A 72,089-nucleotide genomic window follows, 5' to 3' on the forward strand; every position below is an offset into this window, starting at 1 on the left:
TCGGGATGTTCACCAATAGAAATACATGCATACATACACAGACACATGGAGTTACTGGCTCTATTTTTGTGTGGCAGACCCTGAGGCTTGAACTGTTACCCTAGACATTTTCCTTGAACTGATTTTGCTCAAGGAAGCATTTTATTGTGTCTTAAACCATTATTACCCTAGGATAGGGGGCAGCTTTTACATCCACAGATGATCCAGGGATCCTAGAGCCTGAGTTCAACTCCCAGCACTGGAAAAAAAAAAAACATCAAACCAACACAAATGGAGAAGGAAAAAACCAGGACGTTTTACATATCTGTTTTACCTTTGTTTCCTTTGCACTTGACCATCCTGGGTCTCAGTGACTCAGCTTGAAAATTGAAAATTGAACTTGACCTTGCATGGCTGAAGGCTGGTGGGCTGTCAGTGAAGCCCGAGCCCAACCCACACATCTAGGCCCTGAGTTGGATCCTGGGACTGGCACCTAGAAACTGCTGAACATCCTAGGATACTCACTCCTATGTATAGGAACACTAACAGAATGTTTGAAATGTACTAATTGAATTACTAATTAGCTAGTCATTGTAGTATAAGATTGTATGCAGTAAATACAGACCACTGATGAATTTAATACTTTATTAAGTCTTCTACTGTGATTAATTAATGGAGGCATAATTTTAGACCGAATAATTGATAGTAATAGAACATATGAAAATAAGATATAGACATCACTCTTTATATAGAGCTATACACTAGAATCTACATAAATACCTCTCTGTCTCTGTATACATTTATAGATGCATATGCATATGTAAATGCACACACATTTCAATCTACACATCTATGTGTTTATGTATTGGCCACTCCTAGGGCTTGATCTCAGGTCCTCAAATTAGCCCAACAACTTCACTTGCATCAGACTGGTGGGCTAACATTGACCATTCATGAAGTGCGCCTTCTAGGCCCTGAGTTCAAATCATAGAACTGCCAAAAACTTAATCCTGGTGGAAGAAGCCAATTGTCTCACTTATTTTCCTTATTGGTGAAAATCCTGAGTCTCAGGAATGATGTATAATACATAGGCAAATCTATATCCTATGTAATAGGATGTAAAAAATATTATTATATGTGCAATCATATTCACTAAAATACATAATAAATAAATAAAACAAAATAAAATGAATACACTAACTGCAATCTGCGTTAAACATATGTATGTAAATATAAACCATGGATTTAAAATGTATATGAGTGCTAGGACTTGAATTCAGGCTCTGGGAACAGTTTTGACTTTCTTGTCTTCCAGCATGGTGAGCTTCCCCTTCCCCCACTATGCTGCAGATTTACCCAGACCCTGAGTTCAAATCCCAGTTCTGACAGAAAAAAATGGCATGAATTCCAAGCCAAGAGCCTCAAAAATTTTTAAATATTTTTAATGTATTTATGTATGTATGTATGTATATATATATATATATATATATATATATATTTTATTTTGTCAAGGACAGGGCTTGAACTCAGGTCGTTGCAACTCTGCCTCAGCTTCGATCACTCTAGGCTAGGGTGCAGCCACTGGACCCACAGCAGAACCTGGATCCTAGGCCCCAAAAGCTGACAGGGGAAAAAAAAACACACAAAAAAAAACCGACACAGGAAAAAAAAACCAACAGCAACTTGCAGAGAGCTGCAGGTTTTACATTTGTTTCTTTGCAATGTGACCTTCCTGGGTTTGAATGACATGACTGAAAAGTGTTGGTAACCTGGCATTGCTGAAGGCTGGCGGGTTTCCAGTTAAGCCACAGGCCAACATGGCAACATAGGCCCTGGGTTTGAAGCCGGGTCTTGACCCCTACCAATGGAGGGAGATCCTAAGGGTCTCATTCCTATTCATAGGAATACCATTGGAAGGTTGTGAATGTCAAGGTTGAATTAGTTGTTCCTGAATGATACTACTATAAAATTAGAGTGATTTTAGGAGGCTGATGGATTTTAATGAATATTTTTGACACATTAAAAGAATACTATTAATTACATGAACACAATAATTCCAGGAAAGTGATTGATTTAATTAATAATTCATTAATGATGAAAATAATATTACATGGAAGCATAATAAATACCTAAGATTTGGTAGGAATGTAACGTATATAACTGAATATTGTATACACATCTCTGGCACTCTATAAAGATCTATATTTATTTGTGTACTACCATCTGCATGTCAATCTGTTCTTATTTTGTCAATCCCTGGGGCTCGATCTCAAGTGCTGGGAACTACTTGTCAGCTCAATGTGCACCAGGCTGGCGTGCTGACAATCACCCATTCATGTATTGATCCTTGTAGGCTGTGAGTTCAGATGCCAGCATTCACAAAAATTGAATCGTGGAGTAAGAAGCCCATGGTGACACATTTTCCTTTCTTGTGAAATTCCTGAGTGTCAGGTGTGAAGTTTCATACATAGGCAAATATATATCCTATGTAATAAATGTAATAAATATTCCATGTGTAATAACAGTCAATAAAATAAATGGTAAATAGATGAATAAAACAAAAAATTAAATGAATAACTACACTAAGAACAATATGGCGTCAACATATGGGGCTCGATCTCATGGCCTGGGAACTGCCTAGGAGCTGAATTGGCGAGAGGCTGCTGCACTGAAAATTACTCATTCATGAGTTTAGATCCCAACACTGCCAAAAATGTAATCTTGAAGTGAGAAGCTGAGCATAACACGTTTTCTTTCTCTTTGAAAGTGCTCGGTGACAGGTAGGATGTATAATTCGGGTGCAAATCTATATGCTATGTAATAGGATGTCATAAATGTAATAAATGTCATAGGTGGAATAATTGTCACTACAATAAATGATGAAGGGTTGAATTAGTGTATCATTGTAAATAAAATTAGATGCAATAATTATAGGATGTGTATTAAGTGTTATTAATATTTTATTAAGCATTAACAGAATAAAAATTGCATGCAGTCATAATTAAATACCTATTATTTGGTAGTGACACATGATGCATAATTTAATTATATATAGACACCTGTCTCATTCTATAAAATATGTAAATATATGTATGTATATATGTACAGATAGGATAATAATAGGATATTGAGTAATTTTAATTAATGCTTTATTAATTGTTCAACTGGGACACATCATTAAGTGGAGACATAATTTAATATCTAGTAATTAGCAGTAATATCTATAAGTTAATAATATAGGGATATCTCTCTTTTTGTGTACATAATATTTATATACAGCAATCTGTATATACTTATACCTTGTTCACTCCTGGAGCTCGGTGGTTGAGTGCTTCCCTAGTAAGCAGGAAACCCTGGGTTCAATTCCTCAGTGCCACATAAATAGAAAATCCAAAAGTTCTGCTGTCATTCAATCAATTGAGTGCTAGCCTGGAGCACAAATACTTAGGGATAGTGTCTAAGCCCTTACTCAAGGCCCAGGACTGCTGCCAAAAAAAGGTAGAATGTTCTAACTGCAAGTATATAAGGCCAGGACTTCAAATGCATCACCACAGAGCAAGCTAGGAGTCTGGCGCTGACAGTTGGCACCTAACCTGACTTAGCCAGATGTAAACCGCTGCAACCCAGCTCCAAGAAAACAGACGCTGCTGGTTTACCGCCGTCATCCTGGCTGTGAGGGGGCTTTAAAACCCAGCCCTGACAGGAAGTCTGTGAGACTCCTGGAAATGTGTCTCAAAGTGGTAGATCTCTAGCTTTGAACAAATGGTATTAGAACAGTATCCCCATGCATTGAGTACAAGCCCCATTGGTAATCCCTCCAAAAAACTACCCCACTAAAACATTAGATTTGAACTTATATGGTTTATGAAATGTTCCTCAAAGAATGGTGATACTGATGAAAGCACCCTAATTCTAATGACAGCTTGTTTAATAGAGCTATGTGATGAGTCTTTCATAGGGTGCAGTGTGCTGAGTCCTGCGTTGGGTGCTGTGTGCTGAGTCTATCACATGGTGCTGTGTGCTGAGTCCTTCAAAGAGTGCCATGTGCTGTGTCCTTCACAGGGTGCATTCTTTCATCTGGTCCTTGTAAGAGCTCTACAATTGAGATGATTAGCAGACAAGAATATTGAGGCTCAGATATGTCCCCATAGCAGGGACAAAATTTTGTATTACTAAAGAGTGGGTGAGTTGTCTCCTGCAGACAATTGTTTCATTTTGTTTTTTCTCAGACATGAACCTTGAAAGTGCAGCCTTAGCAGTGACCCTTACCTCTTGGGCTCATGGATGACACTCCACCACGTGGAGCCAAGGACCCCCTTGCAGCAGAGTGCCACGGCCTAGGGGTGGATAGCTGAGGTCTGTCATCCTGCCTTCTCAGGAAGCTGAGATCTGAGGATCAGGGTTCCAAACACAAAAGGTCCCATGAGATTATATCTCCAATTCACAACTAAGAAAACTGAAGTGGAAGCTGGGTGCTTGTGGCTCATGCCTGTTATACTAGCTACTCAGGAGGATGAGATCTGAAGATCATGGTTCAAAGCTAGCCTGGGCAAGAAAGTCCTTGAGACATTTAGCTCCAATAAACCACCAGAAAACCTGAAGTGGCCTCTGGCTCAAATGGTAAGGCACAATACTTTAGCTGAAGACCTCAGGGACAGCACTCAAGCCCAGACTTCAACTCCTACAACCACCACCACCAACAACAACAAAAAGACAAACACAAACTAACAAACCTGAAGTAGAGCGCTGGGAATGTGCCTTAGGAGTAGAGTGCTTTGCATATATGACACCCTGGGCTTGATTTCTCAGTACCACATTACCAGGAAAAAGCCTGAACTGGCTCTGTGGCTCAAGTGGGAAAGGGCTATCCTTATACAAGAGAAACTAGGTACAGTGCTCAAGTCCTGAGTTCAAGCTGCAGGACTAGTGTATTCACACACACACACACACACACACACACACACACACACACACAGAAAGCAGAAGTGAAGCTGTGACACAAAATGGTAAAGCACTAGTCTTCTGCTCTGATCTCATGGTCAGCATCCAGGCCCTGTATTCACAATCAAACCTAGCCATCCACTGCTTAAGTAGGAGATGTCAAAGGTTTCAAAACCAGATGAGCTTCACCAGTCCCATATGACAGGAATTATTGTGATATCTGACATGTGCTTGGATTTCCCAAGCTTCCGGAAACCTAGGACAGGCATCATAGGCTAATCATGATCTGCAATGAAACATTTCCTTAGGTTCAGTGCCCTAGTTGTGTTCTTGAAGGACTCCTGAATTACATTTAGCACTGTATATGAACACCAGAACATAGCCTCACAAAGGCAGAATAAGTGCAGGGAACTTGGCCTGCCACAGGAGGTGGCACAGATGAAGGCTTCCTGTCAAATCAGAGCACTGGGGAGAGAGAGAGCCTGGAGTACAAAGAGGCCTTTTTCTCCTTACCTTCAGAGCCTGCCCACACTCATCCTCACTAATTGGCCCGGATGGAGTCGTTTGTTACATAGCTGTACAGGAGTGAGGCCCTTAGTCTGCCTGTTCAGACAATGTGAGAGATTTCTTCCAGCAGGCCTGGGGTGCAGAGAAACCCTCAAACTACACTGGGCCCAGTGAGGGGAGCCCCAGAACATACATTGTCATGAAAGCCATCTCTGTGCTATGAAATCATTGTATTGAAAACAACTTTCCTAACTTGGTGCCATTCACAAATACTACTCTGGAGTTTCACCTATAGGAATGCATCCATACATACACAAAGATATGGAGGTACAGGCTCTTTTGGTGGGGCAGGTACTGGGGTTGAACTATGAGCCTAGGGGTTGTCCCTGAGCTCCTTTTGCTCCAGGGTAGCTCATTACCCTTGAATCACAGTCCCACTTCTGGGTTTTTCTGTGATTTCTTAGAAATAAGCATGTCAAGGACCCTCCTAACTGGGCTGGATTCAAACTGATAATCTCTACATCTCATCGTCTGAGGAGCTGGGATTATAGTCAGCAGAGACTGGCACCTGCCTTTCTTTTCTTCTTCATTTTTTAATCTGGACAATCTGACTTCTTCACAGGGTCATTCCAATGGTTTGAATTTATAAGTAAACTGCCCAATGTTCTTTATTGCTGCTTTCTCTGAGAAGGATTCGCTATCCTCATCTTCCCCTCTGCTAACAGGTTAGAAGCCAAAAGTGAAAAATGAGTGTCATAGGATTTGGGAGCTAAGATTCACAGTTCATGCCAGCTCTGTCACTTAGCTTTGAGCTGCAGTGAATTTACTGTCTCCAGATAAGAGGACCAAAAGCTGAAGTGATCCTTACATTGTCTTCATTGGTCCTTTTGCCTATAAAATGATGTAATAGTTATGAGTGTTATGTGTCTCCAACCTTAAATATCTAGAACACACTAGAAAACCAGAAGTGGAGCAGTGGCCCAGATAGTAGAGCTCCAGCTGTGAGAGAGCCTAGCAGGAAATACAGGCCCGACCAGGCAAGCCTGGGTGGTCCTTATATCCAATTAATGACCAGATGGCTGGAAGTGGAGCTGTGGCGGTGGTATAGCCTCAGCCTTGAGCAAAACATCGGAGGAATACATGAGGCCCTGACTTTAGGCCCTGGGATGGCCATAAAAATTCAGAAAGAGAAGGTCATGTTATGTATTAGTGCTCTACCTACTTATGTGTGCATATTACCTCCCCGAGGGCAAACAGATCATATACAATGCTTCTGCTTTTATTTACTGATTCATTTTTCAGATATGCTTGTTGCACATACCACATTATTCTCTTCATTTCAGGCCCATCACTTTTCTCTTCTAGGGTTCCAGGCTTGTGTCCTTATATGATGTACTTAAAATCTCAGCAGCCTTTATTTATATTTTATTATGAGGCCAAGGACGGTACAGTCACAAATCAGGTAGGGGAAAAGGTTAGGTTTCGTAGAAATAACCGGTATTCAGAAAATTAAACTTGGAGATGTAAGATGGTAGCATACTTATGTAAAAACTTCCACTAAGCAAAAGATGAGGGGGCTGGGAATGTGGATTAGTGAGAGAGTGCTTGCCTAGCATGCAAGAAGCCCTGGGTTTGATTCCTCAGAAGCACACACACACAAAACACCAGAATTCATGATGTGACTCATGTAGCAGAGTGCTAGAGACAGTGCCCAGGCCTTGAGTTCAACCCAAAAACTGGCAAACAGATAGCTAGTTGGGTTGGTAGGTATGTAGGTAGAGAGATGGATGGATGGATGGATAGATAGATAGATAGATAGATAGATAGATAGATAGATAGATAGATAGATAGATAGATAGATAGATAGATAGATAGATAGAGGAAAGAAGGGAACAATTCCCAGTCATGAGGTCTTCTGAAGTGTGCCAGGACTCAGCATCACCTTCACACAAACACAGAGCAGGAAGACTGTCTCTATCCCACTTCTCAGGCAGCCGAAGACACCAAAGCCAAGAGGGCAGAGCCAGGTTCTAACTCAGGTGCTTGGAGTCAGTAGAGAAAGGGCCCTGCCTCTCCTTGACTGGGTATTTGCATTAAGTACATGAAGAATGAAGGAAGGAGAATGGATTGGCAGAGTAGAAGAAGGGCCTTCAAATCTGCCAGATAGAGAATCAAAAACCCACTTGCTAAGATCAGAGAGCAGGGTTTTTGTATTCTGTTCCTCCCCTCTCCCCCAATAAATTGGCTCTCTATTGTTAACCTAAAGATAGCCCGAGGCTCCCTTCACCTGAGGGAGGAAGGATAATTAGTCATTGTTTGAAGAGACTGAGAAAAGCCTGACCCTGGTGTAACTCTAACAAATGTTTCAGGTTTCCCGTCATTGCTGGTGTGCCTGGAATGAATGAAGTGGTTTTGCAGCTCACTTCCCTGTTGAGTGTGTACAATCTGCCTCCTAATCCTGAGGTAAACTGTTTCCTGTCCTTCAAATACAGTGTTACACTGGAGTTCTTCCTGCTAACAGGGCTAAGGCTTGGATCCTGAGAATTTCATTTGAACCCAGGATGGGTAAATAATGTTTCTTTCCTGCTTCTATAGCTCAAGAAGTCTAAGAACATTTAGAGTACAAGTAACTTATCACCAAGGAAAACCCAGGAAGCTCTTGAACGTCTGACCTTTCAGCAGTGGAAGAGTGTCATAGACTTTCCCTCTCTGGTTGGCTTCACTCTGTTATCCTCAGACCTCAGCCTCCTGAGCTAGGGTGACACTCATGAGCTATTGGTTCTCTGCTAGGTTCAGAACTGTAATGAGATTGACAATACAAGTCAAATGCTTATCACAAAGGGCTTGTGGAGCAAATTAAGCCTTTTAACATTGGACCTTTCAGAACCCTTAGGACATAAGGTTATAATGCTAGAGCCTGAAAGTCTGTTCATATGGATGAGCTACACTTGAACCTTGAGCTCTGACTCAAATTCTGGTGTACATCAGGATTCATTTTCCAGAGAATGTTCTCCTAATTATCAGATAGGAAAAGTACTTTGATTAACCCTCAATTTTTCCAGTTGTGTGTCTTGAACTCAAGCCTGTGCACTGTCCCTGAACACTTCAGCACAAGGCGAACACTCTACCACTTGAGCCACAGCACCACATGGGGTCTTTTGGTGGTTCATTGAAGGTAAGAGGCTAACAGGCTTTCCTTGCCTAGGTTGTCTTTGAACTGTGGTATTCAGATCTCAGCCTGCTGAGAATCTAGTGTTCCAGTTGTGAGCCACTGGCATCTGGCCAATAGTTTTTGACAGGTCTGGGACTTTATCTTAGGGCCTTGGTACTGTCTCTGAGCTTCTTTTTCTCAAGACTAGCACTCTACCACTTGAGCCTCTATGTGGCACTGATGATTCAAACCCTGGCATTCATGCATGCTGAGCAAGTTCTCTAGCACTAAGCCACATTTCTAGCCCCACCCTTACAATTTTATCCCTTAACTTGCCTATCCTCAAGAAAAGGTTTCTGAGTATAAATCATTTAAAGAAATCTCTATAGGAAGGTGTCCAAAGACAAAGAAGACAAAGCTCATACTTGGGAGACACTCTAAACACGTGAAGACCATGACAATGCTACCATTTAATTATGTATCATATTTCAACACAAAAAAGTATTAATGAAAAATGAGTCAATGTCCTATATTATTAAATTTTGGCTGTATAATATTTTTATTGTGAAAATACTGTGCAGAGGGGTTAAAATTGCATGGGCAAAATAATGAGTACATTTCTTATCAAGCATTGTAGCCTTCTCCTTTGTTTCCCCTTCCTATCCTTTCCCATCCTCCCCCCTGCCCCCCTACTAAGTCCTCCCTCCCCACCAAAGTTGTAAAGTTTGTTTTCAACATAACGACTTGTACATCTCATTGTTGCAGTGGGTCCACCTGTATCCTTATTTAAACAATTTGTTTTTTCCTTTCCCCTCCACAAATTACACTGACATCAAATTCAGTGAAAGCAGGGTTTATACTGTGGGGAGGGACATACAAAGCAACAAAGAAATAATCTTTACTGTGTGGAGGGACATACAAAGCAACAAAGAAATAATCTTATAAATGTGTTAGAAACAATAGCATGAAAGAAAAAAAAAAAACATTTGAACACATATCTTAGGGTTCATTTCCCTAACATCAACTTATCTGATCTTTTCTGCTTGACTCAGATATATACTAATTATTGCAAATAAGGGAAACCATGGGACCTATGCTTCTTTGGGCCTGGCTTACTTCACTTAATATAATTTTTTCCAAGTCTTTCTATTTCCTAACAAATGGGGCAATGTCATTCTTTCTGATGGAGGCATAGAATTAAATTGTGCATATGTACTACATTTTATTGATCCATTCATCTACTGAGGGGCATCTGGGCTGATTCAATATCATAGCTATGGTAAATAATGCAGCAATAAACATAGTCGTGCTGGTAGCTTTATTGTGGTCTTGTTTTGAACAATTGGGTAAATGCCCCAAAGTGGGATTGCTGGGTCAGAGGTGAGTTCTATGTGTCTTTTGATGAAACTCAATACTGCTTTCCAAAGAGGTTGAACAAGTTCACAATCCCACCAACAATGCGGTAAGATTCCCTTCTGTCCACATCCCCTCCAGCATCTGTTGTTATTAGAGTTCTTGATTATTGCCATTCTAACTGGGGTAAGGTGGTATCTCAATGTTATTTTGATGTGCATTTCTTTAATGGCTAGGGAGGTTGAGCATTTCTTCATGTGTCTATTGGCCATCCTTCTTTCCTCTTCAGAGAGGTTTCTCTTTAAGTCTTTAACCCACTTATTTATTGGGCAGTTGTTTTTTTCAAGATTTGTTGTTGGGGGATTTAATTTTTTGAGTTCCAGGTACATTTTAGATATGAGACCCTTGTCTGTTGTATGGCTAGTGAAGATCTTCTCCCAATCCATGGGCTTCCTATAAATCTTGTTTGCTATGTTCTTTGCCATGCAGAAGCTCTGCAATTTCATGCGACCCCATTTGTCCAAACTTTCTTTGATTTGTGGTGTTTCTGGGTCTTTATTAAGAAAATTTCGCCCTGTGCCAAGGAGACCTAAGGTTTCTCCTATTCCATCCTGTAATACTTTCAGAGTGTCTGCTTTGACTCTGAGGTCTTTGATTTATTCGGAGTTGATTCTGGTGCAGGGTGATATATAAGGATCTAGCTTTAGTTTTCTACAAGTAGTTAACCAATTTTGCCAGCACCATTTACTGAAGAGGCTGTCTTTCTTCCACTCTATTTTTTTAGCTCCCTTATCAAAGATTAGATGGCTATAGGTCTATGCATTCATTCTGGGTTTTCAATTCTCTTCCATTGGTCTTGAGGTCTCTTCTTGTGCCAGTACCAAGCTGTTTTGATTACTATGGCTTTGTAGTAGAGTTTGAAATTTGGTATTGATATTCTTCCAGCACTGTTCTTTCTGTTGAGAATTGTTTTTGCCATTCGGGGACTTTAATTATTCCATATGAATTTTTGGATTGCGTCTTCTATTTCCTTGAAGAATGAGGTTGGAATATTGATAGGTATCGCATTGAATTTGTAGATAGCCTTGGGAAGTATTGCCATTTTCACGATGTTGATCTTTCCAATCCAGGAGCATGGGAGTTTTTGCCACTTTCGAAGTTCTGTTTGATTTCCTTTTTGAGGTTTTTAAATTTTTCATCATAGAGTTCCTTCACTTCTTTGGTTAAGTTAATTCCTAAGTATTTTATTTTTTGAGTGGCTATTATGAATGGAGTTGCTTTCCTAATTTCAGCCACACTTTTCTCATTGTTGGCATACAGAAAAGCCATTGATTTTTGAGGGTTACTTTTGAATCAACTTGAGTAATTTAGGAGTGGAGTCTGTGGGATTCTTTAAATACAAGATCATGTCATCTGCAACGAAGTAGAGTTTTACTTCTTTCCCTATTTGGATCCACTTTATGTTTGCATCTTGTCTTATTGCTGTAGCTAGTCATTCTAATACTAGATTGAAGAAAAGTGGAGAGAGTGGACATCCTTGTCTCATTCCTGAGCTAAGAAAAAATGGCTTTTTCACCATTAAGTATAATGCTGGCTGTAGGTTTGTCATATACAGCCTTTATTGTGTTGAGGAATGTTCCATGAATTCCTAATTTTTCCAGAACTTTCATCATAAAGTGGTGTTGAATGTTGTCCAATGCTTTTTCTGCTTCTATTGAAATAACCATGTGGTTCTTATCCGTGCTCCTGTTGATGTGATGAATTATATTAATTGATTTCCGTATATTGAACCAGCTTTGCATCTCTGAAATGAATCCTGTTTGATCTTGGTTTATGATTTTTTCAATAAATTGTTGAAGTCAATTGGCCAGAATTTTGTTGAGAAGTTTTTCATGAATTTTCATCCAAGAAATGGGTCTATACTTCTCTTTCTTTGATGAGTCCCTGCCTGGTTTTGGATGAGGGTTATGATAACTTCATAGAATGAGTTCGGTAGTGAACTTTCTCTTTCAATTTCATTGAAGAGTTGGAGGAGTATTGGTGTGAGCTCTGCTTTTAATGCCTTGTAGACTTCTGCTGTTAATCCATCTGGTCCTGGGCTTTTCTTAGATGGGAGATGTCTTATTTCTGTTTCTATTTCAATGCTTGATATGGGTTTGTTAAAATGGTTTAACTCATCTTGGTTTAGTTTCGGAATGTCAGTATTTGCTAGGAAAAGGTCCATTTCTGCCAAGTTCTCAAACTTATTAGCATAAAGTTTTGAGAAGTATTTCCTTATAATGTTTTGAATCTTAGTTGTTCTGTGGTGATGTTTCCATTCTCATTCTGAGTTTATTTATTTGGGTGTGTTCTCTTCTTTTTCTGGTAAGATTTGCTAAGGGTCTGTCAATTTTGTTTATTTTTTCGAAGAACCAACTCGGTGTTTTTTATTCTTTCTATGGTTTGTTTGGATTCTAATTCATTTAATTCTGATTTAAATTCAACGATTTCTTTCCATCAACTGGATTGCAGTTTTTCTTGCTGCTCTTTTTCAAGGAGGCTCAGATATCTCATTAAATTGTTGGTTTCAGATCTCTCCAATTTGTTGATGTAGGAACTTAAAGCTATAAACTTGCCTTTGAGTACTGCCTTTGATGTGTTTCAGAGGAGCTGGTAATTTGTGTGCTCATTTTTGTTGAATATCATGAACTTTTGCATTTCCTTTCTAATCTCTTCCATGACCCACTCGTGATTCAGTAGTGTGTTGTTCAGCCTCCATGTGTTACAAGACTTTCTTTGATGGCTTTTGGTTTTGAGTTCTAATTTTATTCCCTTGTGGTCAGAGAGAATGCAAGGAATAACTTCAATGTTTCTGAATTTGGACAAGGTTGCTTTGTGGCCTAAAATGTGGTCTGTTTTGGAAAATGTTCCATGTGCTGCTGAGAAAAACGTGTATTCTGATGCTGCTGGGTGAAATATTTGGTAGATGTCTATTAAATCTATTTGATGTATGCAGGTGGTTAGATCTGTGGTTTCTCTGTTGAGTTTTTGCCAAGTTGATCTATCTAGTGCAGAAAGTGGTGTGTTAAAGTCCCCAACAATTAATGTCTTTGGATCTATGTGGGATTTGATTGAAAGTAGTGTTTCTTGTATAAATTTTTATGCTTCGTTATTTGGGGAATAGATATTTAGAATTGTAATATCCTCCTGAAGGAGAGATCCCTTAATAAGTATGTAGTGACCTTCTTTATCTCTTCTCACTAATTTTAATTCGAAGTCTATTTTATCTGATATTAGGATTGCAACTCCCGCCTGTTTATGGGGGCCGTTTGCTTGGTAGATTTTGTTCCAGCCTTTCACATTGAAAATGTATTTGATTTTTTTTGGGCAAAATGTGAATCCTGAAGGCAGCAGATAGAAAGATCTTGCTTTTTAATCCAACTAGACAGTCTATGTCGCTTAATTGGAGAGTTAAGTCCGTCAATGTTGAGAGATAGAACTGAGAAGTGTTTGGGAGTTCCTGCTTTTTATCCACCTTCTTGGGGGTTGTGGCAACTGGGTTCTTTCTATGGTTCTTGGATTCTCAGTTTGGCTGGGTTTCTTCACCTTTTTGTGGTCTTGTTGGTTTTCTATGTGTAAGACATCTTTAAGAATCATTTGTAGGGCTGGTTTGGTGGAGATAAATTATTTCAATTTTTCTTTGCTATGGAAAGTTTTTATTTGACCTTCGGTTATGAAGGAGAGTTTAGCTGGGTACAATATACATGGTTGATAGTTGTTTGTGTTTACGGCATGGCATACATCATTCCAGGCTCTTCTTGCTTTAACCGTCTCTGCTGAGAAATCTGAAGTGATTCCAATTGGATTCCCTTTATAAGTGATTGATCTTTTCTCCTTGAGAGCTTTAAGGATGTTTTCCTTGGTCTGAATTGATCCTGTGAGGATTATAATGAGATGAGATGCTGGGTTGTCCTGTTCTGGTCTGGTCTATTTGGAGTTCTAAAAGCTTCTTCTATCTGAATAGGCCTATCTTTTTTCATGTTTGGGAAATTCTCTGCTAAGATCCTGTTAAATTTCCCAGACCATTAACTTTTGTCTCTAGGTGCTCCTCTACACTAATTATCCTCAGATTAAGCCTTCTCATGGTGTCTTCCAAATGTTGAATAGATCTATCCTATTTCTTGGATTTGTCTTAGATGGTTGTATGTTCTTTCTCTATAATGTCTAGGCTGTCTTCAATTCCCGAGATTCGATCTTCTTCATGGTCTAACCTACTATCAAGACTTTCTACTTTGTTTTTATTTCTTTTCCTTCTAGTTGGCTGGCTTTGATTAGTTCAAATTCTTTGTTGGAGCTTTGTTTTAGATCTTGTATGAACTGCTTTACTTCCTTAATTTGGTTATCAGTCTTTATTTTCAAATCACTTAGTTAATTGGTTATGGTTTCCTTGGACTGTCATTCCTTCTGTTGGGTTACATTCAGCATTCCCATTACGGTCTCCCTGACTTCTTTCAACTTTCTCTTTATGGATTCCATGAATGCCTTTAGCGATCTTTGTGTATTCTCATCCTGCTCTCTCATTTCCTGTATTACTCTTTGATTAGCTTCCTCACGTTCATGCAATTCCCCTAGTTCTCTTTGAGTGTTCTCAGCCCTGCCCATTTGGGATGAAAGTAATACCAGTTTTGTGCTAGAACACTATCTTAAGTCAAGCATCAACCAAAGTCTGTAGTTGCACAGTCAAAATCTGCAGATACAAAAAAATCTAGTTCAACAGCTATATCTATTCAACATCCAACAACTATGTATTAATGGGTTACGAACTGCAAAGAAGAATTTGGCAAACCAGAAATTATTAGGTTTAGGGAAAGATGTGGGTAAAAATAGGATTAGAGGGATGTGGGCAGGCAGAGGGAAGGTTAACTTAACTAAGTACTAATCTCAAAGTGGGAAATAGGTTGGATAGGATGATAGTAGAGAGAGAAAAAAAAGAAGAAAGAGAAAAAAAGAGACAAGAAAAAATAGAAAAACAAAATTTAAAAGTTAAAAAGTGAAACACTTAAAAACAAAAATTATGCAAATTTAAAAACATAATATTCAGAGAAGAACATGGATAGGATAAGAGAAGGGTAGGGGTAGAAAGGAGATGTGAAAAACTTAAATATTAAAATGCTTATATTATATAAGTATAAAGAGGTAGTACTGCTATTAAGGAAGTTAAGTCTAAGAGGTTTTGAATTGAGTAATAAATTTCTGCATTAAATGTGTGCACAATGGGATATAATGTCTAATAATAGACTATGGGTATATCTGAGGATGAGCAGAACATCAATTAAGTCACGCAAAGAAGAATGAAAGAGAAGAAAAGGTGAAAAGAATGAGAAGGAAAGAAAAAAACGGATCAAAAGGTCAATAAAGCTAAACAAAAAAAAATTTAAAAAGAAAAAGAAAAAAAAGAAAAAAAAGCACACACACATATACCCCTAAAATAAAAATTATAAGAGGAAGAAAATGTTAATAGAAAACAAATTTTTTAAGTTAAAAATAAAAAACAGTTTTAGAAAAAATTTCTTTATAAACGGTACAAAAAAAGAGTTTTTTGAGTTTTTTGGGTGGAATGGGAAGATCCTGTATCTCCCTTGTGTCCATAACCAGTCTCTAGTTGAAGTCTCCTGTCTGCTTGTGGTGTTTGATTTTCCTGTGGCTTGGTTGGTGTCTTAAGTCAGTTTGTTTGAGCAAGCAGAAAAATGCTCTGGTTTACCCAGGATTTTGTGATCCTCCTCCCAGGCTAGTTCAATGGGAGGGAGAGCTTATTTGAGTATCACAGAAGAGGGAGATGGCTGTTTTCTCTAGTTTGGAGATGCTGTGATGAGGCTATGTTCTGGGTAGAGTTGAGGCCTTTCAGCAAACATTAGCTTTTCCCTGAGGGTCTAGCTTCTGAGACACTCACAGAGCCTGCCTGGAGCCATTCTCAGGGTTTATGTTTAATGAATTTCAATTGATTGTCAAGGCTGCTGTAGGGAGGGGAAGCCTCTGTCTCTGTTTACCCAGTGAAGAAAGACACTCCTGGGGCTGGTGGCCCAGGCTCGGTGACTTTTCCCTGGGTCGAGCTGAGCCTGGCAGGTCAGGTTAGGTTCCTGTGACCTGCTTAATGACTCTTTTGTTTTCTTCCAAGGCCTGAGTTGGAGCTAGCTGCTCAGCCAGCCCTTTGTCATTATCAAAGATGGAGATCTCCCATAGTGGGGGGGGGGAGGAGTGGCCTTCCCTCCTCTGCTCCCTGAGAGGATGTCAGGCTTCTACTCAAGCGGGAGTCTTGGTTCCTGGGTCGTCTCTGGTCTATGAACTGCAGGATGATGATGTGTGCTCCTTGTCAGTTCTTGCTGGTGTTGAATAGAATCCACTCACTGGCCGCATCTGGCACCTTTGTCCTGGACTCTCTGTGTTCCAGGTATGGCATCTATGGCTGCTGCCAACACTGCTGCCACTGCCAGTGCCACTGCCACAGCCGCTACAGCCACAGCTGTTGGCAAGTGCTCAGATCTGTCTCCTTGCCTGGATTTTCCCTCTCTAGCCTAACACTCTTTACTGTGATGGCACACTTTGTGTGATTCTCTGGCTTAGGACTGTTCATTGGAGCACTAAAACTGCTTTCTATAGGGAGCTTGTTTAGCCCCCAGCTTCTCCTCCACCATCTTCCTGGAACTCAGTCCTATATTATTGTGTATAATTTTATAATAGATATACAACATATATTAAATATTATGTGTATAAAAATACTAAATAGGGGCTGGGAAGGTAGCTCACTGGTAGAGTGCTTGCCTTGCATGCATGAGGTCCTGCGTTCAATTCCTCAGCACCATATAAGCAGAAAAAAAAGCCAGAAGCGGAATTGTGGCTCAAGTGGTAGTGCGCTAGCCTTGAGCTGAAGATCTGAGGGACAGTGCCCAGGCCCAGAGTTCAGGCCCACGACTGGACTCTCTCCCCCAAAAATACTAAATACAATAGACAATAAGTAAATGAATCTGAGAAGCATGATATATATATATATATATATATATATATATATATATATATATATATATATATATATATATATCCAGATAGACCTGTATTTGCCATTTTGTATTAGACCTGCTTGAAGAATGCAGCTGCTATTCTACAGGCCCTTGAGCCCCAGACACTCCAGGATCTGGAGCTGAAGTTAACACATTCCAGACCCCCCACCCGGGCCTGAGATCAGAGATAGTGGCTATCTGGCAACCACTTCCCCCGCGCCTGGATCAGAGACAGTGGCCATTTGGCAACCACTTCCACCCAGGCCTGGGATCAGAGATAGTGGCCATTTGGCTTAGTCTGCTAGCCCATCAATTATCAGACCCAGCCTTTTTCTTGCTTTGTATCGTGCCAATCATCTGCTAGAATTATGATTTAAAATTCCCACGTGGTGTATTGATTCGTTGCCTATACATACTGAGGCATTACCCCTACCAAAGAACATATAAAAAGTGCTGTAACCCTGTGCTGGGGGCCTCTCTCTGCACTCAGACATCAGTGCACAGAGTGGTCTGTGCTCGAGCTTGTCAATAAATGACTCATTGCTGCTTGCATTGATCTTTGGTCCCTGGTGGTCTTTTCGGGCGCTCCAAGTCTCTGTGCATTACAAATCAAGTAAAAACTAAAATAAATACAAAATCAATAATAAAAATCATAATATGTTATAAACATACATAAGAAAATATATATCATATATTACACATATATAGAAATATTTTTCCATTGCAGGGCCTTCATTCAGACCCTGGTAACTATAACCTGAATTTCTTTTCCTCAAGGACAGTGAGCTTTGCTTTCACCCACAGTGCAAAAGAGTTATCTGGATGGTGAGATCAAATCCCAGCACTGAAGGAAATACTGGCTCCATTTCCAAGGCAGTGACTTAATTCTTTTTAATGGAAGCAGCTATGTTTATTCAGTTCCATACTGAATATTAAAATAAAATCAGTGTGGAATTTTGTACATCTATTCAGACCTCTTTCCCTTACCCCCAAACTGCTTCTCTGAGGACGACATTTTTCATTTTTTATTGTAAAAATGTTGTACAGAGAGGTTATAGTTAAATGAGCAAGATAATGATTATATTTACGATTGAGGATTGTAGCCTCCTCCTTTGTGTTCCCCCCCTCCCATCTGGACATCTACTCCCCCTGCCGAGCTCAGTGACTTAATTTTTATTTTTGGCTTTGCACCGGGTTTGAATTCAAGAAGTGGCAACTCTGCCCTTTCGTGCACACTGCTACAGATTTACTGAGACCTGAGTTCAAATCCCAGGCTAGGAAATAACACTGGCAGAAATTCCAAGCCAGGGAGCTTTCTTCCTTTTTAATTTAGTTAAATAATTAATTTTAAGTTATTCTTTATTTTGCCAACAGGGGGCTTGAACTCAGGTCGTGGCAACTCTGCCTCAGCTTCGATTGCCCTAGGCTGGAGTGTAACTTCTGGACCCATAGCCGATCTTGGGATCCTAGGCCCACAGGGCCTGCAGGAAGAAAAAAAAAGTAGCATAGAAAAAAAGTGGTGAGCTGCAGAGGGCTGGGGGTTTTACATTTTTTTCTTTGCACAGTGACTATCCTGGGTCTGAATGACACGATTGCAAAGTGGACCTGACCTGCCACTGCTGAAGGCTGGCGGGCTATCAGGGAAGCCATAGGCCTACCTGTCAACATAGGCCCTGGGTTCAAATCCCAGTCCTGACACCTACCAATGGCAGAAGATCACAAGAGACTCGTTCCTATGCATAGGAATACCAATTGAAAGAGTAGTTCATGCTTCGGTCTAGTCTAAAATTGGATGCAATAATCCTAGCAAGCTGATTGATCCTAATTAATAGTTTATTAAGCATGAAAAGAATAATATTACTTCAATGGTGGTATAATACATGCCTAAGAGTTGGTAGGAACGTACTAGGTGTTATTCAATCATAGATAGACAGCTTTGGTGCTCTTTACCAATATAAATTTATTTGTATAGCACCATCTGCCTATACATGTATCACTGTTTTGGCCAAACCTGGGGCTCAATCTCAGCACCTGGGAACCACCTAACAGCTTCATTGGCTAGAGGCTGCCATGCTCACACTCATCCATTCATGAATTGGGCCTGCTAGGCCTTGAGTTCATATCCTAGCACTGCCAAAAATTTAATCTTGGAGTAAGAAACCGAGTGTGACACATGATTTCTTTTTCTGGGAGAGTCCTGGGGGTCAGATATGATGGAGAACACATCTACAATTCTATATGCTATGTGATAGGATGTAAACAATGTAATAAATGGTAGAGGTGTCATCCGAGTCAATAAAATAATTGGTAAATAAATGTATAAAACAAGACATAAAATGAATAACCACATCAAACACAATATGGACTGAATATCTGTATGGAAATATAAATTCTGTCTTTAAAATGGATATAAGGAGTATGTTTTCCAGGCTTGAGACTTGAATTCGGGCCTAGGGAACAGGCCTGACTTTTTTGTCTTCAAGCATGGTCAGATTCCCATCCCTCACAGTGCTCCATATTTACCCAGACCTTGAATACAAATCCTTGGCCCTGGCAGAAAAAATGGCACAAATTGCGAACCAGGGAGCTAAATATTTCTTTTTCAAATGTGGGCATTTGAAGAAGCCATAGTCCCTTATAGCAACATAAGCCTGCAGTTCGAATCCCAGTCATGCCACTTCTGGATGGTGGAAGATCTTAAAAGACTCATTCCCATTCACAGGAATAACGATGGAATGTTATCAATGTCACAGTTGAATAAGTTGCTCATGAAAGATACTTGAATAAAATTAGACATCATGATTTCAGTCAGCTGATTGATTTTATTTAATTATCTTATGAAGCATTAAAAGAATACTATTTCTCACAGGGATGCAATAATTTCAGGACACTGATTTACTTAATAGTTTATTAAGGATGAAAATAATAACATTAATTACATGGAGGCATAATAAATACCTAAGAATTGGTAGGAATGTAGTCATTATAACTGAATAATGGATAGACATACTGACATTCTATAAAGATATATATTTATTAGCATACTACCATCTAGGTGTCACTTTGTTCTTATTTTTTCAAAACCTGGGGCTCGAGTTAAGGTCCTAGGAACTGCCTGTCAATTCAATTTGCCACAGGATGGTGTGTTGACACTCACCCATTCATGAATTGGGCCTTGTAGGCCGTGAGTTCAGATGCCAGCACTCCCACAAAATGAATCGTGGAGTAAGAAGCTGATGGTGACAAATGTTTTCCTTTCCTGTGAAAGTCCTGGGTGTCAGGTATAAGTGTAATATATATGCAGACCTATATCCTATGTAATCAATGTAATCAATGTTCTATGTGCCATAATAATCAATAAAATAAACAGTCACTACATGAATGAAAGAAAACATAAAATGAATAACTACACTGAAAGCAATATGGAGTCAACATATGTATGTAAACATAAATCACATATTTAAAATGTACATGAATAGGATGTTTTCTAGTGCTGGGGATCGATTTTAGACCTGAGGTGTACACATGAATTTCTTGACTTCAAGGAGGCCAGCTTCCCCATTCCACACAGTGCAACAGAGTTACCCAGACTAAGAGTTCCAATCTCAGTCCTGGCAGAAAAAAATGGCACCTTTATACTATGTGAGGCCTAATTCTTAGGTATTTCATTATGCCTCCATTTAATGAATGTGATTGTTTAAATGCTTCATAAAATATTGAATAAAATGATCAGTGTTCTCTAATAAAATTGTGTATAATTTTATCCTTCAAGAACTGCCCATTCAGTCATAACATACATCACATTCCATTGGTATTCGTATAGATAGGAATGAATTTCTAAGGCTCTTCTGCCATTTGGAAGTGGCAGGACCAGGATTCAAACTGTGGGCTCCAGTTCCCACCACTTAAACCCGAGGATAGGGAACTCACTGGTCTGTCCAAGAACAGCAAGATCAATGATTAAGCAGGAACTAGTGGCTCTCAGCAGTCCTCCTTGATATTTACAAGGCTGTGATAGGAGGATCATGGTCAAATTCACCCTAGGCAGGAAAGTCCTTGAGACCCCATCAGAGACAGTACCCAAGCCCTGAGCTCAAGGCCCTCAACCAAAAACCCCAGAAAGACACCCTTTGCCTGCAAGAGATGGTGAAGCAGTGGAGGTGCTGTGGTTGGGAGACCAGGTGCTGGCCTCAATGTACAGAAATTTCTAAGATCTCCCCAGGTTTGCCCGAGTGTGAAATTATAGCAGGGTGGGCGTTGCCTTACCAAGAACTCCAGAGGTTGTGGCCTGTCTTAGTCAGGGAGTGAGGTGAATGTGAGCAAGGGTGGGAGAGTAGTGTCAATTTTATTCTCTCCATCCATGGAAGTATGGTTTTGGATGCTGGTGTCAAAGTCTGAAGTGAAGGATTGCATGTGATTTGTAGCCTGACAAGTTGGGTTTCCCCTGGGTATAAGAAGGTAACTGAAGCCAGGTGCTGCCAGTGGCTCACAATTGTAATCCTAGCTACTCAGGAGACTGAGATCTGAGGATCGCGGATCAAAGCCAGCTTAGGCTGGCTTTGAACCACCAGATAACCGGAAGTGGTCCTATGGCTCCAGTGGTAGAGCGCGCACCTTCAGCTGAAGAGCTAAAGGACTGTGTGAAGGCCCAAAGTTCAAACCCCATGACCAACAACCAAAAATAAGGTAGCTGAATTTCCTGCATAGCAGTGTGTACAGTAGGAAATGCCATGCTGTATTATTAGCCATTCCAGACATATGAGAGGCTCTGAGTTTTTCTACAGTTGGTCTGAGAACGTTAGTGCTATCTTCTCGGGGGTTGGGATGTTCAGGTGCTCAGGGACTGCTGAGGCCTTGGGCTACCCCTGTGTGTGTGTGTGTGTGTGTGTGTGTGTGTGTGTGTGTGTGTGTGTGTGTGTGTGTATTTTTCCCTCATCTTTCTCTGTCCCCTTCCTGGGCGCCTGTCTGCCTCTTCCTGACTTCAGAGGGAGCCCCTCCTCCATGGCACCCTGCCTTTATCCCCCTATTTGGGTCTATAATGAGTCCTAAATTGCCAGAGACCTGTATATCCTAGCTTTTTGTTGGGGCCCAAGTCTGTCTGTCCATAACTTTGGCCGCCTCCAGAGGATTCTGGGTCAGCAGGGCCAGCTGGCATAGGTTCTCCCCTGCCCCTGGAGGGGAGGGGCTCAGTCATGCCATGTCCTTTCCATTTCCTCAGCTGGGCCTCTGGATGTATGTCCATCCTAGCAGGCTGGCAGTGGAGTGGGGGAAAGGTGGTTGCCAATGGCTCTGGCCAACTTCAGCCTGATTGATAGCTGACTGAAGGCTGTCCAAACAAGGAGGATCTGGGGCTACATGGAAGGTGAGGCCAACTTGTCTTGGAAGTATCCATTGGTGTGGGCCTCTTAGGTCCTTCTACACAATTCCAGATAACCATAATACAGTGGCACAGACTAAATTCCAGGGTCAGGGTAGAGGGGGTGAGAGACTGGTATGGCCAGTACCTCAATGTTCTGGGGCATTAGCCTTGACCAGGTTGTGTCCCCCTTGTGTAAGTTCAATTCTTAACCCAGTGCTAGCCACACACTGGCTACTTGTGGCAGTGCTGTGGAAGTGGCAGGAATGGAAGTGAGATCTAGGATGACCAAAATCTGCATTTATGGCCTGTGGGGTTGGGGATGGCAAAGGGTGTTTACTAAAAAATAAATCTCAGAGGGCTGGGAAGGTGGCTCAGTGGTAGAGCGCTTGCCTTGCATGTCTGAGGCCCTGGGTTCGATTCCTCAGCACCACATAAGCAAAAAGGAAAAAGCCGGAAGTGGCGCTGTGGCTCAAGTGGTAGAGTGCTAGCCTTGAGCTGAAGAGCTGAGGGACGGTGCCCAGGCCTAGAGTTCAGGCCCCACAACCGGAACCCCCCCCCCAAAAAAAAAATCTCAGAGCTGGAACTCAGGGCCTAGGCACTGTCCCTGAGCTAAGACTCTATCACTTGAATCACAGCTCACCTTTCATCTTTTTTAGTAGTTTAGTGGAGAGAAGAGTCTCACGGGCTTTCTTGCCTGGGCTGGCTTCAAGCTGCCATCCTAAGAGCTCAGCCTATTGAGTACTGGATTGCTGGTATGAGACATTGGCACCTGCTAAAGATGTTAGTGTGTGTGTGTGTGCGTGTGTGTGTGTGTGTGTGTGTGTGTGTGTGTGTTTGTTTACCTGTTTACTGGGGCTTGAACTCAGAGCCTAGGTGCTATCCTTTAGTTTGTTTGCACAAAGTTGGTGCTGTACCATGTGAACTAGGGTAGCTCCGCTTCCCAGCTTTTTGATGATTCATTGGAGATAAGATTCTACCCAGGCTAGCTTTGAATCTTGATTGATCCTCAGGTGTCAGCCGTGAGTAGCTAGGATTACAGGCATGAGCCACTGGCACCCAGCTGCAAGGATGTCTTTTCATAGATCTTCTGTTCTAACAGCTGTCTATTTGCCCTGGCCTAGATCTCTGACTTCTACATCAGCTCATAGCAGCCCCTGACTGTGTGGAGAACATAAAGCTCAATCCTGATCCCATTTGTTTGTCCTCAGGGGAGGGTATGTTTTGTCTGAAGCCGAGGATGGAGGGGTAGCTGTACATGGGTGCTTGGCTGGGACAGAGAGGTACTCTGTTTTATCCAAGAAGGAAAGTGTGGCCAGTTAGATACTAATAGCTCATTCTCTCATATTCCTATCTCCTCAGAGGCTGAGATCTGAGGATTGCCATTCAGTGGCAGCCCAGCTAGAAAAGTCTGTGAGACTCTCTTCTGCAAATAACCACAGAAAGCTGGAAGAAAAGCTGTGGCTCAAGTGGTAGAGTGCTAGCCCTCAATGAAAAAACTCAGAGGGACAGAGCCCGGGCCTTGAATTCAAACCCCTGTACCAATATGTGCATGCACACATGCATGCACACACACACACACACACACACACACACACACACACGAACACACACACACCACAGGTGTTAATGATGAGCTGAGGTAGAACTGTGGGCAGTCCTGAGGCATAATCAGGGTAAACTCTCAAGGAAGATCAAGTTGTTTCTCCCTAAGTCCTTCTTGGGCTGAGGGGTCTGAGTCATGTCAGTAAGTTCCATGGAACCTGCCCCTCCATCCATGCACGGGGCCACAGGACCAAGGGAAGGACACTATGGATGCTCCTTTGTAGGTGGCCCACGATTGCAGACCTTCATCTGCCCAGAGCACTGGTGAGGAAAGCAGGGTTCCAAGCCCTGGGACACCAGGGGTAGTGACTGCTACAAGCAGCAGCCAGCCACCTGTGGATTCCTGAGCCTACAAGTCTTTCATGAGCCCAACTCAACACTTGTCAAAGGTGTGCCTGACAGATTCGCACTTTTGTGATACTTACGTGAGTGGGCATTACTTGCTGTGCCATCTTGCAGCTCATGCCCCTCCTGGCCCAGAACCCTGGTATGAGACATCGATTTACTGCTCAGATCCATACTGCACCCATGAGAGATGCCATTCTGATGACTCAACCAATGACCTCCGTGGCCCAAGGCTTGACCCTTCTCTGATACTGTGGCCTATTCTGTAGGAAAAGACCTCCAAAGAGGCTGCTCTGAAGACTGGTGGGACACCTAGACATTGGGAGACCCTCAGGGGCTCACTGGAAAGTACTCTGCCACAAAGTGAGGTCCAAGCAGGCCAGGTGTTGGTCATGGGGCTTGAACTCTGGGCCTGGACGCTGTCCCCCAGCTCTTCAGCTTACACTTCAGCCACAGCACCACTTCCAGTTTTCTGGAGGTTCCTTGGAGATCAGAGTCTCCTGGACTTTCTGGCCTGGGCTGGCTTTGAACCGTGATCCTCAAGTCTCAGCCTCCTGAGGATCTAGGAGGACAGGTGTGAGCCACGGGTGCTGGGCTGATCTGGTGTTTCACTACAGTGGACTAGGAGCTCCTGAAAGTTTTCTTTACTTTTTTTAGGTGCCAGTACTGGGGCTTGAATTCAGGGATCTGGGCTTTGGTCTCTTAACTTTTTCCCTCAATTCTGGCACTCTATCACTTGAGCCACAGCTCCATTTCTGGCTTTTGGTAGTTCATCGGCAAGAAGAGTCTCAGTAATTTTCTCCCTCTGATCTAAGTTTCCTGAGTAGCTAGGATTTACAGGGGTTGAGCCACTAGTGACATTAGGCTAGAAGCTTTTCTTTTTTTGGCGGGGGGGTCCAGTCATGGGGCCTGATCTCTGGCCCTGGGCGCTGTCCCTCAGCTCTTCAGCTAAAGGCTAGCACTCTACCACTTGAGCCACAGCGCCACTTCCAGCTTTTTTTCTTTTTTGCTTATGTGGTGCTGAGGAATCGAACCCAGAGCCTCAAGCATGCAAGGCAAGTGCTCTACCACTGAGCCACCTTCCCAGCCCCTAGAAGCTTTTCTTAAGCAAGTGTTCTTCCCTGCATTTGCCCTGACTCCTCCATGCAAAGGAGGCCTGAGGGTCAGGAGCTATGAAAAATAGGCTTCCAGCCACAGGAAATGACTGGGGTCCATGGTGAAAAGACAAGCTAATCTTCCCCTTGGGCCCCATTCTAGGACCCCAACCTCTGCCCTACCTGTGACTCAAGTACAAACCTTGACACAGCCTTGAATGTCCTGCCAGACTTGTCTGAAGCCACAGAACCTTCATTCCACCCACACCATCTGCTCTAAACCACACCTCAGGACCGTTGCCCATGCTGGACCTTCTGCCTGAGGCTCTCTGTCCTCTTTCACATCTTAGAACTCCTGTGGAATTTTGGCACTGGTTATATCACCTTGTGGAGCAAATCTTTCCTTCCAATCTCCCTCTTTTTTTTGTATTAAGTTTCTAGAGATGGAACTTGTGCAGGCTGACTGGCAAATGCTCTATCTTGATGTGTGTGTGAGGTTGTATGTGTGTGTGTGTGCATATGTGTGCCATTCCTGGGGTTTGAATTCATGGCCTGGGTGCTATTCTATCCCTGAGCCTTTGTGCTTAAGGCTAGGACTCTACTACCTGAACCACAGGTCTACTTCTGGCTTTTTGGGTGTTTAATTGGAGAAAAGTGTCTCATATAGACTTTCCTGCTTGCAATTGTCATCCTCAGATCTCAGCCTCTTAAATATCTAAGATTACAAGGGTGACCCACCACCACCTGCCCTCTACCCTACCTCTTACCTATAACCACGCCCTCCTCTGAGTCCCAGAACAATATATCTCACCAGGCTGACTTTTTTTTTTGCCAGTCTTGGGGCTTGAACTCAGGGTCTGGGCATGTTCCTGAGCATCTTTTGCTCAAGGCCAGCACTCTACCACTTAAGCCCCAGTGCCAGTTTTGGCTTTTTCTGTTTCTGTGGTACTGAGAAATAGAACCCAAGGCTTTGTGCATGCGTGCTATGTAAGCACTCTACCACTAAACCACAGACACAACCCAAGGCTCACTACTAATGGGAGTTATGAGGGTGGGGTTTATTAGCTTACCCTTTTCGTTGTAGAAATCGCTGACTATTTCATATCTTTGTCAATATTTGGGACCAGCCTGTGACTTGGCAATGAGGAATGATAAATGAGTGATAGCCACCAGGCCCCGGAGGTCTAGGCTCACATCATACAGAGGGATAGAGAATATGAAGCCAGAACCTTCGACAACTCCTATAGCCTAGAAATGTGGTCTCCTTAAAGGCAGTGTCTGGCTTCTAGGTGTCCCAATGGGACACCTCAGCCAGAACATAAGGCTTCAATTCTTTAAATGGCAGAGAAGGATGCTTTGTTCAAGTCGCTGGCTCAGACTTAGTACTCTCTGAGGGCTTGTCCCAGCTTGCCCAGGTTGGGTGTCTGGGCATGGGCAACATGCTGAATGCTCATCATCCATACAAAGATACAAGGAGTTATTGCCTCCTCTTTTTTTTGGCAGGTCTGTGGTTGTACTATGAGACTAGGCTCTGTCCCTGAGCTCCTTTTGCTCAAGTGTAGCACTCTGCCCTTGAGCCACAGACCCATTCATGGTTTTTCTTTTTCATGAGACCTCTTAGAAAGAAGGGTATCATGGACTTTTTCACGCAGGCTGAATTCAAATTGGCATTCTCTACATCTCAGTCTTCAAAGGAGCTAGGATTACAGGCAGGAGCCACTGACACCTTGCTTTCTTTTATTCTTGTTCTTTTTTTTGAATCATAACAATCTGAAATCTTCACGGTGTCATACCAATGGTTTGCATTCAAATTAAACTACTCAGGCTTGGAGTTTGAATGTAGGTCTGCCACCCACAAATGGAGGGAGATCCTGACAAACTCATTCCTGTTCATGTGAATGCTTATGGAATGTTATAAAAGTAACAATTAAATGTGCAGTTGCTTCATGATTCTATTTTAGAATGCCACAGAATAATTATTGTATTTATATCTTCCATTCTAGCATCATGGTATGATTAAGGATATCGACTAATTTTTAATTAATGCTTTCATAAGTATTCAACCAAGGATACTTCATTAAATGGAAGCATAATTTAATAACTAATAATTGGTAATAATATATATATAATTTAATATCCTCACAGTCCCTCTCTCTCTATATATATATGTATATACATGTATATATGTATATAAATATGTATATATAAATATATATACATATATATCTCAATCTACACATCTATCAACATATATATGTATATTTGTATATATATATATAAATATATATACATATGTCATCATACCTATGATCAAGCCACACTAGTCCCACATATATATATATATATATATATATATATATATATATATATATATATATATATATATATATGTAGTCCCATATAGTGGATTTGATTATAGGTCCTCAGAACTTCCTGGCAGCTCAGTTTCCAGAGGATGTTCTGCTAAGACTGTGACCCCGCTTATGTATTGGGCATTGTAGGCCATGAGTTGAAATCCCAGGATGGCCAAAAATTTATTCTTGTAGTAAGAAGCCAATTTTGACACATTGTTTTCCTTCTCTGCGAAAGTCCTTGGTCTCAGTATGATGTATAAAATATATTCTATGTGATATGATATAATAAAAAGAATGTTATATGTGTAATAATACTAAATAAATAAGGGTAATAAATGCCAACGCAGTAAACCCATGTATGTAAATAGATCTCATATATGAACATTATTTTTTTCCAGTGCTGAGGCTTCAATTCAGGCCCTAGGAAGTGGTCTGAATTTCTTGTCTTCAAGGACATTGAGCCATTCCCCTTCACCCACAGTGTCACAGAGTTACCCAGACCCTGAGTTCAAATCCCATGCCTGCCAGAAAAATTGGGCAAATTCAAGCCAGGGTCTTTATTATTATTATTATTATTATTATTATTATTGCCAAGTACGGGGCTTGAAGTCAGGTCTTGGCATCTCTGCCACTGCCAGCACTGGGATCCTAGGACCTGAGTTCAAATCTTGGGACAGGCAAAAAATATAAAAAATAAAAAGGAGGAGCATAACACTGAGAAGTTCAAGAAGGTAGTTTTACCTTTTTATTTCCTTTGTATTGTAACCATCCTGGGTCTAAATGCCAAGGCCCAGAAAGTGTACATGACCTTGTATTGCTGATGTTTGGCAGCTATTAAGGAAGCCATAGCCAAAACCGGCAAATTAGGTCTGGAGGTCGAATCCCAGGACTGCCACTAATGAATGGTGGGAGATTCTAAGAAACCCATTCCCATATGCATCCATAGGAATGGAATGTTATAAAAGTAACAATTAAATTAGTAGTTAGTGTACGATTATATTACAAAATTATACACAATCATACTACATTGACTAATTTTCAATTAATATGTTATTATGCATTCAATCATGATACTTTAAAAAGGAACGAATTTAATTGCCAATAATCGGTAGTAATTTTCTATATGCAGTTACATAGTATAGACATCTCTCTCTTGTTGTATAAACATACATCAATTTATCTGTCAACCAGTCTACACATTTATCTGTTCTTATTCTTGTCACTCCTGGGGCTCAGTGGTAGGTTGCTTCCCTAGTACATACAAAGCCTTGGGTTCAATTCCTCACTACCGCGTGCACAGAAAAATATGGAAGTCATGCTGTTGATCAAGCAGTCGAGCACTAGCTTTGAGCATTAAAGCTTAGGGACTGTGTCTAGACCCTTACTCAAGAACCAGGTCTGGCACCAAAAAATAGAAAATAGAATGTTCTAACTGCAACTATATAAGGATAGGACTGCAAATACCTCATCACAGAGCAAACCAGGAGTCTGGTGCTGACAGCTGACATCTAACCTGACTTAGCCAGAAATAAACCACTGCAACCCAGCCCCACGGAGCCAGATGCTGCTGGCTCACTCAGCCCTGTCATCCAAGATACTCAGGGGCTGAGATCTGACACTGGTGGGTTTAAAACCCAGCCCTTGCAGGATGTCTGCAAAACTCTGAGCTGTGGCTCACAGTGGTAGAACTCTAGCCTTGAGCAAAAGATATTAGAACAGTACCCCAAACCTTCCAGTGCATTCCCTGTGGCTGACTCCCAGCCCTCCCAAAAAAACCCATCCCTCTAAATCATTAGATGTGAATTTTGTGTGGTTGTGACGTGTTTCTGAAAGAATGGTGATACCGATGAAAGCACCCTAATTCTAATGACTGCGTGTGGGATACAGCTATGTGATGAGTCCTTCATGAGGTGTGTGCTGAGTCCTTCATGGGGTTCATTCTTTCATCTGTTCCTTGTAAGAGCTCCACAAGTAAGATGATGGTGCAGATGAGAAACTTGAGGCTCACCAAAATTATGTATGTACTGAAATCTAGTGAGTTGTCTCCTGCAGACAATTGTTTATTTTTCTCAGTCATGAACCTTGAACTCAGGGCCTAGGCACTGACCCTTCCCTGTTGGCTCATGGCTAATGCCCTACCACGTGGAGCCAAGGACTCTCTTGCAACAGAGTGTTTTGATCTAGGCATCTGTAGCTGAGGTCTGTCACCCTGCCTACTCAAGAAGCTGAGATTTGAGGATCTGGGTTCCAAACTATCCCAGACATAAAGCATCCCATGAGAATATAATCTCCTATTCACCACTTAGAAACTTGAAGTGGAAGCTGGGCACCACTAACTCACGCCTGTCCTCCTAGCTACTCCAGAGCCTGAGAGCTGAGGATCAGGAGCCAGCCTGGGCAGGAAATTCTTGAGATGGACACTACTCTCCAGTGACCCAACAAAAACCTGAAGAAATGTTGTAGCTCAAGTGGTAGCGCACTTGGCTTTAGCTGAAGAACTCAAGGACAGTGCCCAGGCCTAGACTTCAACTCCTCCAACATACAAGAAGAGAAAGAAAGAAACCTGAAGAGGAGGGGTTAGACTGCTTTGCATGTATGAATCCCTTGGTTTTGATTCCTCAGTACCACATCACTAAAAAAAAAGCCTGTGGCTCAAGTGGTAGAATGCTATTCTTGTACAGGAGAAATTCAGGTACAGTGCTCAGGTCCTGAATTCAAGTTCCAGGACAAGTGTATGCACACACACACACATACACACACACACACACACACACACACACACACACACACACAGATATCAGAAGTGAAGCTGTGACACCAAATTGTAATGCAGTGAGCTTCGGTTCTGAGCTCATGGTCTGCACCCAGGCCCTGTGTTCAACCGCCAAAGCTATCCATCCAGGGCTCAACTAGGAGAGGTCAAAGGTTTCAAAACCTGATGAGCTTCACTAGCCCTAGATGCCAGGAAGCATTGTGATATTACCCATGTGCTTAAATTCAGCAAGCTTCTGGAAACCTAAGGAGGCAACTTTGCCAATTAGGAATCTTTTAACTCGGTTCAGCTCTCTAGTTGTCTGCCAGAAGGACCCTTGAATTAATTGTAGCAGTTTGTTCCAACACTAGTACATAGTCTAACAAAGACAGGATAAGTACAAGGAACTTGGCCTGCCACAGGAGGTGGCACAAATGAAGGCTTCCTGTCCAAACTGGGGAAAGAGATAGCTTTGGATACAAAGACGCCTTTTTCTCCTGGGCTTCAGAGCCTACCCACACCCATCCTCACTAATTGGGCCAAATGGAGTTGTTTGTTACAGAGCTGTACAGGAGTGAGGACTTTTCTCTGCCTGTTCCAACAATGAGGCAGACTTCCTCCAGCAGCCTGAGGTGCGCAGAAACCCTCAGGCTACACTGGGAACAGTGAGGGAAGCCGCAGAATATGCACTGTCTTGAAAGCGCTCTCTGTGCTATGAAACCATTTTATTCAAAGCAAATTTCCTAGCTGAGTGCCTTTCAACATAGGGACTCTGGATCTTAACCGATAGAAATACATGCATACATACATGGGTAGACATGGAGTTACTGTTTTTTGTTTTTTTGTTTTTTGTTTTTTGGCAAGTCTGGGGATTATACTATGAGCCTAGGCACTGTCCCTGAGCTCCTTTTGCTCAAGGGTAGTGCTATGCAATTGAGCCACAACCCCAGTCATGTTTTTTTTTTATTTCCTGTGATCCCTTAGAAATAAGATTGTCCTGGGCTTTCCTGTCCTGACTGAATTCAAATTTTCATTCTCTACCTCAGACTCCTGAAGAGCTAGGATTACAGGCAGGATCCACTGACACTTGGCTTTCTTTTCTTCTTGTTCTATTTTTCCTCATGACAATCTGAAATCTTCACAGTGTCATTCTAATGGTTTGCATTTCTGAGTAAACTACTCAGGCCTGGAGTTAGAATGCCAGGACCGCCACATACAAATGGAGGGAGATCTTGAGAAAATCATTCCTATCCATTGGAATGCTTAATGGAATTTATAAAAGTTACATTTAAATTGGCAGTTAGTTCATGATTCTCTTATAGAATGCCACACAAAAATTATTGGATTATGTCTTTCATTCTAACACCCTGGTTTGGTTCTCCTAATTAAAGAATACTGACTTCTTTCACATTAATACTTTAGTAGGTATTCAACCATGATATTGCATTCAATGGAGACCTAATTTAATAACTAATAATTCATAATATATATAATTTAATATCCTCACATTGTCTCTCTCATATATATAGCAAACTACACATCTATCTATCTATCTATCTATCTATCTATCTATCTATCTATCTATCTATCTATCTATCTATCTATCTAACTATCTATCTATCCATCTATCTATCTATCTATCTTTCTATATCTATATCTATGCCTATATCTAACAATCTATTTATATATATATATATATACATATATATATATATATCCCACTACTATGGTTTAATCGCAGGTCCTCAGAACTGGCCGGCAGCTCAGTTTGCCAAAGGCTTTTGTTCTACAACTGACCCATTCATAAATTATGCATTGTGGGCTATGAGTTCAAATCGCAGTATTGCCAAAAGTTTATATGTGCAGTAAGAAGCCAATTTTGACACATTTTTCCCTTCTCTGTAAAAGTCCTATGTCTCAGTATGATGTATAATCCATATGCAAATATATCCATGTGATAAGATATAATAAATGAAAAAAGTTATATATGTAATAATGCTAAATAAAATATACAATGAATAAAGAAGGGTAATAAATGTCATATGGAGTAAACCCCTGTATGTAAAAAGATCTCATATATGAGTATTATTTTTCCAGTGATGGGGCTTGAATTCAGGCCCTTGAAACTGGTCTGAAATTCTTGTCTTCAAAGATGGTAAGCTTCCCCTCCCCCACAGTGCCACAGAGTTCCCCAGACCCTGAGTTCAAATCCTAGGCTTGCCAGAAAAATGGAGCAAATTCCAAGCCAGGGCCTTAATTTTTTGGCCAGGCCCGGATCTTGAACTCAGCTTGTGGCAACACTGCCTCAGCCTTGATCACTCCAGGCTGGGGTACAGCCTCTGGAACCACAGCCCATCCTGAGATCCTAGGACCTGAGTTCAAATCTTTGGAGTGGCAAAAAAAGGTGAAGTGTTGGGAAGGTGGCTCAGTACTAGAGTGCTTGCCTTGCATGCATAAGGTCCTGAGTTCGGTTCTTTAGCACCACATAAGCAGAAAAAGGCCGGAAGTGTTGCTATGGCTCAAGTGGTAGAACGATAGCCTTGAGCTGAAGAGTTGAGGGACAGTGCACAGACTCAGACTTCTGCCTGACAACTGACAATAAAAAGAGGCTGAAGGAAGGAGAAGGATAAAACTGGGAAGTTCCAGAAGGTGGTTTTACATAGTTTTTTTCTTTGAATTGTGACCATCTTGGGTCTAAATAACAGGGCCCGGAAAGTGTACGTGACTTTGCACTGCTGAAGTTTGATGGGCTATCAGGGAAGCCATAGCCAAACCCAGCAAACTAGGTCCGGGGTTCAAATCCCCACCACCTACGAATTCAGGAGATCCTAAAAAATGCATTCCAATAGACAACCATATGAATGGAATGTTGTAAAAGTAACAATTACATTACTAATTAGTGTATGTTTATATTATAAAATTATACACAATAATCATAGTACATTGCCTAATTTTCAATTAATACTTCATTATGAATTCAAACATGATACCTAAATAAAGGAAGAAATAATTTAATTATTGACAATTGGTAGTAAAATAGTATATATAACTTAATAATGTACAGACATCTCTCTCTTGTTTTATATGTATATATATATATATATATATGCATATATATACATATGCATATATATAAAACAAACCGTATCTATTTCTACACTTGTCACTACTGGGACTCAGTGGTAGAGTGTTTGCCTAGTATGTATGAAAATCTGGGTTCATTTCCACACTATCACCTGCAAAGAAAAAGCCAGAAGTGGTGCTGTCACTGAAGCACCAAAAACAAGTTAGAAAGTTATGACCACAACTATAGAATGCCAGGACTTCAAATACCTCATGACAGAGCAAGCCGGGAGTCTGAAGCTGAGGGCTGCCATCTAACCTGACTTAGCCAGAGGTCAACAGCTGCAAACCAACTCCATCAAACCAGACACTGCTGGCTCACCCCTAGCTGCTCAGGGATGAGTTCTGAAACTGGTGGTTTGAATACTCAGGCCTGGCAGGAAGTCTGCGAGACTCAGAGCTGAGGTGCAAAGTGGTAGAGTTCTAGCCTTGAGGAAAAGGTCTTAGGAGAGTACCCTCAATCTATGAGTGCAATCCCCAAGGCTGAGGACCCTGCCCCCCATTAACCACCCCTCTAAACCATTAGATGTGAACTTTTGTGGTTTGTGATGTTTTTCTGAAAGAATGGTGATACTGATGAAAGCACCTGAATTCTAATGACTGCTTGTGGGATAGAGCTATGTGATGAGTCCCTCCTGGGGTGCTGGGTGCTGAGTCCTTCACAGGGTGCTATGCGCTGAGTCCTTCATGGGGTGTATTCTTTCATCTGGTCCTTGTTAGAGCTCCACAAGTAAGATGATTTTGCAGATGAGAAAGTTGAGGCTCAGATATGCCCCCAAGGCAGGGCCAAATTTATGTATGTACTGAACTCTAGTGACTTGTCTCCTGCTGACAATTGGTTTGGTTTAGTTTTCTCCATCATGAACCTTCAACCCAAAGCCTAGGCGCTGACTTTCCTCTTGGGCTCATGGCTAGCACTCTACCACGCGGAGCCAAAGACCCCCTTGCAGCAAAGTGTCACCCGTTAGGTGTTTTTAGCTGAGGTCTATCATCCTGCCTGCTCAGGAAGCTGAGGACTTGGGTTCCAAACTATCCCAGAAACAGAAGGTCCCATGAGACTATTATCTCCTATTCACCACTTAGAAACTTAAAGTAGAAGCTGGGCACCAGTGACTTGCACCTCTCATCCTAGCTATTCAGGAGCCTGAGACCTGAGGATCACAGTCCAAAGCCAGCCTGGGCAGGAGATTCTTTGAGATGGTTATCTCCAAAGAAACACCAGAAAGCCTGAAGGGGCAGTGTAGCTCAAGTGGTAGAGTGCTAGACTTGAGCTGAAGAGCTCAGAGGCAGCACCTAGGCCCAGGCTTTAACTCCTCCATCTTAAAAGAAATTAAGAAACCTGAAGTGAAGTGCTGGGAATGTGTCTTAGGGGTAGAGTGCTTTGCATGTATGAAACCCTGGGTTTGAATCCTCAGTACCACATCCCTAGAAAAAAAGCCTGAATTGGCTGTGTAGCTCAAGTGGTAGAGTGCTGTCCTTGTACAGGAGAAACTAAGGTACAGTGCTCAGGTCCTGAATAAAAGCTCCAGGGCTGTTGTATGCACACGCGCGCACACACACACACACAAACACACACACAAAGATACAAGAAATGAAGCAGTGACACCAAATGGTAAAGCAAAGAGCTTCTCCTCTAAGCTCAAGGTCAGCACCCTGGCCCTGTGTTTAACCTGAAACCTACGTACCCAGGGCCCAACTCGGAGAGGGCAAAGGTTTCAATACATGATGAGCTTAGCCCTAGATGACAGGAAGCATTGTGATTTTGCACAAATGCTTAGATTTAAGAAGCTCCCAGAAACCTAGGGAGGCACCTTTGCCAATTAGGAATCTTATTAGGTTCAGCTCCCTAGTTGTCTGCCAGAAGGACTCTTGAATTAATTGTAGTAGTTATTTTCAACAGTGGAACATGGTCTAACAAAGACAGGATGAGTACAGGAAACTTGGCCTGCCATGGGAGGCGGCACAAATGAAGCCTTCCTGTCAAAACAGAGCACGGGGGAGAGAGAGAGCTAGGGGTACAAAGAGGTCTTTTTCTCCTGGCCTTCAGAGCCTGCCCACACTCATCCTCACTAATTGCCCCGCATGAATTGTTTGTTACACAGCTGTACAGGAGTAAGGCTTTTTTTCTGCCTGTTCCAACAATGGAGGCAGACTTCCTCCAACAGCCTGGGGTGTGCAGAAACCCTCAGGCTACACTGGAAACAGTGAAGGGATCTCAGGAACACGCACTGTCTTGAAAGCACTCTCTATGCTATGAAATCATTCTATTCAAAACAAATTTCCTAGCTGTGTGCCTTTCTTCATAGTGACACTGGATGTTCACCGATAGAAATACATGCATACATACAGACACACAAACTTAATGGCTCTTTTTTTTGTGTGGCTACTCCTGAGGCTTGAACTGTAAGCCTAGACATTATCCCTGGGATCCTTTTGCTGAAGGAAGCACTTTATTGTGTCTTAAACCACGATTACCCTAGGCTGGGGTGCAGCATTTACATACACCACAGATGATCCAGGGATCCTAAGACCCGAGTTCAACTCCTAGCACTGGCATAAAACCATCAAAGCAACAAAAATGGAGGAGAAAAAAAACAGGAAGTTTTACACAACCATTTTACCTTTGTTTCCTTTGCACTGTCACCATCCTGGGTCTCAATGACTCAGCTTGAAAATTGTACATGACCTTGCATGGCCGAAGGCTGGGGGCTGTCAGTGAAGCCTGAGCCCAACCCAGACACCTAGGCCCTGAGTTTGATCCTGGGATTGCCACCTACACATGGCTGAAGATGCTATGAAACTCATTCCTATCTATTCCTATATATAGGAAGACTAATAGAATGTTTGGCATGTACTAATTGAATTACTAATTAGCTAGTCAATCTAGTATAAGATTGTACATAATAAATATAGGTCATTGATTAATTGAATTAATACTTTATTAAGTCTTCTACCATGATTAATTAATAGACACATAATTTTAGACCAAATAATTGGTAGCAATAGAATATATAAAAATAAGATATAGACATAACTTTATATGTAGAGTTATGCAATAGAATCTACACAAATGTCTATCTGTCTCGGTATACATTTATTTATAGACGCATATACATATGTAAACACACACACACACACTACAATCTACACATTTATCTGTTTATATATTGGCCACTCCTAGGGCTTGATCTCAGGTCCTCAAATTAGCCCAACAACTTCACTTGCATCAGACTGGTGTGCTAACATTGACCCATTTATGAAGTGGGTCTTGTAGGCCCAGAGTTCAAATCACAGAACTGCCAAAAACTTAATCCTGGTGGATGAAGCTAATTGTCCCATTTGTTTTCCTTATCGGTGAAAGTACTGGGTCTCAGGAATGATGGATAATACATGGGCAAATCTATGTTCTATGTAATAGGATGTAAAAAATATTATATGTGTAATCATACTCACTAAAATACATAAGAAATAAGTAAAACACAAAATAAAATCAATAACTACATGAACCACAATATGCAGTAAACCTGTAAATATAAATCATGTATTTAAAATATATACAAATATTATTTTTTTCAAGTGCTAGGACTTTCTTGTCTTTCAGCATGGTGAGCTTCCCCTTCCCCCACAATGCTGCAGATTTCCCAGACCCTGAGTTCAAATCCCAGGCCTGGCAGAAAAAATTGCATCAATTCCAAGCCACGGGGCCTCATAATTTTTTAAATATTTTAAATGTATTTATTTATTAATTTTTATTTTGTCAAGCACAGGGCTTAAACTCAGATCATGGCAACTCTGCCTCAGCTTTGATCACTCCAGGCTGGGTTGAAGCCACTGGACTCAGAGCCGAACCTGGGTTCCTGGGCCCCAAAGACTGACAGGAATAAAAATAAATAAAACGACACAGATAAGGTTTCCATTATTTGCAATAACTAGTATATATCTCAGTCAAGCAGAAAAGCTCAGATAAGTTAATGTTAGGGAAATGAACCCCAAGATAAGTATTCAAAAGGTTTTTTATTTCATTCAATTGTTTCTAACATACTTATAAGATGATTTCTATGTTGCTTTGTATGTCCCTTCCCCACGGTATAACCTGTGCTTTCACTGTATTTGATGGTGGTATAATTTGTGGAGGGGAAGGGAAAAAACAAATCGTTTAAATAGGGATGCAGGTGGACCTATTGCAACAATGTGATGTACAAGTCATTATGTCGAAAAATGAACTTTACAACATTGGTGGGGGGGAGGATCGGGTAGGGGGTCAGGGAAGGTATGGGAAGAGATGGGAAGGGGAAACATAGGAGGAGGCAACAATGTTTGATAAGAAATGTACTCATTATCTTGCCCATGTAATTGTAACCCCTCTGTACGGTATTTTTACAAAAAAACAAAAACAAAAACAAGAACAAAAACAAAACAAAACAAAAAAAACAAATCGGCAACTTGCAGATGGCTGCCGGTTTTACATTTGTTTTCTTTGCAAGGTGACCATACTGGGTCTGAATGACATGGCTGAAAAGTGTTTCTAACCTGGCATTGCTGAAGGCTGGCAGGCTACCAAGGAAGCCATAGGCCAACACGGCCACATAGGCCCTATGTTCGAAGCCCGGTCCTGACCCCTACCAATGCAGGGAGATCCTAAGAGTCTGGTTCCTATACATAGGAATACCGATGGAAGGTTATGAATGTCAAGGTTGAATTAGTTGTTCCTGAATGATACTACTATAAAATTAAACAGTGATTTTAAGAGGCCGATGGATTTTAATGGATATTTTTTGACACATTAAAAGATACTATTAATTACATGGACGCAATAGTTTCAGGACAGTAGTTGATTTAATTAATATTTCATTAAGGGTGAAAATGAAAATATTAATTACATGGAGGCATAACAAATACCCAAGAATTGCTAGGAATGTAGTTTATATAACTGAAGAATGTATAGACATCTCTGGCACTCTTTAAAGATCTATATTTATTTGTGTATTACCATCTGCATGTCAATCTGTTCTTATTTTGTCAACCCTTGGGGCTCGATCTCAGGTGCTGGGAACTTCTTGTAAGCTCTATATACCCCAGGCTGGCGTGCTGACACTCACCCATTCATGAATTGGGCCATGTAGGCTATGAGTTCAGATGCCAGCCCTCACAAAAATTGAATGGTGGAATAAGAAGCCTATGATGACACATGTTTTCCTTTTCTGTGAAAGTCCTGGGTGTCAGGTGTGAAGTTTCATACATAGGCAAATCTATATCTTATGTAATAAATGTAGTAAATGTTTCATGTGTAATAACAGTCAATAAAATAAATGGTAAATAAATGAATAAAACAAAAAATAAAATGAATAACTACACTAAGTGCAATATGGAGTCAACATACAGGGCTCGATCTCAGGGCCTGGGAACTGCCTGGCAGCTGAATTGGCTAAAGGCTGCTGTGCTGGCAGTCACCCATTCATGAACTGAGCCTTCTAGGCCCTGAGTTTAGATCCCAGCACTGCCAAAAATGTAATCATGGAGTGAGAAGCCGAGTGTGACACGTTTTCCTCTTCTTTGAAAGTGCTCAGTGACAGGTAGGATGTATAAATTGTATGCAAATCTATATGCTATGCAATAGGATGTCATATAGGTAAGAAATGACATAGGTGGAAGAAAAACAGATTGAATTAGTAGTGAATCATTCTGGGATAAAATTAGACTCAATAATTATAGGACTTGGATTAAGTTTAATTAATATTTTATTGAGCATTAAGAGAATAAAAATTACATGGAAACATAATTAAATACCTAATAATGGGTAGTAACACGATGCATAATTTAATTTGTCTCATTTATAAAATATGTGATTATATGTATGGATGTATGTACATATATGATAAATAATAACAGGATATTGAGTAATTATTAATGCTTTATTAATTGTTCAACTGGGACACATCATTAAATGGAGACATAATTTGAAACCTAATAATTGGTAGTAATATTATCTATAATTCAATAATATACAGACATCTATCTTTTTGTGTATATAATACTTATATAAAGGAAGCTCTACCTGTTTATACCTCGTTCACTCCTGGGGCTCGGTGGTTGAGTGCTCGCCTAGTAAGCAAGAAGGCCTGGGTTGGATTTCTCAGTGCCACATAAACAGAAAATCCAGAAGTTCTGCTGTTTTTCAATAAATTGAATGATAGCCTGGAGCACCAACACTTAGGGACATTTTCTAAGCCCTTACTCAAGCCCCAGGACTGCCTCCAAAAAAAGGTAGAATGTTCTACCTGCAATGATATAAGGACAGGACTTCAAATACGTCATCACAGAGCAAGCTAGGAGTCTGGCGCTGACAGCTGCCACCTAACCTGACTTAGTCATATGTAAACCGCTGCAACCCAGCTGCACGGAACCAGACGCTGATGGCTGGCTTAACCCCATCATCCTAGCTGTTTGGGGGCTTTAAAACCCAGCCCTGGCAGGAAGTCTGTTAGACTTTTTAAAATGTGGCTCCTAGTGGCAGAGCTCTAGCCCTGAGCAAATGTTATTAGAACAGTATCCACATGCTTTGAGTTCAAGCCCCATGGTTAACCCCCCCACAAAAAAACACCCCTCTAAACCATTAGATGTGATCTTGTGTGGTTTGTGAAATGTTCCTCAAAGAAGAGTAATACTGATGAAACCACCCTAATTCTAATGACAATTTGTGGAATAGAGCTATGTGCTGAGCCCTTCATAGGGTGCTCTGTGCTGAGACTTGCACAGGGTGCTATGTGCTGAGTCCTTTACAGGTTGCAGTGTGCTGAGTCCTGCATTGGGTGCTGTGTGTTGAGTCATGCAAAGAGTGTCACGTGCTGTGTCCTTCACAGGGTGCATTCATTCATCTGGTCCTTGTAAGAGCTCCACAACTGTGATGATTTTGCAGACAAAAAATTTGATATATATATAGATATATATCTATATATCTATATATATATCACATTCTATGCCTCCATAAGAAAAAATGACATTGCCACATTTGTTAGGAAATGGAAAGACTTGGAAAAAATTATATTAAGAGAAGAAAGACAGGCCCAAAGAAACATAGGTCCCATGGTTTTCCTTATTTGCAATAACTAGTATATGTCTGAGACAAGCAGAAAATGTCAGATACGTTGCTCTTAGGCGAAATGAACCACACCATAAGGATTCAAATGTTTTTTTCTTTCATGTGGTTGTTTCTAATATATTAATAAGATGATTTATTTGTTGCTTTGTGGGTCTCTCGCCCACAGTATAACCCCTGTTTTCACTGTATTTGATGTTGGTATAATTTGTGGAGAGGAAGGGAAAGAGCAAATCATTTAAATAGGGATACAGGTGGACCCAGTGCCACAATGAGATGTACAATTCATTATGTCTAAAAACAAACTTTACAACTTGCGGGGGGAGTGAAGGGGAAGGGATAGGAAGGGGAAACAAAGGAGGAGGCAACAATGCTTACTAAGAATTGTGTTCAATACTTTGCCGATGTAATTGTAACCCCTCTGTACGGTATTTTCACAATAAAGAAAAAAAGGAGTTTGATTAATAAAAAGAATATTGTGGCTCAGATGTGTCCCCATGGCATGGACAAAATTATGTATTACTGAAGGCTAGTGAGTTGTCTCATGCAGACAATTGTTTTGTTCTGCTTTTTCTCAGTCATGAACCTTGAACTTGGGGCCTAGGCACTGACCCTTACCTCTGGGCTCATGGATAGCCCTCCACCACGTGGAACCAAGGACCCCCTTGCAGCAGAGTGCCACTGCCTAGGGGTCTATAGCTGAGGTCTGTCATCCTGCCTTCTCAGGAAGCTGAGATCTGAGGATCTGGGTTCCAAATTATCTCAGACACAAAAGGTCCCATGAGACAATTATCTCCATTGACCACTAAGAAACCTGAAGTGGAGTTTGGTGTTTGTGGCTCATGCCTGTCATCCTAGCTACCCAGGAGGATGAGATCTGAGGATCATGGTTCAAAGCTAGTCTGGGCAGGAAAGTCCTTGAGACACTTAACTCCAGTGAACCACAAGGAAACTTGAAGTGGTGTTGTGGCTCAAGTGGTAGAGCACAAGACTTGAGCTGAAGAACTCAGGGAAAGCACCCAGGTCCAGACTTTAACTGCTACAACAGACAACAACAACAACAAGAAAAAGACAGAAACAAACTAACAAACCTGAAGCAGAAGGCTGGGAATGGGCCTTAGGGGTAGAGTGCTTTGCATATATGAAACCCTGGGCATGATTTCTCAGGACCACATCACTAGAAAAACCCTGAAGTGGCTCAAGTGGGAGAGAGATATCCTTGTACAAGAGAAACTAGGTACACTGCGTAGGTCCTAAGTTCAATCTCCAGGACTGGTGTATGCACGCATGCACACGGACACACACACACACACACACACACACACACACACACACACACACACACACACAGAGACCAGAAGTGAAACTGTGACACCAATTGGTAGAGCACTGGGCTTCTGCACTGAGCTCATGTTCAGCACCCAGGCCCTGTGTTCAACCCCAAAACCTAGCCACCCAGAGCCCAACTAGGAGAGGTCAAATGTTTGAAAACCTGATGAGCTTCACCAGCCCTAGATGACAAGAAGCTTTGTGATATCCAACATGTGCTTGGATTTCCCAAGGTTCCAAAACTTAGGAGAGGCATCATAGGCCCATCATCACCTGCAATTAAACATTTCATTAGGTTCAGTGCCCTAGTTGTCTGCCAGAAGGACTCCTGAATTATATTGAACAATGTATCTGAACACCGGAATATAGTCTCACAAAGGCAAGATACGTGCAGGAAACTTGGCCTGCCAAGGGTGGTGGCATAAATGAAGGCTTCCTGTCAAAACAGAGCACTGGTGAGAGAGATAGCTTGGGGTACAAAGAGGCCTTTTTCTCCTGACCTTCAGCGTCTACCCACACTCATCCTCATTAATTGGCCCAGATGGAGTTGTTTGTTACACAGCTGTACAGGAGTGAGGCTTTTTGTCTGCCTGTCCAGACAATGAGAGACTTCTTCCAACAGGCCTGGGATGCAGAGAAACCCTCAGGCTACACTGGGAACAGTGAGGGGAGCCCCGGAACATGCAATGTCTTGAAAGCCCTGTCTGTGCTATGAAATCATTGTATTGAAAACAAATTTCCTAGTTCAGTGCCATTCATCATAGCTACTCTGGAGATTCACCTATAGGGATGCATCCATCCATATACAAATACATGGAGCTACACGGTCTTTTTTTTTTTTTTTTTGGTGGGGGGGCAGGTCCTGGGGTTGGACATTAACCCTAGTCGTTGTCCCTGAACGACTTTTGCTCATTAAAATTGAGTCACAGCCCCATTTCTGGGTTTTTCTCTGATCTCATAGATACAATAGTGTCAAATTTCCTACACTGGCTGGATTCAAACTAAGGTTCTCTACATCTTAGCTTCCTGAGGAGCTGGGATTATGGTCAGCAGTCACTGGCACCTGCCTTTCTTTTCTTCTTCATTTTTTACTCTGGACATCTGACTTCTTAACAGGGTCATTCCAATGGTTTGAATTTTTAAGTAAACTACCCAATATTCTTTATAGCTGCCTTCTCTGAGAAGGATTTTCTCTCCTCATCTTCCCCTCTGGCTACAGGTTTGAAGCCAAAAATGAGAAATGAGTGTCCCAGGATTTTGGAGCAAATGTCCACAGGACATGCCAGTTCGGTCACTTAGCATTGAGCTGCAGTGAATTTACTGTCTCAGGACGAGAGGACTGAAAACTTGAGCGATTTTCATACTGTCTGCATTGCTCCTTTTGTCTATAAAATGACCTAATAATTATGAATGTTTTTTGTCTACACCCTTAAGTATCTAGAACACACTAGAAGCATCTTCCTGTTTCTGTTTTTCTCTAGAACCTCTCGAGATTTAGACTAAAGGTTTGTGTGGAGCGGCTTCTCGGTGAATCCCTAAGGAAAGCCACTCAATCCTCCTCAGGAGATCGCCATTCAAAGCCAGCCTGTGCAGGAAAGAATGTGAGGCTCTTATCTCCAATAAACCACCAGAAAACCAGAAGTGGAGCAGTGGCCCAGAGGGTAGAGGTCCAGCTTTGAGAGAGAAAGCCAAGCAGGAGATACTGTCCAGAGCAGGCAGTAAAGCCTGGGAGGCGCTTATGTCCAATTATCGACCAGAAGGCTGGAAGTGTAGCTGTGGCAGTGGTAGAGCCTCAGCCTTGAGCAAAACAGCTCAGGAATGCATTGGGCCCTGTGTTTAAGCCCTGGGATGCCCACAAAAAATTCAAAAAGAGAAGGCCAAGTTATGTATCAGTGTCCTCCTACCAACTTATGTGTGTATATTACTTCCCTGAGTGCAAACAGACCCTATGCAATGCTTCTGCTTTTACTTACTGATTTATTTTTCAGATATGCTCATTGTGCATACTGCAGCATTCTCTTCATTTCAGGCCCATCGCTTTTCTCTTCCGGGGCTCCATGCCTGCATCCTTATATGATGCACACTTTGAAAGATTAAAAATTAGAGTTACATTTTACAATTGGTAACTGCTGGTTTTGCTTCTGTAAACTTGCTTGCACTAGCACTGACCCTTCCCCTCCCTGGAAATAAATAAAAACTTTCGGAGTCTAGATGTCAGCCCTGGGACAAGCTCTGTAGTCGTAAATAAAGAACAAACAAGTAAATTCTCCAAGTGGCCAAATGGGACCCAAGATAAGGGCCCAAGATAAGGACCACCTGGCAAGTCCAGCAAACTAGGCCAAATGTTAATCAATTACAAGCCTGTAACTATGTAAACTCCCCTCCAGGGTGACCGCTCCCCCTAGACTTCCCCTGAGCCAACTATTTTACAAAGAGTGTTATAAACATCCCTGCATAGTAAAAATGATTGCTGGAGTACATAGTGACTTTTCAATGGGCCAATCCCGGGGACACCTGGTGTTATATGCTAATCTTGTGGATTTTGCCTTTAAGAATGCCTGTAACCGCTGCTCCGGGCTCCCTCCCTTGCCAGGGCAGAGAGACCGTTTGTGCAAATGTCAAATAAACTCCTCTTGCTTATTGCATCTCCTGGCCTGGAGTCTGAGTTTCTGGGGCGCCCTCCCGTTGACGAAAGTATCCCAGGAGTCTGGGGTCTTTCACACTTAAGCTCTCAGCAGCCTTTATTTACATTTTATTATGGGGCCAATGCAGGAACAGTCACAAATCAGGCAGGGGAAGAGAAGATCAGGGTTTATAGTTATAAAAGGTATTCAGAAAAATTAACTTGGGGATGAAAAATGGTAGCATACTTATGTAAAAACTACCATTAAGAAAAAGATGAGGTGGCTGGGAATGTGGATTAGTGAGAGAGCGTTTGCCTAGCATGCAAGAATTCCTGGGTTTGATTCCTCAGTAGCACATACACAGAAAAAGCCAGAATTGGTGCTGTGACTCAAGTAGCAGAGTTCTCTAGAGACAGTGCCCAGGCCTTGAGTTTGGCCCAAGAACTGCCAAAGAGATACTAGGTAGGTAGGTAGATAGATAGATAGATAGACAGACTGACAGACAGACAGACAGACAGACAGGTAGGTAGATAGATAGATAGATAGATAGATAGATAGATAGATAGATAGATACATACATACATACATACATACATACATACATACATACATACATACATACATACATACATACATACATAGATTTTTTTAGATACATAGATAGATACATAGATTTTTTTAGATACATAGATAGAAAGAAAGAAAGAAAGAAAGAAAGAAAGAAAGAAAGAAAGAAAGAAAGAAAGAAAGAAAGAAAAAGAAAGAAAGAAAGAAAGAGGATAGGTGAATCTGGTCTTGGATGTCAGTAGGAAAGAAGGGAACACTTCCAAACCATGAGGCCTTCTGCAGTGTGCCAGGACACCAGAGTCACCTTCACATAACCACAGAGCAGGAAGACTGTCTCTATCCCACTTCTCAGGCAGTGGAGGGCCCCAGAGTAAAGAGGGCAGAGCCAGGTTCTAACTCAGGTGCTTGGAGGCAGAAGAGAAAGGGCCCTGCCTCTCCTTGGACTGCGGATTTACATTAATGATGTGGAGAATTAAGGAAGGAGAATGGACTGGCAGAGGTAGAAGAAGGGCCTTCAAATTTGACAGATGGAGAGTCAAGAACCCACTCCCTAAGACCAAAAAGCAGGATTTTTCTTCTCTGTTCCTCCCCTCTCCCCTACTAAATTGGCTCTCTATTGATAACCTAAAGATAGCCTGAGGCTCCCTTCACCTGAGGGAGGAAGGATAATTAGTTATTGTTTGAAGAGGCTGAAAAAAGCCTGACCCTGGTGTGACTCTAACAAATATTTCAGGTTTCCCCCAATTGCTGGCTGTGCCTGGAATGAATGAAGTGGTTTTGCAGCTCACTTCCCTGTTAAGTATGTACATTCTGCCTCCTAATCCTGCAGGCCTAGGTCTCTGCACCTAGCCTGGTTTTTTGATACTGTTTCCTGTCCTTCAAATACAGAGTTACATTGGAGTTTTTCCTGCTAACAGGGCTAGGTCTTGGATCCTGAGAACTTCATTTATACCCAGGATGGGTCAATGATGTTTCTTTCCTGCTTCTATAGCTTGAGAACTCTAAGAACATTTAGAGTGCAAGTAACTTCTCATCACCAAGGGAAACCCAGGAATTCTTGAACATGTGACCTTTTGGAACCCCACTGGAGGACACAAGATGATTACAATCTTCATGTGAGTGGCTGGGCAGATGGATCTGCTACACTTGAACCTTGAACTTGGCCTGCTCTCCTAGTCCATGTCCTTCTTTGGTGATTGTCCTGCTAGCTCCTCAGGAGCTTCCAAGATAGAAATAGATTGATCAAACCCAAAGGGAGTTACTGGCTTTTTCCCTCTTTTTCTGTCCTTTGCTTTAAATGTTTTGCAGGTCTTTGGGCTTGAATTGTGGATCTAGGCTCTGTCCCTGGTCTCCTTTGACTCAAGGCTAGTGCTCTGCCACATGAGTCCCTTTCGGCTTTGTCTGTGGTGAAGTGGAAGTCAAAGCCTCATAGATATTCCTGCCCTGGCTGTCTTCACACTGTGATCCTCAGACCTCAGACTCCTAAGCAAGGGTGACAAGCATGAGCTTCTGTTGCTCTGCTAAGTTCAGAATTGTAATGATATTGAAAATACAAGTCAACTGCTCATCATAAAGGGTTTGGGGAGCATATTAACCCTTTCAACATTGGACCTTTCAGAACCCTGTAGCACACAAAGTTATAATGAGAGAGCCTGAGCATATGGATCTGCTATACTTGAACATTGGGCTCTGACTCCAATTCTGGTGTACACCAGCATTCATTTTCCAGAAAATGTTCTCATAATTAACAAATAGGAAAAGTACTTTGATTAACCCTCACTTTTTTTCCAGGTATGTGTCTCGAACTCAAGCCTGGGCACTGTCAGCTCAAGGTGAACACTCTACCACTTGAGTCACAGCTCCACGTGGGGTCTTTTGGTGGTTCATTGGAGGTAAGAGTCTAACAGGCTTTCCTTGCCTAGGCTGTCTTTGAACTGTGGCCTTGAGGTCTCAGCCTCCTGATTAGCTAGGGTTGTAGGTGTGAGCCACCGGCATCTGGCCTATTGTTTTTGCCAGTTCTGGGGCTTGAACGTAGGTACCGTGCTGTCTCTGAGCTTCTTTTTCTCAAGGCTAGCACTCTACCACTTGAGCCATTCCACAGCTTCTGGCTTTTTCTGAGTATGTGGCACTGAGGATTTAAACCCTGGCATTCATGCATGCTGAGAAAGCTCTCTACCTATAAGCCACATTCCCAGCTTCACTCTTACTATTTTATCCCTCAACTTGCCTATCCTCAAGAAAAAGTCTCTGAGTATAAATCATCTAATGAAATCCCTGTAGGAAGCTGTCAAAAGATGAATAAGACAAAGCTCATACTTGGGATCGACTCTAAACATGTGATGACTGTGACAAATGCCTCCATTTAATTATGTATCATGTTTCAACACTTAATAAAGTATTAATGAAAAATGACTCAATGTCCTACATTATTGTGTATAATTTTATAATAGATGTACAAAATGTAATAAATATTATGTATGTAATAATACTAAATACATTAAACAATGAATAAATGAATAAAATAAAAATAAAATAAATAAAAAACAATGATAATAATCATAATATGTAATAAACATACATATGTAAGTATATATCATAAATATTTTTCCATTGCAGGGCCTTACTGCAGGCCTTGGGAACTCTAGCCTGAATTTGTTTTCCTCAAGGACAGTAAACTTTGCCTTTACCCATGGTGCAAAAGAGCTACCTGGAATGTGAGATCAAATCCCAGCAATGGCAGAAATACTGGCCCCATTTCCAAGACTGACAATTTTTTTGATGAAAGCAGTTATGTTTATTCAGTTCCATACTGAACATTTAAAAAAAAGCAGTGTAGAATTTTATACAGCTATTCAGACATATTTCCCTTACCCCTAAAGTGCTTCTTCGAGCACTACATTGTTTATTTTCTGTATGATGTTTATTGTAAAAATGATGTACAGTGGGTTACAGTTATATGAGCAAAGTAATGAGTACATTTCCTATTGAGCGTTGTTGTCTCTTCCTTTGTTTTCTCCCTACTACCCTTCCCTCCCATCTCCACAACTACCTCCCCCTGCCAAGATCAGTGACTTAATTTTTTAAATTTTGGCTTGGCATGGGGTTTGAACTAAAGTAGTTTGAACTAAAGTAGGCGACTCTGCACCTTCCCTCACATTGGTATGGATTTACCAAGATCGTGAGTTCAAATCCCAGGATAGGAAATAAAACTAGCAGAAATTCCAAATCAGGGAGGTTTATTTTTTTAATTTAGTTAAATAAATAAATTTTTTATTTATTTATTTATTTATTTGTTTGTTTGTTCTTTTTTTGCCAACCACGGGTGTTGAACTAAGATCATGGCACCACTTCGTAAGCTTTGATATCCCTAGGCTGGGCTGCAGCCTCTGGACCCATAGACAATCCTGGGATTCCAAGCCAAGAGAGCTTGCAGGAAGAAAAAAAAAGTGGAACAGCACCAAAAGTAGTGAGCTGCAGAGGGTTGGGGGGGGGGGTTATAATTTTTTTCTTTGCGGGTGACCCTACTGGTTCTGAATGACACAGCTGCAAAGTGGACCTGACCTGCCATTGCTGAAGGCTGGCAGGCTATCAGGGAAGCCATAGGCCCACCTGTCAACATAGGCCCCAGGTTCAAATCCCTGTCCTGACACCTACCAGTGGCGGAGATCCCAAGAGACTCGTTCCTATGCATAGGATACTGATAGAAAGAGTAGTTCGTGCATTGGTTTAGTCTAAAATTGGATGCAAGAATCCTAGGATGCTGATTGATCTTAATTAATAGTTATTAAGCATGAAAAGAATAATATTCCTTCAATGGAAGTATAGTAAATACCTAAGAGTTGGTAGGAAAGTAGTAGATGTTATTCAATAATACATAGTCGGCTCTGGCACTTTTTACCAATATATATTTATTTGTATATCACCGTCTGCCTATCCATGTATCACTGTTTTGGCCAAACCTGGGGCTCAATCTCAGCATCTGGGAACCACATGACAGCTTCATTGGCTAGAGGCTGCCAGGCTCACACTAACCCACTCATGAATTGGGCCTGCTAGGCCCTGAATTCATATCCTAGCACTGTGAAAATTTAATCTTGAATTAAGAAGCCAAGTGTGACACATGTTTTCTTTTTCTGGGAGAGCCCTGTGTTTCAGGCATGATGGATAACACATCTAAAAATCTAGATGCTATGTGATAGGATATAAACAATATGATAAATGGTATAGGTGTCATCAGAGTCAATAAAATAAATGGTAAATAAATGAATAAAACAAGAAATAAAATGAATAATCACACAAAACAAGGTATGGGTTCATTTTCCTAACATCACATTATCTGAACTTTTCTGCTTGACTCATACATATACTAGATATTGCAAATAAGGGAAACCATGGGACCTATGTTTCTTTGGGCTTGGCTTATTTCTTTGTTGCATTGTATCCCCCCCCACACAAAGTATAACCCCTGCTTTCACTATATTTGATGTCGGTATAATTTGTGGAGGAGATGGGGAAAAACAAGTCATTTAAGGATACAGGTGGACCCGTTGCAACAATGAGAAGTACAAGTTGTCATGTCGAAAACGAACTTTATAACTTTGTTTCGGGGGGGCAGGGGAGGGGGGAGAATTGGATGGGGGGTTGGGGGTAGGGTAGGGAGGGATGTGAAGGGTAAACAATGGAGGAGGCTGCAATGTTTGATAAGAAATGTACTCATTATCTTGCCCATGTAATTGTAACCCCTCTGTACAGTATGTTCACAAAAAAATAAAAAAAAAAATAAAAACATGGTATAGACTGAACATCTATATAGAAGTATAAACCCTACCACACCAAACACGATATGGACTGAACATCTGTATGGAAGTATAAGTGCTATCTTTAAAATGTATATAAGGAGTATGTTTTCCAGGCCTGAGGCTTGAATTCAGCCACCATACTAAGACGGTATGGAGGGAGATCCCAAGATATTAGTTTATGGACCTAGGAAGAGTCATGGAATGCCATTGATGTCATCTTTGAATCAGTAGTTCATGCGTGATGGAAGTAGGAAATGATAGGCAAGAATCATGGGATATTGCTTATCTGCAATGAAGATTTGATGAAGCATGACAATAATCATCAGTTTTGAAATGGAGGCATCAGGAAAGATCCAAGAATCGGTAGTCACACAGTAGATTTGATTCCATCACAGGTGGCCATCTCTCCTACTCTATACAAATATGTACTTATTTGCATACTACCTTCAGCTTATGAATGGATGACTGTTGTGTACCCTCCCGCTACCCCCCACCTGGAGGCTCAATCTCAGGTCCTGAGAATGGCCTAGCTCCTTAGTGTGGCTCACAGGCTGGTATGCTCACGTGGACCCATTCACCTCTTGGGCCTGCTAGGCCCTGAGTTCAGACCCCAGCACTGCCAAAAGAATCATCCTGATGTCAAAAGCCAATCGTTGCACCTGTTTTCCTTTCCTGTGCAAGTTCTGGGTCTCAGCTAGGATGGAGAACGAATGGATCACCCTGTGGCCATGGGAATTGGTTGTCATCCATGTCAGCGCAGTTATACCTGTCATCATATACTCAAGAAAATACACACTACATCCATGAATAGCATGCAAAATAGAGAGAATAACTACATTAAATGATCGATGCAGTCCACACACAGATATGAATATACATCCCATGTTTCAATGATGCATTGATGTCTATTGTGGCCTCCCTGGGGCTCGATTTCAGTTCCTGGGAATGGCCCAGCTCCTTCATGGCTCACAGGCTGGAGTAAACACGTGGACCCATTGGCCAGTTGGGCCTCCTAGGCCCCAAGTTCAAATCCCAGCACTGCCAAAAATTCACCCTGATGTGAGAAGCCAGTCTTTGCACCTTTTTTTTGTTTTCTGTGCTGTGCATGTTCTGGGTCTCAGCTAGGATGGAGAATGCATAGGCAACTCTCTACTTATGTGAATAGATTGTCATCCAGGTCAACACAGTTATATTTGTCATTCTATACTCAAGAAAATACACACCACATCAATGAATAAGGCAAAATAATGAGAATGACTACTCAGAATGCAAGTACTGAGTGGGTACTGCCCACCTATGTATGGAAATAGAGGTCCTCTGTTTAAATTGGGAATTTATAACTATATTGGCCCTCGCCATGGGGGGCTCGATGTCAGGTCCTGGGAACGGCCAAGCTCCTTAGTGGCTCACAGGCTTGTGTGCTCACCATGTCCCATTCACCAATTGGGCCTGCTAAGCCTTGAGTTCAAATCCCAGCACTGCCAAAAGCTTCACTCTGATGTGAGAAGCCAATTGATCCATCGGTTTTCCTGTCCTGTGAAAATCCTGGGTCTCAGCGCAGATGGAGAATACTATATAGGCAACTTTATAGCCATGGGAATAGGTTGACATCTATATCAGCACAGTTATATCTGTCATTATACTCAATAAAACATACAATACATCCATGAAAAAGACACAAAATAAAAAGAATAACTACACTGAATACAAGTTGCATAACACATCTGTAGGTAAAGATAAATCCTATGTTTTAAAAAGATGGGCTTGTTATTTTGTCCAGTGCTGGGGCTTCAAATCACGCCCGGGAGCTGGCCTGACATTCTAATCTTCAAGGATGGTGAACTTCCCCTTCCACCACAGTTCAACAGAGCTACCCAGACCTGAATTCACATCCCAGCACTGACAAAAGTTTCATCCTGCTGTCAGAAGCCAGTCGTTGCAAATGTTTTCCTCTCCTGTGAAAGTCCTGGGTCTCAACTAGGATGGAGAATGAATGCATAGGCAAACCTATAACCATGGGAACAGGCTGTCATCCATGTCAGCACAGTTATACCTGTCACCAATAAAATACACTATACCTCCATGAATTAGGAACAAAATAAGGAGAAGAAGTGCACTGAATGCAAGATGCTGCCCACACATGTATGTAAATATAGATCCTATGTTTAGATTATGAATTTATGACTATCTGGCCCTCCCTGGCACTTGATGTCAGGTCCTAGGAATGGCCTATCTCCTGCATTGCTCACAGACCTGTGTCCTCACCTTGACCCTTTCCTCAATTGGGCCTGCTAGGCTCTGAGTTCAAATCCCAACACAGCGAAAATATGAATCCTGATGTGAGAAGACAATCGATTCACCTATTTTCCTGTCTTGCAAATGTCCTGGGTCTCAACAAGGATGGAGAATGCATAAGAAACCCTATAGACATGGTAATAGGTTGTCATCCATGTAAACACTGTTATATCTGTTACCATACTCAGTAAAATACACAATACCTCCGTGGATAAGACACAAAATAAGTATACCGAACAGAGATGCTGTCCACACATATATGTAAATATAGATCCTATGTTTACACAATGAATTTATAAATATTGTGGCCCTCCCTGGGGATCAATGTCATATCCTGGGAATGGCCTTCCTCCTTAGTTGCTCACAGGATGGTGTGTTCACATTGACCTATTTGCCAATTAGCCCTGCTAGGCCCTGAGTTCAGATTCCAGCACTACCAACAATTGGATCATGGAGTAAGAAGCTGAGTGTGAAACTTGTTTTCCTTTTCTCTGAGAGTCCTGGGTGTCAGGCATGATGGAGAGCACGTCTACAAATCTAGATGCTATGTGATAGGATGTCATTAATGTAATAAATGGAATGGGTGTCATCATAGACAGTAAAATCAATGGTAAATAAATGAATACAACAATAAATACAAGGAACAACCACACCAAACTTGTATGAACTGAACATCTATAGGTAAGTACAAAGCCTATCTTTATATAAATAACATGTTTTCAAAGGCTGGGGCTTGAATTCAGGCCGAGTGAACAGGCCTGAAGTTCTTATCTTCAAGTACGGTGAGCTTCCCCTTCATCCACTGCAGATTTACCCAGACCCTGAGTTCAAATCCAAAACGTGGCAGAATAAATGATGGGAATTGCAAGCCAGGGAGCTAAATTTATTTTATTTTATTTTTTCCCAGAGCGGGGCTTGAACTCGGGTCGTGGCAACTCTGCTTCAGCTTCGATCACCTTAGGCTGAGGTGCAGCCACTGGACCCACAGATGATTCTGGGATCCTAGATCCCTAGGCCTTGAAGGGAAAAAAAATCATAGGAAAAATGTGGCAAGATGGCCTTTTTAAGTTTTCTTCCTTTGTGAGGTGACCCTACTGGGTCTAAATGACACTGTTGCAAAGGGTATTTTACCTTGCATTGCTGAAGGCTGGTGGACTATCGGGGAAGCCATAGGACCACGTGGCAACATAGGCCCTGATTTCAAATCCCTGACCTGACACCTACCAATGGCAGGAGATACTAAGAGACTCATTCCCATCCATAGGAATGTTATCAATGTCACGGTTGAATGAGTTGATCGTGAATGATTCTCCTATAAAATTAGACAAGATGATTTCAGGAAGCTGATTGATTTTATTTAATATTTATGAAGCATTAAAAGAATACTGTTACTTACAGGAACTCAATAATTTCAGGACACTGATTTCATTAATAGTTTGTTAAGGATGAAAATAATAACATTAATTACATGGAGGCATAATAATTACCCCAGAATTTGTAGGAATGTAGTCTATATAACTGAATAATGGATAGACATCTGTGGCACTCGAGAAACATATATATTTATTAGTGTCCTATCATCTGTATGTCAATCTGTTCATATTTTGTCAACCTCTGGGGCTTGATGTCAGGTCCTGGGAACTGCCTGTCAGCTCAATTTTCTCCAGGATGGCGTGTTGACACTCACCCATTCATGAATTTGGCCTTGTAGGCCATGAGTTCAGATGCCAGCACTCCCAAACAATTAATCGTGGAATAAGAAACTGATGCTGACACATTTTTTTTCCTTTTCTTTGAAAGTCCTGGGTGTCAGGTATAAAGTGGAATACATATGCAGACCTATAATCCTATGTAATCAATGTAATCAATGTTCTATGGGTCATAATAGTCAATAAAATAAATGGTCAATACAAGAAAAAACAAGAAAGAATAACTATACTGAGTGCAATATGGAGTGAACATATGTATATGAATATAACTCATATATTTAAAATGTACATGAATAAGATGTTTTTTAGTGCTGGGGATCCAATTCAGGCCTAAGGAACAGACTTGAATTTCCTGACTTCAAGGAGGCAGGCTTCCCCTTCCCACACAGTGCAACAGAGTTACCCAGACAATGAGTACAAATCCCAATCCTGGCAGAAAAAAATTGCACCTTTATACTATGTGAGGTCCAATTCTTAGGTATTTCATTCTGCCTCCATTTAATGAATATGATTGTTTAAATGCTTAATGAAGTATTAACTAAAATCGATCAGTGTCCTAGGATATAATTGTGTATAATTTGATCCTAGAATCATTCAAGAACTACTCATTCAATCTTGACATTGATCACATTCCATTTGTAATCTTATGGATAAGAATGAGTTTCTTAGGTTCTTCTGCCATTTGGAGGTGGCAGGACCAGGATTCCAACTGTGGGCTCCAGCTCCCACCACTTCAACCCGAGGATAGGGAACTCACAGGTCTGTGCCAGATCATCAGCAAGACCAATGATTAGGCAGGCACCAGTGGCTCTCAGCAGTCCTCCTTGATACTTACAAGGCTGTGATAGGAGGATCATGGTCAAAGTCACCCTAGGCAGGAAAGTCCTTGAGATCCCTGTCCAACTTCAATGCCAACAAAATCAGAAGTAGAGCTGTGTGGGCTCCAGTGGTAGAGGGCTAGTCTTGAGCAAAAGTAGCTTACAGAGTGTGCCCAGATCCTGAGTTTAAGGTCCAGGACTGGCAACAAACAAACATACACAACAATCTAAAGCTGGTCATCCTCTTGTCCCCAACTGAATTGGACAGAGTTCCCTGGGAAAGGGGCTGGGGGAGCCACTGTCTTCACTCTGCCCATTCTGCTTGCATCACAGGATTCCAGCTACACCATTCTTTCATGGTTCTTTCTGACCAATGGGATATAAGAATGGTGGTCACACTCGCATTCCATCCTGCCTGATAGCACTGGGATTCCTCTGTTGGTTGACACCACTACCAACAGTTGAGGAAGGTAGAGGTGGCTGAGTGGTGATCAAGAGACTCAAACCGTAGGAGGAAAGGCCTGGCTCAGCCCTGCCATGCACCTGCCCACGCCCCGGTCCCCTTCAGCATTCCACGCGGCATTGCATTCCAAACCTAGCACTGCTTGCTTGGACCCATGGCACCTCTTGGAGTCCTCAGGTGATGGCACGCCATAGGCAGGCTTGTGGCCCCAACCTGGTCCAGGACCCTTGTCTCTGCGCCAGGCCTAAGTATTTGCCATGCTACTGCCTTCGCTGCTGGAACCCAGTGGGAGCTGCCTCCAACAGCTTCTCCTAGCAGAACATGTGAGTGGCCTCCTCCAGAGCCCATACCCTGTGACCCCCACACCACGCGACACCCCCCCACCTGACTGGACCTCCGGCTCCCCCATGCCCTGCAGTCTGGCCAGGTCTCTGCCACAAATGTGCCCCAGGGGTAGGGGTGGGAGTGGGTGTTGACCAGGGGATCCCACCCCCATCCTTAGCTGCCAGTGTCCCAGGAAACAGGGAGATGCAGGGATGGGTGAGGAGGGGGCACCACAGGGCCCCTGGCCTGGAGCAGTGGGAGCCACATAGCCACACATCTGCACCCTTCCTCTTCCTGGTGGGAACCTGGTGGCTTTAGTCAGAGGTGGGGAGCAGCACCTCCACACCTGCCTTCTTGGGTCTTTTCCTTTTTTCTGGGGCTGGGGGTGTTGGATTCAGAAGATATGTCTCTCTTGCTGTGTGAGCCCTTGTCCTCTGTGCTCCGTCACCCTTTCACCTGAAGAGAGGTCCCAGAAGAGCCCAGTAGGGAAGTGAGAGTGCTGGGGGTCAGAGCAAAATGTGAATATCTGGGAGAAGCACCCCCTCCAAACACACATACACATACACCTAGCCTGTCCCCTCCTCCCAACTGTCAACAGTTCTCACAGCGTGATCACATTTCCCAGCTCTGCCAGCTTCTGCTGGTGCTCTCAGTCCATCTGGTCTCCTTGTCCTTCCCAAGAATCTCCCATAGGCCCAGAAGCATGTAGGCTGGAAGTAGGGAGTAAGTCCATGTATGTAGCCTTTAGGACCCCATCCTTTTCCCCAACACTGCCCCCACCTCGGGTCAGACACCCTTCTGGGGTCACCATGACCCCCTGCTTGTTTCCTCTCCTGGCTCTGAGGAGCCACTTGTCTCGGGACTCCTTCACCCAGTGTCCTGGCCTAGGGTTTTGGTGAATGGGGAGTCAAGGCTCTGGCCTTGGAGAAAGGGATAGGCAGGGTGGTGCTGCATCATTAGAGTGGTGCTCTCCTTGGTTGGGAGCTCCTGATTCCTCCAAGGGAACCCCCATGCTCTAGCTTGTACATTGTACCAGATGAGGAACCAACAAACCCTGGAGAGGCACTGCTCTGAGACTCTGTGTGTGTGTGTCTGTGTGTGTGTGTGTGTGTGTGTGTCTGTGTCTGTGTGTGTGCATGAGAGAGAGAGGGAGAGAGAGAGATATCATCTTCCTCCTTGTATAACCTGACTGTGCTCAGGTGAGTGATCATTTGGAAAATTGCAGGTGCTGCATGGACGAGTCTTCTGTCACTGGTCTGGATTTGTGTGTGTGTGTGTGTGTGTGTGTGTGTGTGTGTGTGTGTAGAAGTGGGTTGTAATAAGGAGGCTGGGTCCTTTGATAACTTGTGCCTGATACATTTGGGGGATGCATGGGCTCTGTGGCTGAGGTCTGGGGGCCTGGAAGCGGACTCAGCAACATTAAATTATAAGACCAAGGGACCTCTGTGCCTTCGAGCTGTCTACTCCTTTGGGCCTGGTTAGTGGCAGCTGGAGCTTGCGAGGACCTGGGTATGGGGCCCACAGGGGTTGGCTTCCCAGGGGGACAGAGAGCATGGCCAGCACTTAGTAAGGAGGTGAGCCCTACTGGTATGGAGTGCACCAGTATATGTCAGACTCCGGGTTTTCTCATCTTGACTTCTGATCGGTGAGGACAAACCTATTTTAAATCTTTTGCTGTGATCTTCATATCTCAGCCTCCTGAGTAGCTAGGATTATACCCATGAGCCTCTGGCACCGGGACTCTAGTTCTTTTTGGTGTATTAGGGTTTGAACTCAATGCCTTAGGCTTGCCAGTCAGGTCTTCTACCACGGTAGCCAAGCCTTTCTGTCTTGGGCATTTCCAAGACAGAGACTCACTCAATATGTGCTCAGGCTGGGCTGGATCATGGTCCTCCTATCTGTGACAGGCGTGCGCCACGAGGCCTGGTCCTCCTTAGTTGGTATGGTAGACATATAGCACCATGCTCAGTCATCGGTTTAGATGATTGTCCCAAACTTAGTTTACAGCAGCCATAAAGTTCTGGGTTGGGCCTCCACCATTGTACCTCAGTCTCCTCCTGGGACAGTTGTGAGGAAACAAGGGCTCAATACAGGGGGATCTCAGGAGCAGGGCCTGGCACAGAGAGACCGGCTGTCAGATATGGTTCTTGGCAATTCTGGGAGCATACGACAGGAAGATAACTGGGAAAGGGCTCAGATGGGGCCTGTTACTAGTCGTGTGACATGTACGAGATTATGAAACAAAACATGATTCTCTTTCATCCTTATCCTATTCCCATGAGGAAGGAGATCCTTCACTGTGTTCAGTTTTGTAGCTGGGGAAAATGAGGCACGGCGAAGACAGGTGACCAACTCATGACCTCCAGTTGACAGAAAGCTCAGACTGACTTCTCTGCCATGGTCCCTAAGAGAATGAGTGGTATGCAGTACACTTCTTGTGGTGGGAAGTCCACTTCTTGTCAGTCGTGGGGCTTGAACTCTGGGCCTGGGTGCTGTCTTCGAGCTCCTCAGCTCAAGACTAGCACTCTACCACTTGAGCCACAGTGCCACTTCCAGTTTTCTGGTGGTTCTTTGGAGATAAGAGTCTCATGGATCTTCCCGCCTGGGCTGGCTATGAACCATGTTCATTATATCTCAGCCTCTTAGTTAGGATTATAGTCCTGAGCCACCAGCACCCAGCTTAATTGTAATTATGGCTTTCTTTCTCTCTCTCTTTCTCTCACAGGAGCTGGTTGAATGGGTGCTGAAGAGGTGGCCCAGTGTCCCCATGTGGCTGGAACCCAAGGTGACCCTCTCATTCTGGAGGTGGGCTGTGGGTCAGGAACTGTCTCACTCAGCCTGTTGAACCAGCCCCATGAGGTAAGCCCCTCTGTGCCCTAGCTAGACCGTCCAGCCTTATTGTCCATCCAGCCTTATTGGACTTAGTATTGTTTTCTATGTCCTTTTCTAGCAACTGGCCAAAATTATGATACATAATTATGGAATGAAAATATAATACCATCTTAAGAAAGTCATTTAGAGCTCTGGGAATGTGGCTTCATGGTACAGTGATTGCCTGCCATGCATGAAAACCTGAGTTCAATTCTTCAGTACCACATAAACAGAAAAAGAAACACTGGAAGTGGTGCTGTGTCTCAAGTGGTAGAGTGCTAGCCATGAGAGAAAGAAAAAGCCCAGGAATAATTCCCTAGCCCTGAGTTTAAGCCCCAGGACTATAGTACTGGCAAAAAAACCCCAAAAACATTAAAAAATTTAGTTAGTAAATGCAAAATAAATAATCCATACCTGGAATATATATTGCTCCTTCCATACTAATACCTGACAATATTACTTAATTCATGTACTTTACCTATATTAGGATACTGTGTTGAAAAAAAAGTTTTGTTCATTAGGTCACAGCAATTAATGCTAGGAATGTGCTTAGATGTCAGGTGAAGATTAATTCTGGAAATTCAAAGATTCCAGGCTTTTGAGTGGTCACTGCTAATCACAATGAGAAGGATAGTCTAAGTGAGATTTGGAAATCTTTTTGGTCAGTCATGGCACCAAAAAGGCAGAGGCAAATTATCAGTTGGGACAAGAGAAGGAATAACTCTAGATGGAAGGAACAAATGATAGTAACTAATGCATACCAGAAACCATTCTAGGGAACCATTTTTGGTTATTGAAGAACTAGTTATCAACCAGGCTTATTTTTCATTGCCTTTAGCATTCTAAATCTCTTAGGCTAGTTCTTAATCTCTGTGTGAAAAATGTATCTCCTCCTATGCTGTTGTTCCATACCTGATCTCTTTTGCTTTCTAAAAATCACAGTCTTCCCTGATACTAAATACACCTACACAGATGGCAAGAGGTTGCTAATGTAAGGGTCCCATAGCTCATGAGTCATTAATGTAACAAAATGGAATAGGAGGACTTATTTATTGCTACCTCAATTTTTCTGAAAGCTGCCATGTCATCATTTGATTCAAATTTCCATTCTTTGTCTACATAGTGTCATTAAGTGCACTAAATGGAAATATGAGCTGGATCCTGGTGGCTTAAGCCTATAATCCTAGCTAATCAGGAGGCTGAGACCACAGGATTGTGGTTCAAAGCCAGCCTGCTCTGCAAAGTCCATGAGACTCTTATCTTCAATTAACAACCAGAACCCCAGAAGTGGTGACACAGCTAAAGTGGTAGAGCACTGAGCTTGAGCTGAATAGCTGAGGGACAGCACCCAGGATCAGAGTTCAAGCCCCACGACCAACAAAAAGTGCAAATATGACTTTAAGTTTCCCCAAAAGGAAGGACAAGGTCAATAGTAATCTTCCAAAGCAGAAAAAAAAAATAAAAAAATAATGCAGTGCACTTACTTTTGCTGAGTTATTTAAGTTATGGATTCTTGGCTGGACATATTCTCTTCTTTTAAAAATTGTCAAATATTAGCTTTATAATAAACTTCATTTAGTATTTCTTGGTTGGAAACAGAAGACTTGATACAGTTGATGACACTTGGCTTTTTTTTTTTTTTGCCAGTCATGGTGCCTGAATTCTGGGCCTGGGCACTGTCCCTAAGCTCTTCAGCTCAAGGCTAGTGCTCTACCACTTGAGACACAGCACCACATCCAGGTTTTTCTGCTCTTGTGGTGCTGAGGAATCGAACCCAGGGCCTCATGCATTCAAGGCAAGCACTCTACTCCTGAGCGACCTTTTCAGCCCGTCACTTGGCTTTCTTACTATCTCAGTTCAAAGTAAACCCAGAGTCTGTCAAGCTCTCATCTCTAATTAACCACCAAAAAGTCCAGAAGTGGGGGTTTGGCTCAAGCAGTAAAGTACTAGCTTTGGGGGCAAGTGGACAGGAAAGACATCTATTCAGGGACATGGTCCAGCCTCTGGGATCAAGCCCCAGAACCAGCACAAACTGAACTAACAACCAAACCAAGAAAAAAACAAACAAACAAACAGGTATTTCTTTGGGACCCTCCTTAAAGGAGAACTGGTCTGAGAAGAGACTGCTTTTGCTGATTATACTCACTGGATCCTGCTTTTGTGGAATCCTTATTGCTATGGAGAACTCAGGACCACACTAAAGGAATGGATAACTAAATCCTGCAACAAGAGAATCATCTCAGGAGTGAAATATCCATCCATAGAGCACTTTAAAATCTCCATGTCTTTTTTTCTTTGCAGTAGAACACTTTTAAAACAATGTTATTTCATTTTGTTCTACGCTGGCCCTCAAATGGCACATTATTTCCTTTTGTAATACTCTCGACCAGAAGTTTACAAACAAGCTTTATATGAGTAAAATACACACTTGAAAAGTCAGGGATAGAGTTTCCCTCAATCCTTGGATCCTTTTCTTGTACAGTAAAAAGGAAAGCACAAATTAATTTGAACTTTGTCATACCTCTACGTTCAATTCCTCTCCTGGGATCAGGTTCCACCTTCAGTAATAGTTACAATTCCCGTAACAATTTATGGTGCTGCTTAGGTATAAGGAATGTTTGCTGGCTTCACTGAAATAGCACAAGGACACCTTTGGACATCATGTAGCAATTTTTCAGAGACAACTTGGTAAAGAGAAAATATGGAATTTAAATTGCTTATAAATACATTATCCATGAGTACATTGAGTTCAAACATCATAAGTGCTCTGTAAATTAAGGTGAATTTTAAATGGGAAGAAGGTTCTCAGATCATTTTTTTGTGAGTGTATGTGCTGTGCATTATTTTCCAAATGTACAAGAGTTAACAGTAAGAGAAACAATAGCAATAATAGGAGAAAGAGAAGTTCTGTGTTTAAGGGTTCAATACAATATAGAAGACTCTACAAATAAGACAACATTGAAACAATGAAGCCAAGTTCAGTACGTAGATTTACAGAAGTGATATAGAGAAAGCATTTCTCCTAAGTGGAACATGAAGTATGAGGCCACTCCCTTTCTAAATCACACTTCCATCGTGCAAATTTGTAAAAAGTAGAATAGAAGAATGATTCTGGTTCCATGCAAGTCAGATATAAGAGAATGGACTTAACTGGAGAAAAGTCCATCTTGAAAGAGCAGGGATTATACTAGCAATGAACATGGAGGCAAAGATCATATTTCTTCTTATTTCCTATATATATATTTATATGTAAATATAATATGTATATAAATATATATATTTATATAAGATTTCCTATATATATATATATATATATATATATATATATTTTTTTTTTTTTTTGCTGTTGGTCGTGGCACTTGAACCCTGGGTGCTGTCCCTCTGCTATTCAGCTCAAGGCTAGTGCTCTACCCCTTGAGCCATAGTGCCACTTCCAGTTTTCTTGTAGTTAATTAGAGAAAAGAGTCTCCGGGACTTTCCTACCTGGGCTGGCTTTGAACTTCAATCCTCAGATCTCACCACCACCCAGCTTAAGATCACATTTCTAACAGTGTACATTCAGCATATGTAATGTGTATGTTCATCTATCTTTATATGAATTTTGAGTTAAAAATCTGGGCTACAGGTTAGACTTCACACTCACAAAAATGTTTGTAGTTTAAAAAGTTGATACTCCTGGAAAAACAAAACTTAAGAATGTAAAGGAGTCTGGGAAGTTCAGTTTGCATCCAGCCTGGGCAGAACAGTCTTTGAGACACTATCTATAATTAACCAGCCAAAGCTGCATTGGAAGAGCAGTTCAAGTGATGGAATACCACTCATGAGCAAATTGTTGAATAAGAGTTTGAGGCTTTTGCATACACACATACAAGCATACGCATACACACAGAGGTACTTATATATGCACACATGAATACACAAATGAAACAACTCTCAGAATATGTAGAAAAGTTAGAAAGCAATAGAAAATATGTCCTGAGTAAAACTAGAATCAAGTGATAAATTTTAATATTAAAAAGTCCTCAAGTGAACTTTCTTCAAAAAAGTTTGAGACTATTAGATAGGTAGGGATCAGAGATAATAAGAAAGTCAAGTAATCATTATTAAAGGGATCGGATCCATGAAGGAATGAATCAGAGACCCCTGCATGTGCATCTGAAAATGTTCATATCCTGTGTCAAATGTTAGAACATCTTTCAAAATTGTACATAAACAGTCTGAGCAGTCAATGGATAAGATCATCAGAGAAGTTCAGAATTGCTAGTGTGTTTCTAGATTAAATAAACCAACAAACTATGGCAGGGCAATGTGATACAAGCCTGGAATTCTAACACTCAGACTAAGACAGGAGATTAGAGAGTGGAATTACATAGTGATACCTTCCCTGGACCAGGTTGTATAATTTTGTCTCAATAAAACAAACCAAGTTACAAGAAAGGAATACAAAGTTCGAAGTTTGGGCTAATTTTGTCATTATGTTTTGAGAAGTCAAGTTTCCTATTGAAATGCAACTGATATATAATCCTCAGTTGTGTTTTAAATGCTCTCTTAATTACAGAACCTTCTTAGATGCAAAATAGCTCATGATTCCCATCCAAAATTTGAAAAAGTAAGTAAGTTTCATTCTGTTGGATGCCAAAGAAATGATGAAGGTTTACAAAACTTAAGCCTGGAGAAATAGCACAGTTTGTCTAATGTAGGTCTTTGTGGACCTTGCAAAATTAGAATTTAGATTCAAAATAAATAGTTTGGTTTTTTTTGTAATTCCATATTCTATAGGATACTACAAAATTCTTTTTAAGTAGAGGTTTTAACTGACAAATTCACAAATGATTCTGGCATTCTATTTGCCTAGAAATTCTTTCAAGAGAGTTATAATTAGAACTTAGTTAATAGATAATTCCAACAGTTCATGTATAAAATGATAATGTGAATAATCTAGACAGAGTTGCCAACAAATGGATGATATTAATTTATAAATTTAGAAAAAGCATTTTTTGAGGGTTTGGTATAACATGGTATGAAGAGAATAATTGTGTGACATCTTCTTTCTTCTACCTATATGTTACACAGGAAGCAATTTCCTTAATTATGTGCCTCTGTATACAATGAGACAAATGCTAGGTTTGGGTTCACTTTTATTTTATTTTTGTGGGGGGGTCTGGTCGTGAGGCCTGAACTCTGGTCCTGGGTACTGTCCCTCAGCTCTCCAGCTCAAGGGTAGTGCCCTACCACTTGAGCCACAGCGCCACTTCCGGCTATTTTTCTTTTTGCTAATGTGGTGCTGAGGAATCGAACCCAGGCCCTCATGCATGCAAGGCAAGCTCTCTACCACTGAGCCACCTTCTCAGCCCAATTTTTGTTTTTGCTTTATTGGTTTGACCTAGGGGTTGAACTCTGGGCCTGGACACTGTCTCTGAGCTCAAGGCTCCTGCCCTACCATTTCAACCTCAGTGCCACTTGTGTCTGGCTTTTTCTGAGAAGTTTATTGGAGATAAGGTTCTAAGGGACCTTCCTGCCTGGATGGGTTTTGAACCATAATCTTCTGATCTTAGTATCCTGAATATCTATGATAGTTAAAAAAGTATAAATATAAATAATATTTGCAAGTGTTCTGATCTCAAGAATGCCACTGGGGGAAAAGTGATGCAACTGAGTTTATTGTGGTGTTCTTTGCAGAATTAGGAGGGCATCACAATGCCAGAGGTGTAGTATTTTTTCACAGTAGAGATATGCTATTCATGATGTGAATTAAGGGAATTTTAAGGTGCACCTTTCAAGTTGGAAACTGTTGGGCTAGGATGACTTTATGGCATAAAGCTTGGGATTGCTTACTCTTGAAGACTTATTACAGATGCTTCATAGTTTTATCCTGTAGCAGAATGTGGCTATTTTTCTGTTGACTTCTCAATCTGTAACACCCCATTGGAAACTGCATCTATTGCAGAATTATATAACATGAAAACAAGTACTGTTTTGAATCTCTCAGGTATGGAATGTTTAGAATTTGAAAATGAGTAGTTATTAGTCATAGGAATTTTGAAGAACACATATATTCTGTCCCAACAACTTATTTAATTTTAAAAGTTATGGGTTTCCATAGAATTAAACTGTTTTCGATTTTATGTGTGTGAAAGTGCTAAATTTATTTTTTCCAAAATATGCAAGTATATTATGAAAATATTGTCTAGTTGGATAACACTCAAGTTGACGACCTTTTGATAAAGAAAGGGTAATTAAGTCAAATTAGACGCAAAATAGTATTGATTTTTAAAATTTTACTACATAAAAAGTAATATTAACTATACCAATACAGTGAAATTTTATTTTATGCAGCTTATTTTTTAAATTTAATTTTATTGTCAAAATGATGTACAGTCGGGTTACAGTAATTGTTAGGTAGTGAATACATAACTTTTCAAACTTGTTACCCCCTCCTTCACTTTTCTCACAGTTTTCCTTCACCTCAGTACCCCTCACAAGTTGTAATGTATATTCCCAACATATTGTCTTGTGAGTATTGCTAATGCATTGTTTTGCCCTTTGTCATTTGTGTCTCCATTGTGATGTTCCTTTTCCCTTCCCTAATTAAGGTAAATGTATACAAAATACACAATGTACCAAAATCAAATACAGCAAGGGATAAACCAACCGGGGAAAACCAAAGAAAATGGAAATCACATAATACATAAAAAACAACAACCACAAATAAAAATCTCTGATTCCATATCTTGGAGTTCATTTTGTTCAGTATCAGCTTATGTGGTCATATATTTGCATAACGAAGCCACTGGAAAATAATAGTTGCATGGACACTACATCGTGAAAACAACATGTTAACAGTTTTTGATGGTAAAGGTGGAATTAGGATTGATGAATTCGCGATTCTGATAAAGGAATTTCAAAAGAGTTTTAAAATTATGACACGTATATTTTAATTGTTCAAACTTTTTAACAACGTAGCCTATTAAGAACATTTAAAATTGCCTGAGAAAATAGGCTTTCATGCAAAGAAATCCATGGAGACTTAGTGGAGAGGGAGCAATGTGAGTGAAGATGGCTCATTTTCACACTAAACAAACAAACCTCAGAAACCTTGCTGTAAATCCTGTAGCTTCCCTTGAAAATTGTCCTTACCCAGGAAATATATTCACTGTATGAAACAAGGTTATAGTGCAATTTAATTCAAATTTCTTTAAAAAAAGACATCAAAATTTGTGAATTGACCTTTAATTACCAAACAGTAATTCTCTGAAAAAGATAATTTGGGTCAAAATATTTAGGGAGAAAGTGTCCTCCACAATGAAAAAAGGTATTGGGTTTACACTTTTCTGTTTGTAATACTTTCCACAATGTCTTTGCATGTGAAGCACTGAAACACAGAAAAAAAATCTGATTGGATACTTCAAACCAGTGATTTCACATTTCTAAATGGCTCACAAATATAATATCCTTATTAACATGAGATAGCTTATTGCATAAGCTATCTCAAAAAGTTTTGGGTTCAGAAAAAAATTGAGCACATGGAAAAGGTCAGAAATCAGTGTTCTTAGAAGCCCTAGCTAAGCAAATTGGCTTCAGCAGTGGAGGGAGGCCAAAACTTTTGACATAGATTGTAATATTTTTGCTACCTAAAGTGATTTTACAGAGCTTATTTGGCTCACTACAATGCAGAACTGATTGAATGAAAACATGAAAATAAATCCCACATCCAAAGGAGGCAACTTCAAAGAGTTTTAAAGGAGAAACCATGGAGATGTAGCAGTGGGGGAGGCCTTATAGTCCTTCAGCTTCTCTAGACTTGAAGTCAAGAAGCTGTGATTAATTGGAAATCAGGCAAGAGCTAAGAGGAGGACATAGAAGGAGAACATAGAAGCATTGTCCTTTGTAACAGACACTGTTATCCAAGGTATGGGTGATTTAACTTTATTCTCTTCCATACATCTTGTTGAGCAAATGCAAGACTAAGGGAAAAATAATCTATTGAAATAATTTTGCAAAGAATAACTTCACTGTTCCTGATATGGTATCTAAGGAGAGTCTTAAGAGAAGATAAAAGTGGAGTATTCTGCGGTTTCCTCTAAGCATCTTGTTAGCAAAATATATCTTTGAGGTTAGAAGTGATTGAACCAAAAAGTGGTGGAGTACTTATGTTTGTTAGCACTTTAGACACAAGAAGACTTTCTTTTTTTTCTTTTTTCTTTTCGGGGTGGGTCTGTTCTTGGGACCTGAACTCTGGGCTTGGGCGCTGTCCCTCAGCTTTTCAGCTCAAGGCTAGTGCTCTACCACTTGAGCCACAGCGCCACTTTCAGCTTTTTTCTTTTTGCTTATGTGGTGCTGAGGAATCAAACTCAGGGCCTCAGGCATGCAAGGCAAGCGCTCCACCACTGAGCCACCTTCCCAGCCCGACACAAGAAGACTTTCAAGGTAAAAGAAAAAAGAAAAATGGATATCCAAATATTTGTGATCACAGTTTCTTGGACTGGTTTTTTTGGAGACAAAGTTTTACATTAGAGTTTGTCCTGATTAACATCAATGTTGGGTTTTTATGGCAACCAAATGCAGGTGTGAAGTTTAATGGTCTCCCTTGAACAAGTAAACAGCATGATAAAAAATGGCAAATAATATTTAGTGAATTACTTTCACCAATTACTTTTCCAGAACAAAGAAGGAAATATATTACTCAAAATCAATTGACTTAAAAGTATGAAGAAAGAGTAGTGAAGAGAGATGAAAGAAAACTTAGAGGATTGTTTTCTCTCCAGCAGAGTAATGGGTTCTTGATATTTTTCTCTTCCATTCTATCTTCACAAGATATCAAGTGTGTCTCAGGACTGGAGTATCCAGTTCAGTCAGAGAGAACTCACAGAAGGAAGATAACATTTGAAGCAGATATAGTTGATTTATAACCTGAAACAATCTATATAAATCTGTTCAAATTTCTCCCCTACCTCAAATGCCCTCTTTTAATAGTTTTGTTTGCTTTTCCCAAGACTGCCCTTCATTAACTGCTTAAAATTTTGAGAGGTCATATTCATAATTTCTAGAGATTGCTGTTTGGTTGTAATTTTTGTGTGTTTTTTCACTGAATTTCAAAAGGTTGTGCAAGTGTGTTACAATTAAATATGTCCATCTAATTGTCCAATGCTCCTGGATCAGATTCACTCCTTCCATCATTGTCAACCAACTCCTTCTCCAAGATTTATTTCAGATTAACCACTTTCTTTATCACATGTGTACATTGATATTCTAGCTGAACTTGCCCCTTGTTCTATTTTTCATTCATTCTATGTATTTACTATTATTCCATTCTGGTTTCAACTTCCTGATAGTCATTCTGTTAAACTGTCTGTTAAAAGTTTGAAAGGTTTAAAAAAAAAAAAAAAAAAAAAAAAAAAAGTTTGAAAGGTTTATATACATTCCATGGAGTTTCAATCCTGCATATACTTGAACTTATGTCAGCTTATATTTCCATAATTCATTCATCTGCAATAATAATTTGCAAGACTGGAGGTGTGAAGCACCTAGACATGATTTAATTCTCATCCATTTGGAAGATTAATCTTTAGTCAACAAGAAAGTTTAAAAATGGTTTAGAATGTATTCTAAACTACCAATTTTTATAAATGGATTTGTACAATGGTGTGTGATCATTTAATTTTACATGGGATAATATTTTCTACTACATTTAAGTTTTGAAAAAAGAAAATTAAAATGTACTATAATAGAGGAATATGATAGAAATAGAAGACAGATTTTATGTTTGTCATATCTCTGATGAGTACCCATATTCAAGACTTACTATGTTAGATAAGGAAAACATAAAATAACATATTATAAGGCAACTATTTGTGACTTTTTAAAATGTACCTTATTAAATGATGAAATTTACTTTATTAGCTAACGTTTGGGTTTGAAATATGGGAGGCTGATATATTTAACAAATTTTGGAAGGCATCTAATGACCAACACAAATGGTGGGTGGCACTATTTCTACAGTTTAATGAATGGTTGAACCTGATTGGCATTAGTGCTGGGTAAACAAATCAACTCTATTGTAACTCTATTGCCACTAAGTATCATCTATTTGTCAAATGTTATTTTGGTGAATGTGAATTTTTTTTAGAAGGTCGTGGGGCTTGAACTCTGGGCTTGGGCACTGTCCCTGCACTCTTGAGCTCAAGGCGAACACTCTACCACTTGAGCCACAGTGCCACTTCTGATATTCGAGTGGTTTATTGGAGATAAGAGTCTAACGGACTTTCCTGCCCGGGCTGGCTTTGAACCATGATCCTCAGATCTCAGCCTCGTGAGTATTTAGGATTACATGCGTGAGCCACTAGCGCCTGGTTTGCGAATTTGATTTTTCAAAGATTATTTGAAAAAGAATACAGTGGGGGCTGGGAAGATGGCTCAGTGTTAGAGCGCTTGCCTTGCATGCCTGAGGCCCTGGGTTCGATTCCTCAGCACCACATAAGCAAAATGAAAAAAAGCCGGAAGTGGTGCTGTGGCTCAAGTGGTAGAGCTCTAGCCTTGAGCTGAAGAGCTGAGGGACAGCGCCCAGGCCCAGAGTTCAGGCCCCACAACCAGATCCCCCCCCCCCAAAAAAAAAAGAAATGTAAAAAAAAAAAAAGAGAAAGAATACACTTTCAGGAGATTAAATATTTTGAGAATGACAACATTTTTATACCACAGAATCAAGTTTTACTGAAGTACCAAGTGTTTTTTTTAATTGTGAAAATACTGTTCAGAGGGGTTAAAATTACATGGGCAAGGTAATGAATACATTTCTTATCAAGCATTGTTGCCTCCTCCTTTGTTTCCCCTTCCCATCCCTTGGCATTCTCCCCCTGCCCCCCGACCCGATCCTCCCCCCCTTCCCCCCCCCCCCCCCCCCGCCCCCAGCACCAAAGTTGTAAAGTTTGTTTTCGACATGACAACTTGTACATCTCACGGTGTTATTAAGCACTAAGGATCTTCTCAATTCATGTTTTTTTCTGAATTACATTTGACTTCTAAGTCAAGTTTTCCTGGCCTTAATAGACCAATTGTGGATCTATCCTTCCAGGAGCTATTTTGCTGGCCCACTTATGCTGGACTGAAATCTTTCATTAATCATTAGGGGAGGGGTATTAAAAATAATCTTGTGACACTTTGTGATTTTGTTATCTCATATGGGCTGGTCATCTGTAAATTGAAAGTTTGAATTGCAGTACTTTCTCTTAGATTTTGTGATCTCATCCTTCATTTTAAGTTGACTTGAATTTCACTATTGCTTACTGCTAATTCCTGTTTCTCAAGGAATTGGGGCCCTGAAATATTATAGGAAATGAGAAATTGACATGACTCTTCAATTACTTTCTGTTGGCATGTTGCCTGGGCCTAGTTGAGAAGTCTTGACCCTGTTATCTGATGATGCAGGTAACTGGGACATAGGATCTTAGGACCCATACATCTTGCAGAAGAATAATATCTTTTATACATCATATCAGAAAAATTTGGGTATAATCAATAGGAATGCTTCAGAAATATGGAGAAAAACATTTTGGAACCAGTGAGTTAAAACAATAAACAGAGCAGCAGAGTAAAATCCCTTATAGATTAGAGGAAAACAACATTTTTTTCCATGTGAATTCAGAAGAACAAGAACACTTAGAAGGTATCACAGGTTTATAGTGAAGACATTACATTGATACTTTTTACATTCTAGTATGTATTCTAAACCTAATTATTTATATTCCAATTCTCTTTATTGGAATAAATAATTATCAATTTATTTGTCAAATTATCAATTAATTCTACTAAGTTTCACTGTGTGAAATATGAAATCAGCACATATAAATATAAAATATATAACTATATGTAATATAATAAAAAGGGCACATGTTTTGCATTGTTCTGTTGTGGTTAGGGTATCAAAGACAACTCTGTTTTAAAGTATTATTGCATTATCTGTACCTCAGTGTTAGGTAGAGTTAGACCTAAAGCTTTACCATTTGTAGATTTAAAGCCTGGAGGCAAGAGGAAACACTGTGATTAAAACATTACCAATTTAAGGCCTAATAATGAGGAGAAACATGGACTTCTCCTGGAGCTATGGAAATATTTGGTGATAGAAAGGAAGTAGTGTAAGTTCCTGCCTGGTTGGAAGGTACACAGGCCAGACATCAGGAAATCACGCATATGAAGAATTTTTTCACCTTGGCGTTAGCTACTTTTGAAATGGTAGGTATAATAAACACTTAAATTTTGATAAAATACCTTCTAGTCTGAACAGTTCTGTCTGAACTGTTCATCTCTCTATGATCCCTTGTAACTAAGATTAGTTTTGTTCTAGTAAGACAAACTATGCTGTCAGGGTAGGATATTCTGGTTGGTATGTTCCTACGTGGAAGAAGGATAAAGGGTAGACATTTGTGCCAGTAAGACCTCATTTGGGAAAATTTCAGCTGCAGAAGTTTAGAAGTAGCTCTTAAGCAAGGCTTACTTTGAATCTATTAGCTCCACAAAGCTAACTCATTCACGTAAATAAGTACTTGAAAAAGTCATCACCTTAGGACCTAGCTATAAGTGCTTCAAAGTATGATCAAATCTAAAATGAAAAAGACTTAAAATTGTCATTGACAAAAAATGCAAATGTGAGCAATCGACCGAACAATATAATTTTTTCCCACTATACACATTATTTTAGGGAAATAAGATCAATAGTATTGTTAGGAACAATAACGTTTCCTTGCTACAAATAGGCACCCAAGGATATAAGCCTATATAAAGATTGCATCATTAACTACTTAAATTTAGAGGATACTACATGCTTCAGCAGCACGTATACCCAAATTACAACAATACAGAGATTAACATGACACTTGCACAAGGATAATATGAAAATTCGTGAAGTATTCCATATTTTTCATTCTTCAGTTGCAGAAATGAAAAACAGTTATTTAAAAGTTGATTACAAAATTACAAGTGTAACAATATATGCAAGTGTTAGAATTAAACATTAGTTTGACATCAGTGTATTAAATCTTCACCTTAGAAAGGCCTTTACATGGAATAACCTTTACAAAACTTTTGAAATTAGTTAACATTGTCATTTTATCCAAAAAAAATATACTACTATAAGAACCTAGAAAAAGGGGCTGGGAAGGTGGCTCAGTGGTAGACCGCTTGCCTTGCATGCTTGAGGCCCTAGGTTCGATTCCTCAGCACCACATAAGCAAAAAGAAAAAAAAAACGGAAGTGGTGCTGTGGCTCAAGTTGTAGAGCGCTAGCCTTGATCTGAAGAGCTGAGGGACAGCGTCCAGGCCCAGAGTTCAGGCCCACGACTGGACCAAAAAAAAAAAAAAAAAAGAACCTAGAAAAAAAATAATCTTAAATTTTCTATATGAAATACAATCTGAAAGGACACATTTATTAATGAATATATATATTATAAAACAATGTTGAATGTAAAGTATATCTAGGAAAGAATGAAATAGATTATGGATATTATGCAAACACAGAATATAGAATATTTTAAAATATACTTTTTTCAGACAAGAAGCAGAAATATCTTTAGTTTCTGTACTACTCATTTCAACAGATAAGATCAAATTAT

The 72,089-nt window shown here is 41.0% G+C and overlaps 1 pseudogene; it reads left to right on the forward strand.

The window, feature by feature from the left end:
- The first annotated feature begins 71,300 nt into the window (after nucleotides 1-71,300).
- LOC122121659 lies at nucleotides 71,301-71,400 on the forward strand (annotated as a pseudogene).
- Nucleotides 71,401-72,089: the final 689 nt, after the last annotated feature.

The sequence above is a fragment of the Dipodomys spectabilis genome, unplaced genomic scaffold (assembly GCF_019054845.1).
Source record: "Dipodomys spectabilis isolate Male_0828 unplaced genomic scaffold, ASM1905484v1 ptg000192l, whole genome shotgun sequence".
In the NCBI taxonomy this organism is placed as follows: Eukaryota; Metazoa; Chordata; class Mammalia; order Rodentia; family Heteromyidae; genus Dipodomys; species Dipodomys spectabilis.